Here is a 72,089-nt window from a genome sequence, read left to right on the forward strand (position 1 = left end):
AAGGAAATTTTCCTGTTCTCTTAAAACTGAAGCAATGCTGAGAGTAATAATTTTAAAATGCTGAGGCAGGACTCTTGTTAGTGATCTCAGTGTTTTGTGCTGGTATAATTAAACTTGGCTAATACTTAAAAGCGACACAGTAACAAAATTCATAATTCTCAAATGTGTTATTCTCAGAGAGTTTAAAACCACCTTAGCCTTTCATTAGTTGTAGTATAACAATACACCTGTGCTTTAAGAAAACAAGTGGGAGGCATAAATACTCTCCTATATGAGCTTGGTAAGAACTGGATGTTTTGAACAATCTAGAAAATGTTTATTTTCCCAGGTTGGTGTACCAAATTTAGGACACCTTCAAACAGACTTTTTTTCAGAAAGCCAGAAAACAGAAAGTCTTCCTCTTCTTTCCCACATTTCCCTCCCCTTCTTTTCTATTTCGGATGTTTGAGTGAATTAGGTAACTGTTCAGAGTCAGTGAATTAAAAACAGGAAGAATTGTTAAAGGTGTTTCAAATTTTATGTGAAGGTCAATGAATGTTTTGGAAAAAATAGCTTGAATACATGGTTTCTGAATCCAGAATAAATTCATATGTGAGATTTGATGGAAAATGTAACTTTAAGTACTCAGCTCAATACTTGCAGATATCTATTGATGAGAAGCTACTCTGTATTTAAAAAACAGCCACATCATCACAGTGATCTGTGTTATTCTGAAAATGTGAAGAAGCTTAAATTCTAAATTTTTATTCATAGTTAAATTTTACAACATTTTCATAGTTAAATCTTACAACTGTTTTGACCTGAATGGAGAATCTGGCCTAATTCATGGACATCCACCACTGAAATCAGCTGCAATGAATGAGTTTATTCCTTCTCTGAGAATTCAAGGGCCCTAATTGTTAAATGGGGGTAGAAGATGCACATGCTTTGAATACTCTGTTCTTCACACACAATGCCTTTAAACATGTAAAGGCATTGACATCTTACCTTCATTGAAGAGAAAAAGCTATCTCAGAATAATTTCATTTCAAAATACACCTGCAATTAGAATCTTGGCAAAAATAGCCTTTCCTTAGGATCTAAGTTTAATGTCTCACAAAGATTGTTCTTTTTTTTATTAAATTTAGTAACCCTCTCAGACAAATTAGTATTGAGGAATAAATGAAGGAAACATTTACCATTTGAAGAATGCAATGAAATAGACTGAAAACCTAGCTCAGTTTAGGTAACTCCCAGCAGTTTTGTGTTTTACGACTTTTCTACATATTTGGTTGCTCCCCCTTCTGCCTTTGTGAGTAGATGTCTAGAAGAGTCACTGGTTTATGCAGATGGAGAAGGCTGTTTTCCCTGGGTCCCCTCCACTTCCCTGCTCACCATATCAAATACTTCATGGCACTCCTTCCACACATTTAAGGATCTCTTGTTGGAGAGTTGATCTATGAGCTTAATGGATGATGCATATTTAATTAATGGGTCCAGAAGATGATTGTGTTTTCTTCAAATTGTTGCTGATTGATTTCTTGTGATTGGGTAAACCTCTTTTCCTTGGTTTTACTTAACTGCTTTTAACTTTAATTATTGCACTGATGGTAAATGTGAATGTGGCAGTTTTCTTGTCCCTCTTTTCCAAGTATTCAAAAATAACTTAAACCATCATCAAAACCTGTGTGCTGCAATGTACAAATAACAAACCTCACTTATCACTTCTTGGCACTCAAAAGATCATTCTGAATTATAGGGAGACTAAAATTACTGTATTTTCAAATTCAAATTGGATAAACACCACTCTTTGACACTTACAGAATGTCAGTCTATGAAGACAAATTCTGTAACTATCTCACACATAGCCCTTTTAGACTAGATATTTGAACTTTACACCATAAATAAATAAATAAATCAGGGTTTAATTCCCTACTGCCTTCTATCCTCTGTAATGTAAAGTGATGTCACTTCATCTTTTGTAATGGAAAAAAAAGTCACTAATCCAACACATTGCCATTTCCATTCATGCAAAATAAATGCATGAGCTGAAGCAATCAGCTGATATTGACTTGTGCATTATGAGAGGGTACAACCTTTAGTGCACCATGTTAGTGACATGAATGGAACCAACCATTTTTATGGGGCTACTTGTTTCAAAAAGCAGTTGAATCTCAGCAGTACTGTGGAAATTGATAAAAGAGAGTGGAAGAGGTTTTGTAGCAATAATCAAAGTTATCAACTGATACGAAGGATCTTGTTTTAATTAAACTTTCTGAGGAATAATTTCTGGCCAATACCTCTGAATCTTTCTTAATAGAGAATGGCCTTTCCGTTTTTCTATTTCCAACCGAGACACACTGATTCATTGAAAACTTGAACTCTTTGCAAAGAGCTGGAGATTTTCCCCCTCAGACTTGAGACCACTATATCTAAATATAAGGAAGCAAACTTAAGGATCAGTAGGATGATTTTAGTGAAATTCACTGAGCCATGTATCTATAGAGAACAGCATGATTTATTTCTATAGTAGACCAAATAAGCAGGAAACGTGGACAAGCTGATAAATCACTGATGTGAATAATGACAGTATTATTCTGTCTAGGTAGCCAAGGTGGGTAAAATGATGAGTCTGAGAATGTTTTTCTGAATCTTGTCTACTCCCATGACCATACAATGAAATGCCATGTCATATAAATGTAAAGGAGACCATCTGTCTCTTGGAAGATAGGGCATTGCTGAAGGAGTGGTTCAGTTCCCTCTCTGTGACTCATTGAAGTACATGATCCATAGACCACAATACACTGTGGCTTCGGGTGAACATATAATCAGGTTTTCTTGATCAAACTTTCATAGTGCTCATTGAATGCTTCAGGGGAAGAACATAAGAAAAATGCAGGGAGCTATAACATACTTAATAATTAACACTTCAATTCTCACTAGCCCAGTGACAAAATGTTTTCCTAGATTCTTTGAAGCCAAAATTCAGATTGCTTCCTCTGCGTGCCCTACTTAGGCAACACCATTGCTCAAGAATGAATTTGGAGAGTCAGAGTTTCTCAGCTGCAGGGCATGTGGTGTCTTTACTGCACAGCTGAGAGTGGTGGGTGCCACTGAAGAATCCCTCATTGCCTGTGCAGGGAACACAGACATTGCCATATTGAGTGAGAGAGTGCTCATGCAAGCAGAGCAGGGCGTAGGTAGGAGCCAGCTGTGGCGTATGAAGGCACGGACTCTGGTTGTGGTGCAACCAGAGACACTTTATTGTGCAGAGAAAGTCATATTTATATCTCTGAGCCCGGATACAAATTCCAGCTGCATGGACCACCAGGCTCAGGGCAGAAACCATTCATGCAGTTACATAGCTATGTATCATTACAAGCGTGCAAACACCTTTTGGCTAGATAACCATGTTTTTCTTTCTTTCTTTCCTTCATAATACCCAGTTGTTCTCTTATCTCCTGTCAGATCAGACATTCTCCATCCTCCTCTCATACATCTCTTTTCAGACATTCTCTGTCCTCCTCTCATACATCTCTCTTATCTCCCATCAATAATCATCAGACATTCTCCATCCTCCTCTCCCACACCAGCCAGTTGACAAGTGGAGCCGATAGTGTAGCACCTATGCCTTAGATACGTGCCTCAAAGCTACTCTATTTGCTCTGGACTTCGAGGATTAAAGCCAGCCTCCTCTCTTGAAGATAAAGGAGGACTTACTACTTTCATGTCAGGGGACTGGCTGAGATTCTGCATACCTCTCATTGGTAGCCTCGTGACTCAAAGGTTGCCAGTAAGGAGGAAAGCTAGGTTTCAGTATTTCTTCAGCGTGTTCTAGCTTTGCTAAAGCCTCTCCTGTTGAAGCTGGGCTACCAAGCAGAATGGCTTGAGGGATGATGAAAGAATGGAGAGCATCAGAAAGTGCTAACATAATTCTATAGCCTTGTTTTGATAACTTAGCATTTAAAGCTGTATGGTCTAATTCTCCTTCTACTAATACAGTGTCAGTGAGTTATTTTTTTAGAACTATATTGAAAACAAGAATTTAGCTTAGACCTGTGAACTGATTTACTGTATTTGCGGTAAATCTGAAATAATCATTGATTCCTAATTCAGCGACAGAACAAATGGAAGAGTGGCTGACTTCTGCAACTGTTTGGACAAGAGTGTGCTTTTGTCACACATACTCTGCAGAAAACTTTGTAATGTGAAACTGGAGGAAAAAATATACATCTCTAATCCCACTGTTGAGGTAGGGTCATAGAGTTCAGGAGGGCATTTGGCATATGTGGTAAAGAAGAAATAAGCTCTGCAGAAGGAAACACTTGTGACATTTGAAAATATTCCCTCCTCATGTTCCCTTTTTTCTCCTATTTTTTAGGTTTCTCCTATTGTTAATTCCTGGAAGTGTATTTCAATGTTGGCCATTGTCCTTGTAGAAGGACTTAAACCTTAGACTTAAACAATCCATACTGAAAGTTACTCCTGCTGGGAAAGATGCTGGGGCTCAGCTTCCAGAAACCCTTTTGGGTTCCTTGGAACATGGAAACACTCCCTTGTTTTGTTGCAATCCTTATCCCTCCCTGGGACAAAAATCAGAACTCAGTACATTGCATTCTGTTTTTCATATGTCTATATACACCCACACTCTGCATATACACAGTATATGACAACAATACTTTAAGAGAAGACGACCCCTCAATCAATGTAACAAAAGACTTTGGAAGTAAACTAGCAAAATTAAATGGCGGTTTTTCATAAGTCAGAAAATTCTCTGAGTCATGCCAAAGCTTTAAATTCAATACATTTGAATCTCTGCTGGCTTAAGGACTAGATGAAGAGCAGAAACACCTTCTGACACTCCTGTGTGACCTATCAGGACTTGGGGAAAAAAAGTGTCCGTTTCAAGATGGCCATACCTCAAACAGTGCAGTCAAGCAAGTAGAAATCTACATCTTTACCCTGTGACTGTGTTCCTGGTCTGCAACAGCAGCTGATTGCTATATTCAGCTGCCCCCCTGAGGAAAGGGTGTGAGGCAAAATTATTTCCCTTTGTTAATCCAAAGTTAAACAGCACTAGACTTTTGCCATCCTTTCGAGAAAGCTGTAGTTTATCAGCAAAATATAATCTTTAGGAAATGAGAACAGAATTCTTTAAAATGTTAAGGTAGTCTGAAATTCCACTACACTGCAATTTCTAATGAGTGTAGTAATTACAATTTGACCGAGGACTTCTGAGTCACAAAACCAATTTTGTTTTGTAGTTCTCTCCAACTACTACATCAAACAACATGCAAAACCACATAAAAAGCAATTTTAAATATTCTTTCTGAATGTACAGATCCCAGGATATTTCTCACTTTTTTCTCCAAAATTTCACTTTTGAATAACTGCATATTAGAAAGCTTTTGATTATTAAAAATGTTATGAAACGTGTAATGTTAACATTGCCAGTCCTTAGTTTTGCTACCAAAAAATAGATGGAAATGGATCAAGACAAAAGACAGTACAACTTTCACAAGGAGTGTGATAGCAAAAGCAAGATTTGCAGACGAAAAATAATGTTGAAGAGTACAAACAAATATCCTGGCACTTACGATCCAAACTCCAACCCATGGTTTTTGTGCTGGCAGACAGTAAGTGATTACACAGTACCTAATCCTAGTAAAACAAACTTGGGCATGAGAAACCCCTGCCGTCAGTACTAACATCCTTTGTGTCTAAGTAGTGCCTCAGACTCCGAGACAAAACAATCAAGCTGTACTTGGGTCTTTAACCTTTGTCACTTGGTGTGTGATACTGGGCACGGTCAATGCTGAATAAATTACATTACTGTGCATCTCATGACAGCAAGGGGGATTAAAGCTGAGAGTAGTATTTTGTCTGTTGATTGAAAATAGAAAACTAGAATAAGGAGACATAAATTTGACCAACTGGCCTGTGCAATCTGTGCGCAAAAACTATCTTAGCTTGGCAAGACAGGCAGAACAGGTAGGAGGCATGAGACTGCATAACACCAGGCTGCTTTGAGCTCATGTATGGGCAAAACAGTGCAATTCCAGAGTGAGTGCAACTTGCCAGCTTCAGAAGAAACAGTAAATCCATACAATTATGAAGTATGTGGTAAGTTCTACCCTCACTGACTAAAGCTAACTAATGCACAAGACTGCAAAAAGGCATGCAATGAGAAAAAGAGAAACTACTTTGTGTATTTAAGTAAGTAAAAGTGAAAAGAAGAACTTGAATAGATGGGAGGGTAAATCTGGGAAACCACTTATAAATATTTCAAAACATCTGATACCATATTGAAACTGGAACTGCTGGAATTTTTTGGCTGCTCCTCCTGAAGTTGTTTTTTTTTTTTCTCACATGGTGAACAGTCTGGAGAAAGATATTTAATTTGGCAGGTATAGTGCTTTATCAAGCAGGCTCAGCATCACCAGGTCCTCAACCCTGGCAGAATGGGAATAAAATGTTTGGCTGTTAACTGGTGAAGGTGAGCTGTAACATGTTCAGCTGGATCTTGGACAAAGCAGAGCACCTGTGGGTTCCTTTTTTACACTGTGGGGATAGAGCTTAGGGTGCCTGTATGTCTCTGTCTGGCAAGCTGATGAGAGGATGCTCACCGAAATGGGAGATTAGAGTAGGTGCACATTGTATAATGGCATCTTTTCCCTCAGTAGATAAAAAATACACCAGACGGTATAAAAAGAAGGCAGGGAAGATAGTTAAATAGATTTCTTAGATGTTGTGCGCTTTTTTTTAACTTTTTGCCACAGAAGATGATCTCCAGCTGCTTTGTTGCACTGAGCAGTCCTTCCCTCTCTTATTGGAGTAGCCCTGATCTGCCCATGGGTGGATAACTACACTCTTCTTGCATGACCTTGACAAAAGAACCCAGTGAGGAAATCATCAACTTCAAAAGTCATCCAGGTGGGTAAGATGAACCTAAACCAAACCCTCTCTGAAACGTACCTTTTGATATACTAGCAGCTTGAGCTCTATCTACCTGTACCCTATGCAGATTAATCTACCTGCTATCAGTATCAGATGAAAACAGTGATTTGCTATAATTTTCATGTTGTAACAACCTGCCAGGATGATGCACCATTTATAAAGAGGACAGACAAGTAGAAAGTGCTAGAAGGTGGCTTTAAAACTTTTGGGTTGTTGTTGAGTGGTGCTGAAAAAACACTAGCACAACGCTTTCCATTTTCTGGGAAAGGGAAATTTATATAAAATCTGGGCTTCATCTGGAATCTTCAAAAGGATACAAGATTTTTTGCCCTATAAGGTTCCTGTCAATACTTGAAATTATTGGATGGAGAATGAGAGCTGTGCTCTGCCATTCGAATCTGGGGTAAAAAAAAAAAAAAAAAAAAAAAAAAAAAAAAAAAAAAGCCCAGCAGCAAGTGCAAGCTATAGAAACTCTTTGTATTCTGATATGGGCAGCTTACAAAACCGAGGCAGATGTGGTAATCTATATAAGCAAGCGGCGCGGCACAGCACCGTAACACCCACGGGCACTGCATTAAGCCAGTTCTGCTTTGCTTTCCTGACTTTTTCTTTTTTTCTCCTCATTTTAGAATAGAGAAAAATTATCCATTTGCAGCAAGGGAGGCTGTAACACCTCCTCAAAGGCTTTGGCGCGCAGAAAGAAAAGGGTGAGTTTTGCAAGCGTCTTAAAACTAATAAAGAAACAAAACCTCAGCCAACCTGCCCCGGGGCCACCGGCGGAGCCGGGGAGGGATGCGCACCCCGCAGCCCTGCGGGGACCGGCCGCCCCCTCCCCGGCTCCCCCCGTAGCGCCGCCGGGCGGGGCCGGTCCCGCTCCGCCCGGGGGCCGGGCCCGGCGCTATAAAGGCGGTGCGGGGGAGCCAGATGCGCGGTTTCTGCGCTCCCTGCTGCGCGCTATGGCTCCCGACCGGCCCCCGCCGGCCTTCGCCGAGGCCGGGCAGCAGAGCGGGCTGCAGGTGTGGCGCGTCGAGCGGCTGGAGCTGGTGCTGGTGCCCCCCGGCCACCACGGCGACTTCTACGTGGGGGACGCCTACCTGGTGCTGCACACCGTCCGCCGCGGCGCCGCCGCCGCCTACCGCCTCCACTACTGGCTCGGTAGGCAGCGGGGCGGCGGGCAGCGCAGCTGCTAACAGCTGGGGGTCTGGCGCCTTCGCTGGGCTCCAGGGGGGCGGGAGCGGCCCATCTCAGAAGGGCTGCGGGTGGGAAGCTTCCGAGTTGAGGCACTTAATGCAGAAAGGAGGCTACAGCCTCTATCACCGCTTCTGGTGCTGCCGTGCTCGGGGGCTCCAGGGATGGGAAAGGGGGACGTGTCAGAAAGTGAACGTACACTCGCTTTGTGATGCTAGTTTGGAAAAGTGCTGAGGGGTTAAAGTCAGGTCTGGGCTGCATCCAGCTGAGATTTGTAGGCGAAATCCTGCTGTCGTTCGGGTGAAGAGTTTACTTACCTTTTTTTCCAACAGGATCAAAATTTCATCTCGTCCATCTCCCTGTGGCACTGTTGCACTGCTTTGCTTCCCGATGTTGTCTTTGTCACCTAGAGTAACTTTGCTTTCTGATTATACGGTATTGGAGGCAAAGACACCAGGTTTTCTGTAAAACTTCTCTTTAATAGTAGTTTGATAGCCTAATAAAGCCCCTCCTGAAGCAACTGGAATTGGGCTGATGGCTTTTGCCTTCAGCCTTGACCTGCGTGGTGTTTACAGCAAAATAAAAGTCTGACATAAGGATTGTTTTAGGTGACTTCTTCATCTTGTAAAGGTCTGTTAAGACTTACCTATCTGATCACCAAGTCACCCAGCCACTACAGTTGCTGTGTAGTTGCCTGAAATCTATTACTTTTTTCTTCTTTCACCATCAAGTTTATGTTTGTAGGCAATAATCTCGGTGAATCACATAAAGACAGGTTAGTGTATATTAATGTTAATGTGTTTGAGTTGCTGTGGTTCTCATTGTGCTTTTGAATGCATTGAAAAAGAATAGCAGATAAAGCTAGGATTATTTCTGCATAAATGTTTGAAGCTTGTTTAGTTTTGTATGTGTTGTGAGTTATCCAGCTGGCATGTGGGACAGTGTCTGTCTGACAAGAGCATAATCATAGATGGCAGTATAAATTAATTTCTGGCAGAAGTTCTTATGTCAGCAGTACTGCTAGTTAGTAGCAGGGTTTGGCTGTTTAGACCTTTGTTAATGAAGTTAGAACTAATTATGTAATAGTAAGGTATACTAGACACTTCCCAGGGAAAGGTGCAAGGACCCATCACAACTGGAAGTGAAGTCAAAATAGTGGCTGACATTTACACTGATTAAAACCTCGTTGCTGTTGGCTGAAGAGCTGTAGTTGTACATGCTGATGCACATCTTGTGCCAATGTGATATTCGGGTATTGAAAATAGCTTCAGGTAAACTGGGCACACATTGTTCTTGTGCAGCTGGCAGGTTGGCGGCAGGGTGGCTAACTACTGGGAAATCCCTTTCTGCTTGCAAGAGACTCTAGTAGTGGGATGGAGATACTCAAAAACTGCAGCAAGCTTCATAGCAAGAAGAGATCAGAACTTCACACAAAGTGTACGGGGAAGTACAGTCACACTTAAGGCAAAGAGTTTGAATCATTTTGGCATTTTTGTTAAACTGATTCTCACAGCTGTCACTTACACCAAACTTTTCCCTCATGTGTTAAGTCTATATAAGCTGTGGGCCAGGGTTATATATATATATATATAAAACCTCAGCAGGGTCTTTCTGAAGACGTCCTATAAGCCATCTTTCAACAGCTACAGCAGTCATTCGCAGTCAGACTTTGGGATGTAAAGAACTCTTGTGAAATAGGTGGAAACCCTGCAGACTTTGGGCTTAGATACTTACAAGGGCCTTGTCACTTGGTGACACAGTCCTACTCCTGCCTGTCAGCTATGTGGCAGGTGTTACTGTGTGGGCCTCATGGTGGCTTTGGGTCTGAATGAATTCTGACCTCACCAAAAAAGACCCCAAATCCAGAATAAAAGCAGAGCATTTAATTTTCCTTTTATATAGTGGCAAGCTTCCTCCTCATACCTTGCTTGGCTGTACCCAAGGGGTTAGAAGGAGGTTTAGATGATGAGAGGATGGTGTGTGACCTTGATGTCCTGACAGGCTTGTGCTGTGACTGGCATCCTAGGGTTAAAGTGACCAAACAGTTGTTCTATCAGCCTGAAGCTTCCTACCAAATATCTCACATATGGTGAAGGCTGCCCAGGTCAGGTAATTTCTGAACAACCTAACTCAGGTGTTGCAATGATGTCAGCCATGGCCAAGCAATCAATGTGGATCTGTGTTGTGGCAGCTGTATCCATTTTTAACTTTACCCAGAGATCCTGGCATGGTTGCCTACACTGGCACTTGAGGGATGTATTGGGAGCTGAACTACTAATCCTAAGGGAGCTGTTTTGTCTTGAAGCTATCACTAGTAGAAACAGCATGTACTAAGCCGGTATGAGGCTACTTGTGGGAGTAAGAATAGCTGTTACCCACTTAGTACCTTTACTAAAATCATGCGTGGTGTTTTTAACTATTTTTTAACCCTTGTCCGAGAAATTAAGTGATAAGACCTGTCCATGAGAACCAGGATCTGCGGCTTTTTTATAGCTGTTTGTGCCTCAGACTATAAAGTAAGTCTGGCTTTCATGAAAGCTTGAATAAGCTACACTTGGACTGATACTAATTTTTTTAAAACAGGATTTCACTGGGTATTTTACTGCATAGCAGCTGTGAGACTGCACCTGGTAGTGGTTCCTATCTCTAATACTGCTCCAGAACCACTTAACCCTGTTGCGTAATTGAAAGCAATGAATCTGAAGGATATAGTCCTTATAGATTTGAATAACCCTATTTAAAAAAAAAATCGACCCCCAAAACTTTACCACCAACATTAAGGTGGTACTCTGGTCTAAGAAAGCATATTGCCACCTAGCAAGATCTTCTGTCACTGAGTGATGGGGATTTTTTTCCAGAGGTTCTTGTGTTATGTCCTGCTTTTGCAATTTTTTTAAAACTTTTTTGGCCAGGCTTCATGCTTTTCTCTTCCCTATGCTTCCATTATTCTTGGTTTTCTTCCCTACTTTATCCTTGCTGCTTTCTGGAGGCTTCCATTGCACCTATGTCCCTACAAAAGCTGTGGTAGTGGCAGTGCTCCTGGGAGATGAACAGTTAGTGGGCAGTGAGGAGTTGTTGTCTGGCATTTGCACTGCTGGGTCATGAACAGGGCACTCACTCTCCTCAGCAGAGGAGCTAGGTCAGTGATGCCTTTCAGCATCCCTCTCCCCCCTCTCCTGTGCTATATTTTTTCTTAGTATCCTACTGGCAGGCTTCCTGTGACAACAATGACTCAGTATACCATGAGACAACACCAGCACCTCACTACACACTTCCCTTTCTTCCACACCCTGTGAGAGGGGTCTATGTCCAGACTGCCTCAGGCTCTGTGCTGTTTTTCCACTCGGTCACCTAGAAGCAAGGAAGTGGTTAATGTGAGTGAGAAGCGGCTCTTGAGAACTGTTGCTTGTATACCAGCTTCTTCCGATTATTTAGAAAGAAAAATAAAAACAAAATGGAAAACCTTGCTTTTCCTTACTCTTCAAAAGTTTGAGAAGCCCATTTTTGAGACTCGATCCTACTTGTATTCTTGAAACAATCAAAACCGCTGAAAATGTTCATCAAGAATGTATGGGCCCATGTTAAAAGTTTTGTTTTAACATACAGTCTGTGTTGCAGCAGGCCATCAACACACTAGGTAAGGAGGCTGTTTTGCCACAGCCTGGGGAAGAAGCTAATCTCTGAAAGGTACAAAGCAAAGAGTGACCTCATGAAGAAAATATCTGAGCCCCAAAGCTGCTTTTCTTTCTCCCAGCTGTACCAGGCAATCTAACAAAAAATACCTAAGCAGAATACCTTGCTTGCGTTACAGTGTCTAGAGGTCTGCTTTTGAATTATTTTGACTCAGTGGCTTGGCGAGTTGTTCTTAGCATAAATATACGGTTTACCATCTAATTGGTCCTTTGACATGACCTTCCTTTGTCTTTGCACTTCAATGCAAAGTCTAAAAATCATGTCTCTAGACACTTGCTGTATTAAACTAAATTAAAATATTCTCTTCTTAAAGCAGGCTGAGAGAAGACAAACTTTGCTATTTTTCACTTTTTTTTTTTTCTCTTATGAATGCAGCTCTACAAAATGTTGAGAAATGGTCTGGATGGTCATGCTCTTGGTGGCAAACAAGGTTATGATGTAGTGCTTTGTTGCAACGCACACCTGCTGAAGGCATGGCCTTATTGTCACAGGAACAATTTATCCAACAGAATTTGAAGTTCTATTAGTGCTTTATAGACATATTTCATCTTGTTTCAGGGAAGGAATGTACCCAGGATGAGAGCACAGCTGCAGCTATCTTTACTGTTCAAATGGATGACTATTTAGGAGGAAAGCCGGTGCAAAGTAGAGAAATTCAAGGACATGAGTCTACTGAGTTTGTGGGCTACTTCAAAGGAGGAATTAAATACAAGGTAAAAAGCCAGCTTTCAATATGTATTCTAAAAATATATGTAACACTGTCCCCAAGTAAAAGCAAGTATTTTGCTTTGTAAATGGAAAGTTTAAGAATTGTTTCTTAATACTTAGTGTTTTAGATCTGAACTACCCATCTTAAACTATAGGAATCCCAGTACTTGTACAGAAAACAGCAGCTTGTTTACTAGGGCCTCTTCTGATACCTGAAAACCTTTCCCAATTATTTTTTTTTTTCCCCAAAATCAAACTATCCTGACACTTCATACTTGCATGTCTAAGGGAGCTCACAGTAAGGACTCTCTGGGAGGTAGTAAATCTCACAGAAAGTCTTCCTGTCTTGTAGGCTGAATGATTTTGTTCAAATGCAGAAACTGATGTGCTAAAGTGGTTTTAAAAAATGAACACATTGGAAAAGACTAAAACATCACTGTAGTCTAAAAATGATGCTTTTGCAGTCCTACTGCAGGTGTTTTTTTTCTTTCAGGTAGTTAAAAAAAATCACCCTAATACTTTTCATGAAAATTATAGATTTTAAAAAGCTGTAGTGTCAGCTTCCTTGTTGTGTGACTTCCAGAAGATGAATCTTTGGAAGGAAATTTTTTGTGGCATCTGTGAGTGTTTTTTAAGAATGAAGCAATGTGTCTCCTGAGAATCTTGCCATAGTAGGAGCTCTGGGAGCAATCGCTCAGTCAGCGTTTTTTCCCATTATGTAGGTTTGTAACATTTTTTTTGTCATTTCAAGAGTCTGTTTCTATTCTAATCCAAGGTCTGGGTCTCTGGAGTAGTGGCGAATACTGCCTCAGAGGCAGTCAAGTGAGTTTAAAGGGAAAATTTATGCTTAAACTTACACTTTATAACTTGTAAATCAACAGTTTGGTCTTCCCCTGTTTAGTACTGTTTGCTACAGTGCCTCCTAAGCTGTAAACATGCCTTTCAAAAAATGACAGAGCTGCTGTGGAATTACCCCTCCCTCTGCATGTGACCAGGCACCAGAACCACGCAGACATCTGTGATTTAAGGAAGTTGGGAAAGCTTATGCAGGAGCTGCATATTCCTCTGCTTGTCCTCAGTCCTTATTTGACAACCACTGGCTTTTGTCCTAACAGTGTGGTTCAGTATTTCCTCATCCTCAGGATGATGCTGGAGAGGGCTGTAAATCCTGTGCTTTCCCTTTCCCCGTTCATCTGAAAACCCTTTGAAGCAGGGTGATGTCCACTCCCTCAGACAAAGGTTCGTACCAGAATTCAGCAGCAGCAGTGTTTCCCATGTCTTTCTGGTCTGTGGTCAGCACTGTTAAACTGCGTATCATTTTGGCTCACCTCTCACTGCATAAACTCTTTTGCCCTGCTAGCTCCTCATCTGTAGCAAAAAGGTAAGTTTGCAGATACCAAGCTGAAATAAAGCTTGCTGCTTTGTTTTGTTTTATTCAGGCAGGTGGTGTTGCCTCTGGATTTAATCATGTTGTAACTAACGATTTGAGTGCACGGAGGCTTCTGCATATCAAAGGCCGGAGAGTTGTAAGAGCTACAGAAGTTCCCCTGGCTTGGACCAGCTTCAACAAAGGAGATTGTTTCATTATTGACCTCGGAACTGTAAGTTTCACACAAAAGTAGGAGATGCAGCTTCCCTAAGGTCTGAATTATCCTCTAAAATGCACAACTGATTCTGTCACACAAACTGACAGAAAGAATCTGCTTTAGAAAATCAGTTTGTGTCACAGCACTTTGAAGATTCAAAATGTCCCTAAGTGTTTTCTGAAATATGCACAGATTATCCTTCAGTAAACAGTTTTCTTTACCACTAGAATGCAGTGGGGTTTTTTTACTACTGATGTCTGAACCTTAAGCTGTTCACAGTAAGTCCTGTCTGACTTTGGCAGTATGTACCAGCTGAATGAGATTAATGCTAGGGTTCAGAGCAAGAGATTTGACCTTTATCTTAAGAGCATTTCTTTGTATTCATACAATTTTGATTGTGATGATTCACCTTAAATAGCTGCAAAAGCAGTTGTCATAATAAACTTGTCATATAATGTGTTAAAAAACTTCTTGAATATTTCAAGAGATCTCTTGAGAAGCAATCCCATATGTCAAGGCTTTCTGCTGAAAGCAAGTAGAGACAGTACAGAAGCATACAGACAGATAACAGAAGATAATTTTGCCTGCTTCAGGTGGCTTAAAAGTATAATGCTATGCGCTCAAGAGTTCATGCTAAGACATTTTGATACTAGAAGTAGCAGCTGGCAGCTGGCATGTAGTCCACACTAGTTAGATGCTAGTTATCAATTTGCAATTATTCCTGTGACTGATACGCTGACACATATAAAACGAAGAGCATATGAAAGAAAATAGTTTATCTGCAAGGCAGCATCTGCAGCTGGTATTATCTGTAGTGTTTCACAAGAAAGTGGTCAGCTACTTCAGCACGAGAAGAGTTCCCTGACCTGCTGAAGAAGGAGCTCTTCTGAACTCATGTTATACATCTGGCTTTTTCCTCTGAAAAGCATCCTGTCTGACAATTGAGGATATTGGTGTCAAGTAGCTATATGGATTGTGTCTAATTTTTTTTTATTATTATGCATAGCAGCCTTCAGATGGAATACCAACCAGTGTTTTCTTAACATTATCCCGTTCCTTGTATGGCAGCGTGGTCTAACAGTCTGAAACAGTCAAGTGATCAGTATCCAAGTTATCTCAGTGTCACTTTGCACAGAAGACTCAGATCGCCTATTCCCTTTCAGAGTTAACCCATGAGAAATGGGAAAGTTGGAATTAAATATCAATCAAAAATGCTGCTTTTGCAGTCAGGCTGTCACAGGGCTTGAGTTTTCTGGAGTTAACATCACATAGACACCTTGTAGGACTGGGTGTAGTCCATAAATTCCACTTGTCCTGACCCTTACTGTGCTACACTTATCAGTTCACCTAAAGTAATTACTCTGGTCACACTGCAGACATGGCAATGACACTGCTAACACCACCACTATATATCCATAGTGCATATTATGTGTGTAGCTTGGGAATGCTTCATTTTGATGAGATTTGTTGAGAGAAGAGCACTGTCACTGAGCAATTTAAATGTAATATGGCTTTAGAGTCTTGGTTTCTAATACTGAACATACATTGAGTTTGTTTTTTTTTTAGTATAACATCACCGTGGTTTCTGATTCCCTGTTTGACAAGACAGAGGTCAAGCAGCAATACAGCCATGTGCCTTTGTAGTAGGAAGTTTGTAGGAAAAAAGATTAGGTGGGAACAGTATCTAGATCTCTTTTTAACTATGCTGTGGGAAATGTCAGTCAAATCACATGACTAACAACAATTCTTGTTCTTGCTGTGTCAGTTGTATGAGAGGCATGGGTGTTCTTGGGTGTATTAACAAGTTAAGGAAAATAGTGTTGCAGCATCCAGACATTCAAAGTAATTGTATCGTAAGTTTTTATATATAAACCAGAGCTTCCTTGTGGGAGGTGTGTGACGTACAAACCTTCATCTTGAAGTAAGTCCAGTGGAGTACCTATAGGGAAATAGGTGGGGCAGAAAATACACTGTCACAGTGGAAATCTTGAGCAAGTTTTAGGAGAACTGTATTTCAAGCTGAAATAACTGTATTTCAGGTTGAAGTTTTCTGTGACGAGAGGCCCATTGTGAATGGGTGAGTCTTTACAGGAGCTCTTAATTGAATTTTAGAGTCCTCTAAAAAAAAAAAAAAAGGATTTTAGCTCAAGTAGATTCCTTTACTTAGTAATTGAAATTAAAAGAATCTTAAATAGTGCAACTCTTGAGTCTTGGGGTTTATTACAGGGCAGTGCTGAATCATTGCCTGAGAATAATGAGCAGTAATTGCATAAAATGAGTTTATGGTCAGTGCTTTTAATAACAAATTATTGTAGCATGTCAAATAAGATCAATTTCCAAGACTTACTTTCCCCAGTCTTTCAGCTAACCAGAAGGATGGTCTCCATGGCACTGCAAAACTGCTTGTGCAGTCCATTTCCTTTTACATTTTATCAAGCCACTTATATAATGAAAAATAACTTCAGTTTTCCCATTGAGCTCAATTAGTGCAGTGTTTTTAAACCTGTGGTTTGAACAGGTAAGGGAAAATTAAGAAAGATAATAATGACCAGGAATAAAATAATTATTGGTTGTTAAGGTTTCCCTCCTGGTGATAATTTCTGAAGTAAAAAGCATGTCTGCATTTCCAGTTAGGCTCACACATTTACAGTTCAGGTTCTGATGGTTACCTTGTACCTTGATATGTTACTAAACCACACTCACAGCCCTTCCAATATCCTGCCCAGGTCTTATCTTGCCTCCTTTGAACTCTGTAGGGTAGAACAGGAAAAAGCTGCAGAAAGCAGAGGAAACACTTATTTTTGATATAAAGGGAGTCATTAGCTGTGGGTAATGTGTAAAGACCTTTTATTCAGTCTTCTGTAAGATGTGAGTGCTGTGACCACCAGGCTGATGTTCCACTGCAGTGAGTGATCCTGTAGGGTGCCTGGCATGCCAGACCCTGAACTATGATTACTGTGTCTTTTTCCTACAAGGGATTTCCTTGACACCTCCTTGATGAACCTTAGAATCTCCCTGTAAGGGAGCCTTTGTGACAGGGCAGGCAAGTACAAGGCAGTTGCTGTGAAGGTATTGTACCGGCCTGTAGTGAAGCATACCTTACCTTGTCAGATGCTGCTTAGCATGTCCTGTCCTGGCACAGCTGTGCTTAAGTCCTCCCAGAAGCTGTTGTCTTCTGCCATACTTCTCATCCCATCCTTTTAGCTATGCTGAGCTGTTCCTGGTGTCACACCTGAGGGGCACCAGGATGAACTTGATGGTTCTTGGTGGCTGTAAACTGCCTGGCCTTGCTCTGTGCTGTCCCCTTTACCTCCAGATGCAGCTCTTCCTGCATCACCCCATCCTCCAGCCACCTCCCCTTAGCCATGTCCCTCTTTCTTCCTCCGTCACAAAGACAAATGCTCAAAACAGCAAGGAGCATGAGAGGGCATGGAAAATGACTGTGGAAGGGAAGGAAAAAGATTAATCATTGTGCCATTCAGTGAATAAACCCACTGTTTCCTAGGCTATTTTAGTATTATCCGGATGTATATGTTAATACAGCTTATATATGCATATTACTGATAAGATGTGCCAAATAATCTCTTGTCAATTTTCTTAGTGATTTGTTTAGAGTGGGAAGGAAATTTGTCACTATTGTGAAGTTCACTGCACATACATTAGTGCATAGTGGTGATGTACAAGATGTGAATGTTGAGACATGTTGATAATTTGGGTAGTTATCAAAAGATGGAGCAGGAGTAATGGGAGTAGCAGTACAATAAAATAACATGAAGTGACCTGATTTTACTGAAAGCTTCTTAACTCCTTTGGGAAGCTTGGTTGTATGAAGGCTGTCTGAAGTTGTATCCTGAGTGACCAGCAAAAAATTCTTTGTGCATTTGTTCAGATAGAGCTTTCTAAAATGTAAGACTTGATTGTCTCAGGCTGATTGCCCTCCTGATGGGAGGCAGCAGCAGTTCTATGAGCCAAGTGACTGCAGAGAGCAGGGAGAGGGTTGCATATCACTCAGCCTCCGGGAAGAAATACAGAGACAGTTGTGAGCAGGGAGAGGGCTGCATATCACTCGGCCTCCTGAAAGAAATAAGGAGACAGTTGTTAAAATAAGGGGGCAGGGGAGGGGACGGACACGGACAAGTGTGATAAGATCCAAGAAGTTCTGAGCTTGGGCCTGACTGAGGCTGGAAAGCTGTGTCAGTACAATCAAAGTTCTGCTAACGAAAGGTTACTCTTCTTCCCAAAGGAAGAATGCAGATGGTGAAGGGATAACTGTATTGCAAGTTAAATGAAGGCTAAAAGTAAACTGCACTGTTGTCCATTCTTCCCATTCCTATAGTGGTGTTTAGAAACTGATTTATAAACAGCCAAGAGGTTGCTGGTTTGAAATTTAAGAGCCTATGGTGTGCTTAAAAACTTGTGCTCTCCAGCAATCAATGTATTTACTTCTCAAGAGCTCCATGAATCACAAGTAAAAATTATGATGTTAGAACTTGAAAGTATGAGACTGAAAAAAGCTGTTGTGATCATGTATCTGTCAGTATGCTCCTGCTTGAACTCTTGACATAATAGGTATGTCAAAAGGAAAAAGATTTCTGTCTTGCACAAAGACAGTAGAAAAAATACATTAAGCAAATGGCTGGATTTTTTGACAGCTACTTTTCAGGAAAAAGTTAACTTGCTACAGATTATATTTACAAAAAGAAAATTAACTTCTGCTTTTTAACAGTAAAAGATTTAGAGGACAGATACTTGCTTTATGATTATGACTATGGGGTATGATTCAGCATCACATTGCAACCATAAGCACAGTTGTAGATTTACTTGCTTCTGTAATCTCCCTTCCTTCTTGCCTGCACTAGCTCTTCTAGGTGGCTTTGCTTCTCTTCCTTTAGAGAAACCAGATCACAATCAGCATATTGTTTTAATAAAGTCACTCTTCGGTTATAAGCAGGACTGGAAGAGTAGATTCTTGTATGTTGGAGTTTATCACTGTTAGTTTCTCTTTCTAGTTGCTTTCCCTGGCACTAACAACTGTGACCAGTCATGTTGTTTTCCCATGTTTTTCATTCACCTGTTTCTCCTACAACTAACCTCTTCCCCAGTTTTCCCCAGCTGAGAGCTAACTGTGCTTGTGTTATAGCAGGGAGCTGCCAAACAAGTAGCAGAGCTTGAACTAAACTGCTCTCGTTCTTTATTAACTTTATGGACTCAACAACTTACACTGTGCATAATAAATCCACATTTATCTTCGTAAGCAAGCATCTCATTTTTCTGTGAGTCTGTGAACCAGTTATTTTTACAGCTCCAGCAGTGTAACCTCTAGCAGCCTGGATTTTGTTAAAGTCATCAGATGGAGAAAAATAAATTTTAAGTCTTTTTCCCACTCCCCTTCTGTTAGTATTCAAGTTACGTCGTTTTCTGTCATACTTATAGACTGGAAGGCTTCCCCTCACCCCCACTTCTAAGCAGAAAAATGGTTGAAACAGACACTATCATTAAAGCTTCAGGGGGACAGGACATTTGTGCACAAAGATTTGGTTAGGGTGGTTTTCTTCCAGATGCTGTAGGAAATGCGTATGTCTTGCTGCTTGAGCTGCTGTTATTTGGAATGAGTATCCTGCTGGTACTCACTCGCCCTTCAATGCACTGTGGTATAGCAACAGCAAAACAGGTGTGAGAAGAAAAATTATTGTAGTAAATGTATGGCTGTTATACCTCCAACTTACTTTTATTCTCACAATTTATTCCAGTTGAATCAAATGGAAGACTCCAAGACTGGTTAAAAGACACTATTGTAATTGTATCAGTGCCAGGCTCATGGTGGCCTCAGCAGCATTCTGGCTGAATGAATTCAGAATATGTTTTGAACTATCAAAACTCTGTAACTTTCAATGGTTCACTGTATTACAGTTTCAGCAAATGTAAAAGTCAGATTTGATGAATATGTGAGATTATTTTATTTTTCCCCCACCTGTATCAAGAACTCAACAGTCAAGATGGGAGGGGAAAAAAACATTGACTAATTTAAGGAGAAAAATGTCTCCAGAAGCCTGTTCAATCCAAACATTCTTCTTAATATATATGTCACTTCCTTAAAAAAAAAAAAAAAAAATTACAAATTATGTACTGACATTCAGTCACAAAAGTGACTGTATCCTAGTCACTTTTATTCAGTTTTACTGTTCATTTATTTTCCCTACCATCTGGAGTTTTTCTTGATTTAGCACACCTTTTTTTTTTTTTTTTTTTTTAACTTAAAAAAAATCTCCACACTCTTGCTTTAGGGATGTCCCTTTTATTTCCAAAACTTTCTGTTTGAAGTGCAAACACCAAGGTAGTGTGCATTTGTTTTACAAACACCTTTACTGAGAACTGAAAGTATTGGAAGCACTTCTGTTGTTTGCAGTTCATATAAATACTTTTTTCCAAGTCTATTTGTACTGGCATTTTCCCTTTAAATCTTAACTTTAAGTGACTAGACTTCAACAAAGAACATTTTCAGCTAAACTGAACTCTTGCCTTATAAGAACCAATGTTTATTAATGACCATGAAGAGAATGAATGGGGTCTCAGCTGAGTGCATGTCAATTAATTGATGGTACCATAAGATATGTATAAAAGCTTTGCCACTATTTGTGCATGTTCACTCTGCCTCTGTTTTTGCTAGGTGGTTTTCTGCTTCCCTCAAGAAGTGGTATCTTGGGTTTACTGACTTGCGAGCACTGGGAGCACAGGCTGCTTTGGGCACTCCTGCATCACAGCTCCTCTCCTCCTGAGCTGCCTTTCTTTACAGGCCGCATAAGCCTTTCTTCTACCTACCTACTACGAAACCACTACAGTGGCTTTCTGTGATGTGGTTATTTGCCCAGGTTTTTATGTCCTTCTGTCTAAAACAGAAGCAGCTAAGCCTAAGAGGAATGAAGGCAGCAATAGCTTTACAAACCTTTTCTTGTTTTTAGCCCTTTCGTATGAGTTGTGGGGGTAAAGAGAACGCATTACGGTGTTTCATATGAGTGAGCAGATTTAGCTGAAGGCCTTTCCCCACCTCCCCCCTGCCCCCTTGTGCTAAGCCCCTCTGCGTCATAGCTGTGCTTCTGTACCTAATGTTGTGGTTTAGAGGAACAAAAGACATACATTATAAGTCAGTGTAAGTTATGTAACATTGATGTGACAGGATTTGCACTATAGATTTAGCTGACTCTCAGCTAAGAGTAGTTGTGTTTTTTCAGTTGAGGTGCAATTACATTCTGGGAGCATGTTCAGGTGTAGATGCAGGCAAAGGTGGACAGGTTTAGGGTGCATCGGTGCCTGCCAGCAAAGAATGGAGGCACATCAGCTTGTGATACTTGGCTTAAAGTTTTTCCTTAATGAAAACCTAAACTTTTATTTCAAGATTAGTGAGGCTTAATCTCTTAAGCATTTCACTGTAATTTTCTACCAAAATTGAAGTTTTGCAACAAGTATGCTTCAAATTAGAGTTTTGAAACTTATTTGTTTAGCTTTTTAATATTTCTTCGTGTAATTGCTGATTTGCATTCCATTACAGTATGGGCTTGGAAATTACTAGCTATTTCAACAAAGATGTTTAAAACCCTTGTATGTTCAGGACATGTTTTTAACTAGAACAGAACTATGAGTTCTTAGGATTTAAGCTTCTTGGCTTTTGCTTTCATTGTTCTGGGTAAGATTCACAGAAATGACACCAGGATGCAGAGTGTTTTCATTTGCCTCCAGACTGAGCAGGCTGCCAGTTTAATACAGAGGTGACTGTGTTAGAAGGGAAAATATGTGTCATTTCTGAAATAAGCGAGTTTTTTTGTTTTTCCTTCCCTTGCTCTGCATGCCATTTGGGGCTAGGGCAGGAGGTGTACTTTCACAATTCTCCATACATGGAAAAGTGCCAAGGTACTCTTAGTTACATGAGCCATGCATAATCATCCTGCAGTGCACTTCTATACAAAAGCTAAATGTTGGGTCATTTTTAATGTGCTATAGAAATCTCATGTGACTTGCCCAAAGTCACTCTGCAGGCCAGAAGCTATCAGGAATAAAAGCAGTGAATCCTGCTACTCTATAACTAGAAGACCAAACTGTGTCCCTAAAACATGCAGATGAGGAGGGACCTTGCTATGACCACAGTGTGCAGGGCACAGACATGGTTTGCCTCCCTGACCTCCCTCAGGAGCTCTAGGGTGGTCATTGTGATTATTCAAAATAACATTTTCTCTCTCAGCTGCTGATTGTCCTGCTGTGACCTGACAAGTATATTAGCAACCATTAATTATCAGGCAGCAGAATAGCCGTCTTCCATAGCATTTCTCAAACTCTGTTAAAGAGACTTTTTTTTAAAAAAAAAATGCTGCTAGTACAAACTTCTGAAAATAAACTGGGCTTGGCACAGGAATTACTGATGAATGAAGTTCCTGGTGTTTTTTTTTTTTGAGGGGAGTGAACACTTGAAGTCTTATTTTCATTTTAATGGAAACATTTTTTGTCAGCCCACCAATTTAAAATAAGGTTAGCAAAACAAGCCTAAAAATAGCGAAGCTGTAGTACAGCTAAGAAATTGTGAAAGCACTGAGTGAGCTAAAGCTAAATATCATCTTACAGCCCTAGCTGAGCACTATACATGTATATATATCTAAAAATAAATGCATGAATAATAAAATACAAGCGGAAAGCTCAGTGGTCTATTGGACATGGTTAGATAACTAACTGACTATTTCAGGTAAATCTGGACTAAATATTGGACTTGTCAAGAAGTGGCTTTAACTGTTAACAGTGTCTCTTTCTGGCTTTAAGTTGTTAAAAATCCAGTCTGCCTAGAGATTGAAATGGGTAAGTTATATCATGAAGACAAACTTGGAAATACCCAGCTGAACTTCTACCATGAGGCCTCAAAATTAGATACATTTAAAAAGATGATTGTACTTTGGAAGAGAAAATTAACTAAATCTACGCTGCTGAAAGCTTGTAGCACAGAATACTTATGATACTTCTTTGGTGCTCGTGGTAAATACAGTAAAATATTATATACTTTGGGACACTTTCATGACTTGCGGCTGCTCACTTCCTTCTATTAGATTATACAGTATGTGAAGTTTAGCTTTCAGTTTTACTAAAGAATACTAGTGCTGAAAAGGAGCAGAGTCTTGTTTCTCTAGTTTTAAAAGATTTTTATATATATATATATATATTTTTTTTTTTAAATAACCAGGGAATATGTAGGTTATAGGAATGGTATGGCTTATCCATGTGAACTCTAGGTCAGGGATTTTTTCAGACTGCTTGTTGGTTCGAGTTTTTTTTATGTAGCAGGAGAAAACTTTACCACACAAGTATTCTCATGGTTGCAACTAATAAAATTTTGTGTTTAGTTTAGGACAAAAGTATTTAGGCCACATTATTTGTGGGAATGTTTCTGTAGCTTAGGAATATGGACACCATAAGGAAAATAATGAAATCTGCAAATCAAAATCTGAAATCCATTATTGTAGACTTTTTAAAGGTCTTTCTCCTTCCTTGGGCAGATTTGAAGCCTAGAGCCAGTGGACTGTAGTAGCGCTCAGTTTAGTCACTTCTTGACTGACAACAAACTGGGAGAATACACTTTGAGTGTAGGGTAGCTAGGGTGCACTGTGCAGTGGGACCTTCAGGAGATGCTAAGGAAAGAAATGTGAGTTGTTGTCTGAGAAGTAAAGGTCTTTGTAATCTGCAGTGACAATTTAAGCCTCACAATTTTCCTTTGTGGTTAGTACAGTAAATAGTATTCATTTTGTAGATGGGAGTACTTGTTTGAGGTTGCATGACTGGTTACCAAAAGACCAAGAGGAGGCTGACATGTACAACTGAAACTGAACTTTTGACCTTTCTGAACTAGTGATCTCCGTGAATGGTACCATACACACGGAGATAAGGCAATAGCTGCCTATCTTTGGTTAATTTTCTATATGCTTTCTTCCTTATTGCTTCTGCAGACTGTGGGAAGTAAAGAATTCCTATTTACTGCGGCTACATCTCTAGTGACTCCTGCTTTATTACATAATTTCAAATAAGCTCAATTAGCGGGAGGTAGGCCAAGGTGGGAATGAGTAAGTTTGCTAAAATTGTCAGAAGCTAAATGACTCTGTGTTTTGGGAAGTCTCTCAAAACTTGGGAAAAGATGGCTAAGGCAGTGCATGGCTATAATAACTATATTAAAAAATCTGCTCACATTGAAGCTTTTGACTTTCTACACACTCAAGACAGTCATTCATTAATCTTCAGAAAATTCTGTTTCCCTGAGTGTGCACAGATACTTTCTTTTCCAGTGGAAATGCCAAAAGGCAGATTTAGAGATAAGGTTCAGACCTGAACCCAAGTATGTCCCAAGCTTTTGAATACTTACTAAGCTGACAGTATTTAATCCAGAACTTGGAAACAGATTTTTTTTTTCCTTGTTTTAAGCCTACAGTGAAATTGGTAAAGTCAACTTGAACAGCTCACAGCTTTCATTGCATAACATCTGCAAGCTGAAAGGGATCCAGTTCTGGGAATCAGTGTAATGTTGACGTAAGCTTAAAACTTTGCCTTTGAGGGATGCTTCTGAAGGGAAGGGAATTTGGCTGTGAGATCACTGAGTTTGGGGGGCAGGTTTTGTGTCCAAGCTGGTAAAATGTAAATGTTAGAAGTTACTAGCCCTGTTTGGCATGCAGATGGCATCATTAGCTGTCTTCTAAAAGTTTGCATCTGCTGGTACTGAGAAGCTGTACTTCAGTTCTCACTTGTCTCATGTCACCATTTCAAGTAATATTAAATAAGGACAGTAGTCAGCAGAAATAGCTTAAAAAGCTTTTTTTGCATGAAGCAGGTTTTCATCTGAAACTTGCTTTATGTAGTTGTAAATAAATTGTAAAACCAAGACCCCAGTAATTTACTGGGGACTCTAAATCCTTGTTATTTGCATTGTAGATGAACACAAACCACTTCAACCTTCTAATGTTGAAGATGACTGTGTACCTTTATTGTTGTATTGTTTGGGCTATTTGATAGAATCATGTGAAGAAGAATCAAATTACTTTATTCTAGAAGAAGGAAGGGGGGGGGGGAGGAGCAACCAGTCAAAGCTGACTAATTTCCTTTGACTAGCTCCTTCCAGCTCGGCCTGTAGTGGCTCTGCAGCTTATGGCTCTGAAATGCTTTGCATGCAGGATGAATAATGGGACTTGCAAAAACTGGAGGTCCTTGGTCTGTGGTGTGACTGGATTAGGTGACCTGTCTTAGGCTCGTCCTGGTGGTGCTCCTTCCTGAGAGGTGCCTTGGGAACGTGCTCCATTCTGATTGAATTCTGCTTTCTGCATCATGTGCTGGGCATACCCATTCATTGCCTGTTCATCCAGATGAAAGGAAGGCCTTGAAGGCCCATGTAAGATGATACCTGGGACTGGGCTTCTTCCACCAGAGGACTGGGCTACTGCCACCAGAGTGCTCACTCATCAACCTGAAGAAGAGCCACTGCTGCAGTGTCCTTGGTTGCCACCTTTACAAGCAGCTACTATGATGGGATTGGATTGCCCCTGTGGCAGCAGTTCATTCCTAGCTCCTGCATTTTCTGAATTAAGGCATTTTTTACATTGTCGTCAATGTTGTCAAAATTACTCTTCTGATTATTTTAGTCAGTTTCTGAGGCAGGAAGGGGGGCAAGGTATATATCCTGTCTTCTGCTGGGGAGAAACTTGGTGGTTTAACTGACCAGAAAAACTGCATATTCCTGATCTGTAAATCTATAGAAGTAATTTATAAAGATATTTGTGGTAACTACAGTTGAAAAGGCTTGCATTAATCTAGGGTTAATAAAATTTTATGAGCATTAGAGCAGCTGTACACTGAGGAAAAATCTTCTAGTGAGGAAGACTTCTTATTGAAAACACCCATGTCATCTGTTTGCACTTGAGCTGGTTTTGTGGTTTGTTGCAGCAGAGCAAATATCATTATACAGCAAAAAGTCACCAACGTAGAAACTGGATTAGAAGATCTAACTTTACCTTTGAGTAGCAGATACAGTCAGAGTATTCCCTGAGATTTTGAAATTACTTTGTTTCTTGCCACAGATGAGAACCAGCACTGCTGAAGTAGCATAGAAGAGGAACTGACAGATATAAAATAAAAACAATTTGCAGTACCAGATTTAGAAGTTTCAGGTTCTTTAGGTAGCTGAAGATGTATCTGTATTTGTGATAAAACTCAGTCAAACCAGATCTCTGACTATTCTGAGGTTGAACAATCTCTTAATATGTGAATGATAAATTATATTATATAAATATCTTGCATATTACAAATATTTAGGTGACTTAGCAGATCTTTTCTGGAAAATATTTCTGAACGGTGTAGCTTCACTGATGTTCTGGTTGTTTAGAGCCAGTAAAATAATTAAGAAAACATTAATTTCATAATTTTATTCAGTGTTGACTTTTATTGCTAATGTGTATGCTTTTAATTATTTTAGGAAATCTATCAGTGGTGTGGCTCATCATGCAATAAATATGAGCGGCTGAAGGCTACTCAGGTTGCCATTGGCATTCGGGACAATGAACGAAATGGAAGGTCTAAATTAATTACCGTGGAAGAAGGGAGTGAACCAAACCAGCTCATAAAGGTATTGTAATATGCATACAGTTACTGACATAGCTGTGAATAAAATGCACTTACGCCTCAAGAACTAAATAGGATTGGGTTCCAACTTTGTTCTTCAAGGACTCCAGGAACTCATATTTAGGTTATGATAGGCTAGTTTATACTTCTTTTCCTTCCTTATCCAAGCAGTGTTAAGTTTATTGGGAAGTAAAGTCAATCAGTCATCTGAGAATACTTTTTTTAAGAACTTTTTGAATTAGCTGTTGGATGACTGAATTAACAGAAGAGCTCATACCTGAACCACACTATCTGGTCCTCTGTTTGAGGAAAGAGCAGCATCAAGATGGGACAGCATCGAACAAGAAATCCATAGAATTACTATGTATGGGATGTACCAAATGTAGCATTGTGTGTGGAGATGTATGGGGCCAAGCACACTGCTTTGCATCACCACTTCTACTACAAATTCCTGTGCACCTAGCCTCTAGTAACCCTAGTGAGCCCCTTCCTCATATGTTTAGAAAGTTTAACTGTTTATTCAAAAATTCAGATTTCAAAACTGAGTTGATCAAATTAGAGTGCAAAAATAAATTTTCCAATTAATGGGGTTTTCAGATCTTGAAAAAAAAACCCATTGAGCACTGAGTTCTTGGAGGCCACATACTAATAAAAGCATTGTCATTCGGTGTTTGCATGCTAAATTAAGCTTTTCCGGTCATTCTCTAAAAAGAAGAAAGAAGGAAGCAGGATAATAAAGCAGTGCTTCAATAAAACTGAAAATTACAATCAGAATATTAACTTGTACTTCAGATTAACTTCAGGAAGTAGTGCTAATGCTGAATGCAGGTATGCCACCATTTTTGATGGTGCTTACATTCAGTTTTGTCACGTGGAGTAAAACTATTTATTGACCAAGTAGCAAAACATACCAGGTGCTGAGCCACCAGCCCTTGGCCATGCTAGCTGTGGTGATGCCTTTAGATGGCCTGTCCATCTGTTTGTAAGGACTTTTTGCCTGTGGGTATGAGTACCGATGCAGCTGTGCTCAGAAGCTGGGGAAGTGACACCCAGTGCACTGGAGAATTTTGAAGAAAGAAAAAAACCAATCCTTCATCTGGCTTTTTACTTCCCTGTACAGACTTCTCACACCAGCTCTGACATGGTACCTATTTTATACCTGTAACTTTTATGAAAAGAGCACAGGTTAACAACTAGAACCCAGCCTCCTGCTGCTTATTTGAATCACAGTATTGGGTTGCAGCCTGCAGTGGGCCATTGCTGGGTGGCACTGTGGGAACCTGCTGGCACAGTCCCCTGGAAGCAGCCTCCTGCTGCCAAGCCCATCGTGGGGTTACTGCTTGAGGCTCTGCATGGCGTTTCTGTTAAGCTCGTGTGGGAGTTGGGAGCATTGATCAGAACAGCTGCACTTTGCACCTCTTACTCAACGAAGGCACAGATGCAGATGCAAGGTCGGACTTCTGTGCTGCTGCAGCAAGGATGTGGGCCTGCTGCAGGGATGGTCATCAGAAGGCCAGCTGCCTCCTCCCCCTGACAGGCTACGAGCAGCAGGGATATGCTGGCCTCGCCCCTATATCTGTTTGCCAGACTTTGTTCAGCTGCGTGCAACTTGTTTTGTAGCAATCTTGGCGCATGATTAAGAGCAGGAAAAATGCCAAGGTTGTGTTTTGATCCTGTGGTGCTTTGTTATTGTATCAGGGAATAAATCTTTTCTTCACTTGCTCAGTAGTGTATGAAGAAGTTTCTGCTTTTCCTGTTAATTGTGAATATATAGAGGGAAGAAAAATGGGTAGTTCAATGCAAGTAGGTTCATGGCTTCCATTGCTGTCACTGTAGTAAGTCTGATTCAAGTGAGTTTGTCGGCAGCCAGGGCTTACCTTCTAGCCTGCATTATGCTAGGTAGCCTTGCTTTGGGAAGTGCTGCTCACATAACAGGGTCTGCAGCACAGCTGGGGCTGTCCCAGTCCAAGCTCTGAAATGTGCTGCTATTAAGCCAGGAGGGTAGTTAACCTCACAAACATATAAAACTTATTAATCCCTATCTCTGCACAAATTATGTTTAGTTCCTGGTGCTCTTCATTTTGCTTTCTCCTTGCTCCTACAAAATTGTCTCTAACTTGCTGTGGCACTTGCCTGAGATGACTGCCCTGAAACTAGTATTTTGCTTGCTTCTTCCCTCTGCATCAGGAAGGATGGATTTTTGCCACCTCCAGCTTGCTTAGAAAAATGTTGACTTATTTTCTAAGCAAAAGAATTATGTACTTTAAATATTCATTTTGTCATCCAGAATGCCACTGAAATCAGAATGAGATTTCCTAAAAATTATCTCCTCTGATAAATGTCAGGAATGATTCCTCCTCCTTTCAGCTGGAAATCTTCCATTTCAGTGGCTACACATGCTCATGCAGTGCTGCTAGAACAGCATTCACTGGGCAGGGGCTGACACCCACTGCGAGTACCAACATAAAGAGCCTGTAGTGATCTTATCCCTACTCCTTAAGCATAGAGTCATGTCTCCCAGCCAGTAAAGCAAGGCTGCTGTGCCTATGGCCCCACCACGGAGGCAAGCCACAGGCTGATTCAACAAACCCTGGCAGACTTGTGTCCTGCTGTGGGATTAGCAGAGGCAGCAGTGGCTGTGCTGTGCTGGTGTTTCCTGGCCAGCCCACTTTCTCAGTGGGAGCTGGGGAGCTGCAGGTGAGGTGAACTGGTCTGAGAAGGGCAGCTGCCGTCTCCCAACTACCATTTTTATCAAGAACTGGGAACAGGCTGGCACTGCTTGAACAATTAGCCCATGGGAGACAGCTGTCTGGTGCATACTGTAGGGCTGGATGAACTGCTGTGGCAGGCCAGCAAGACACAGCTTGCTCACTGTGGGAAAGGGGATGAGCTAGAAGCTGGGTACGTTAGTAGTTTTGTCAGCAGCAAGCCCTTTTTTCATCTGCTGTAGTGACTAGGGACCACTTGGGAACAGACAGTGACTGTCCTGTGCTCACACAGCATGTCTGGAAAGCTCAGACCTGCAGTAGGCACATGGGTCATCTCTTACACTGTAGGAATCACTACAACTCTTTGACTGTGAAGATGAGACAGAAGCTTTCTGTGCAAGTGCATCACAAGTATTTATCTACTTGGTTTCACCTCCATGTTCACGCTGAGGTGAGGTGTGGACTGGCAGGTTTAAACAAGCAGTACTGTATAGGGTTGCTGCCTTGGAAATTAAAAAAATAAACCAACCACCTTGGACAGATTGCTGCTTAGTAACTGTGACGGGTCTCCACAGTCACAGCTGCCCGTAGTAAAATTCACCAGATGCCAGCTCTGCTCTGATTTTCACGTGTAAACAGCTGAATAGAGTTACTCATTCTGCTGCACCTTAGGCCTGAATGTTCAAATTGTGTTACAGGAAATTTTTCACCTGCATGGGGCCAATCCAAAAATAGATCTTAGCAATGCTTGAGTCAGTTTGGTTGCTCTAGAGTGACCACATTAGGGTTAAAGCTAGCTACACTCTTTTTTTTTCTTTTTTTTTTTTTTCTCTTCTCCTTTAACCAAAAGGAAAGTTAAACATATGGTTTTAAAGCTAACCTAGGACCAAAATCCTCTAGGATCAGTTGCTAACCCTGTTGGAAACCCCCTTGGGCCCGCTGCACCAACACAGATGCGTGTCCTGACTGCTTGCAGTAGTAAGCAGAGATCTCACAGCACCGCATTTGGGTACCCAAGAGATGACTGAGATCACCAGGGTCTGAGAGAGCAGCCATAGTTATGAGGTAGCGATGCTCAGGATAGACAGTTTTCTAACTGTAGTTGGAATCTATGCTCTGATTCCTGAAGACTGGACAAAACTGGGAAAGCTAAATTTTAAAACTAGTTTTTGATGATTTCATTATTTAGCATTATGGAAATGGTGGGTGAGATGAGTAAATGAAATACCCTGTTTCCTTTCTCCAGTGAAATTAATGTCCACTGTTTGGCAGTGACTGTGTAAGCTGTGCTTGATTTCGGAGTAATGGCAAATTGGAGAAACAAATTGGAAATATCTGTAATTGCAACGTTTTCTAGTTGGACAGCAAGGTGAAGCTGCTTGCAGTATTGCAGAGAACACAGAAATTCAGTTCTGAGTCACCCGAGGGAAAGATGCAAAGCACCCAATCCTCAACGCATAGCGCACAGACACCTTCAACTGGGATCACACCTCTAGAGATGAAGTAGGAGAGGAGGAGAAAGTCTTAAATGTATTTGTATAATTTGAAATATTGAACACCCAAACAGATTTTTAGATTGACTGTACTGTCATGACAACATAGACTCATCTCCTTGTGATATGTTTTAAGTGTCTCAGGCAGCAGTAAGGGTTTGTCTCCAGGCCAATTAAAAAGTAGGATAGACTGAGTTTTAACTAAACAAAGTATCAAGCCTGGATCTGTCCTTTCTACTTAATTATGAGTGTTTAGCTAACACTTCTCAGGATGATTGTGTTTTCTCTGCAGTCAAAACAGTATGATTCTTTGAACTGTTGTATTGTTCCCCTACAAATTATTCCCTTAAAACAGCAGTTCTTGGTAACATGTGGTTGCTACAGTTTTGACTGCTGAGGTCTAAAACCACAGGAAAATGAAGGTCATATTAGTATGCATCTTTGAAATTGCTCTTCTGCGTTTAAATAAAAAATGCCACACCTTCTGTTTACTGAACATTTGGAGTTGTCGTGTGCCTGGTTTTGTTAGGGTTCTAGTGGCCTTACAATAGATGAGTACAAACTCACTTCTAAAATACTCGTGTAAATATTCAACTAGTTTGAATATTGAGCAACAGAGGGAACCTCTTCCTCCTCTCTGATAATGCAGCCTTTCTCCTCCTCCCTTTTCCTTTTAAGTTCCTAAGTAATGCTTAGTCCTGAGAATTCCTGATTGCCATTGTGTTCAGTGATGGTTGATTTTGCCTATGGTGTGAATAAATACTACGCACGGAGGTATGGGAATGATTTGATCATATTACAGCCAATCATGCTTTTCTACCTCTGTAACTGGAAAGGGACTGTTAGCACCACACAGTGCTCAGGCAGTCATGCCTCAAGAGCACAGAAAATAAAAAGATCCTGCTGCAAATGCAAGTTACAGAGGCTACGTCTCCAGAGACCCGTATAATGCAAGCATCACCACAACGTCAAGCTCCAGTAAACCTTAAATTAGCTGGATGGATGTCCGTGCATATGGACAAAAGACCAGGACTGTCCCACTCCTCCTTAGTTAATATTTAAATTCAAATAGTTAATAGTTAAATTCGAGCCCCTAAAAATTATTTGCTACAAAACAAAGATAATTTCCAAGGGCAGCACAGAGCGCAGTGAGGTAGGTGTGAAAAACTAAGGCTTGCTGTGACTTGTAGCTAGGATAAATGGGTTTGACAGTGCCAAGGGCATGCTTCTCTGAAGGAGCTAGGCAGGTTCCTGCAGTGTCCAGTCCCATCACATGGATCATTCACAAGGCTTGAAAAGCAGCGCGAGCCCTGCTGGTTTGGTACCTGCTCCTTTCCCAGAGCCAGCAAGAATAGGATCTGACATCACAACTCTGGAAAAGCAAAAACTGCTATGGCTGCACTCATAACATTTGTGGTTTTTCTTGTTCCCTTGCTTTTGGTTATACATGAGGTCTAGTCATGCTAAGGAGAAGTTTGTTTTGTATACAGAGGAGTGGAGGAACAGTGAGAGTGAGGGTGATGCTGGAGGAAGGGTTATTTCTTTTGTGGAATACAAACTCCAGGTATTTGTTAGGGATTAAACAATTGTTTAATCATGTAGATTGTACACAGTTTTACTCAAATTCTGAGAGTTCATAATCTATGAATTGCATGTAACTGTTACAGTCCACTCTGACCTGTTCACTAGCAAGAAAAAGCACAATATGAATAATACTTTAATGAAGTCATATTAGGCCAAATTATCCATGGCGTTGGGAATATGTAAGCCAAAGTAATATCTTTTATTATCTAAATTGAGACAGTTAAAAAAATGGACAAGTTTCTAGGGTATTTTGTGAAATAAATACTTGAAATTAATTTCAGTCCCAGGGCAGAGTTATTGAACAGTCATGTACAAGGGAAAATGAATGCATTGAGAGGGGGTGAGGACAATGGAAATTGTACCAGTTCCCAGTGTAAAGACTCAGCTGTGCAGGCAGACACAGAGGACTTACATTTTCATGAGAATACAAAGACTTGAGAAAGCTAATGGGCAGAAAATAGCAGAACTACTAGCTGTAGTTACTGCCTGTAGTTGTATTGGCTACTCAAATGAACAGACAACTTTCTCGGACTGCTTTGAAACTATGGGTCAAATTTACCCCTCAGGAAGACAAATGCGCTTCTTCACTGGAATGGTTTTGGATATATGCAGGTGTCAGCAAGAATGCAGTTTGGGCCTTGCCATTTTGAACAGTGTGAGTTTACAGGATACGAACTCAAAAGATTCCAGGGCAAAAATACTATACAGCCTTGTGTGCCTTTCACAGCAATCTGAGGAGTGGCAGGTTATAAATCATCAAAGTGTTTAATTAAAATTTATGATGGGCTATGAATGTAGATACAAAGTACAAACCCCTTGCCCTGTAGGGAGCCAGTTTCAAGCTGTCCTGTTTTTCTAATTACAGAATGTGTCTCCTTCGTTGAGGACAGTCCTTTTACTTGAAGCAAATTTGCATTTAAAGGACTCAGTTATGCAACCTGTACTCAGTCAAAGCATGTGTGTCCTGGATTTCAGTACAGCTTAGCTGCTTTGCACCATCTGAGCATCTGACCCAGTGTTTTCCCCAGGTCTAGGTAGAAAATCAGCAGGGGTTTTGCCCAAGAACAGCCGAGGCTGGTAAGGACTCTTCAGCAGCATTGTGAGTTACCCATAACGTTCTCCAAACTGCAGTTTTCAATCTAGGCTACGTGAAGCCAGGTGCTTAAATGACAGGGAATTGAATAGGAGCTGCAGGTGGCACGTACATCTGGAAGTCAGGCTTTTAATTAATTCTCTAAATAGGAGAATGCATTAGAAATTTTACTTCAGAAAATGTTCAGGTGTATCATACTGCATGGCATGAACTAAATCGTTTATAAACGGCTCTAATAATAGGTGGTTGCAAACCTAATTTCTTATGCTAGCAAAGATGCTTCCATACTAGGTATTTTAGTGAATTTCTAAAATCATAGTCAATTTTTGGAAGTGCTTGCAATTAAATTATAACCTGTCTCATTTGCATTCTTATGGGTGAGAAAACCCCTTGTCTTTGTTGTTTTCTTCTTCAGCAGCTGTAACACTTTCAAGGTTACAGCGTTAGTCAGTTATAATGTTATAATTACATGTTAGAATATTAATGGCATTTGTAATGTCTTTTTTCTTTCTGTGCTAGACCAAGAAATCTATTGATGAAAAACCACTATAATTTTCAGTTATTAAATGAGCATAATTAAGAAGGTAAGGCCAAAGAAAGGAATTGTTAGCAGTTATCTTCACATGGAGTTGTTGGCAGTTATTGCCATGTACTTTCTAGCAACAGGGATATTTAATGGAGAAGAACTGAAAGGGCAGAGTTTCCTAGCTGTGTAAAAAGCTCAGAGAGATGCTTTTGCTGGAATCAAGCATCTCCCCAAGACAAATACACCTTGAAAGGAATTCATTTCCGTGCCCCCACTGCTAGGTCTGCCTCATCCCAACTCCTGTGCAGAGCAACTCCCAAGGGATCTCTGCTCAAGGTTGCCTTTGAATTTTCTTTAATGAAAGTTCTGCAGTGCGGGAAGGGCTCAGGGAGGAAACCTTTGTAGGTTTTTTGCAGAGAAATCTGCATATGCAGATTGCTGTTCCCTATCCAGGCTATATAACACTGGAGTAAAAGTCCTCTCACATCTTGGCAAGGGTGAAGAACAACTGTATAGAAGAAACTTCTCCACATGTTGTGGGATCAGTTCAGTATTTCCACCACCACCAAGTGTGTAACATTGAAGAAATATGTAAATACAATTATTGTATTTACTGCAAAGCAGGTTGTTAGGGCCAGGTCTTTTGCTTACGTAAGTGTCTGAGAGTTTGATGCTATCTGGCTTTACCTGTAAAAATAAGAGGTAGGTAAGTTAAGATGGATTTAAATACTGCAGTAATCAGTGCTGCAACTTCCAATTTTTTAGAGCTGTAAATCATAGCCCCTTTGTTGAACATTTTGGATCCTTTACACAAAATTTACATTAAAAAAAGCAGGAGGAAATTATTTTCAAAGAGCTAAGCAGGATATATCTCTTAGACAACCAGGTGAAAGAAACATTCAGACAGGATCCGCTGGCATACCTGATGTTGGGCTGTATTGGACTGGAAATGCTGAGCTTGTGAATACAGCCAGTGGTGCACTGGGGACATATGTCATGCCCTGAGTAGCTTTTTCCACCTTCCCTTTTCATGGACTGAGTGCTGAAACACCTTGTTGTGGCTCCCTCTGCTCACCCTGATGTTGGTATGTATCACAGCTGCCTGCTCCTCCTTCCAGCAGCTACGCATCCCCTGGGAACACTGTTTCTCTAGCAGGGTCGCTGGCTGCCAGTCACGTCCAGTTCAAGCTTCACAGAATATTTGCCATACTCCTCTTTATACTCCAATATTGATATGGTCCAGCCTGCCACAGCCTTGGGACCAGCCTGTGTGGTGGCACTGCAAATGCCCTGCTGCAAAGTGGAGGCACTTAAGGAATGAAAAGCTGGGAGTTTTGTGGATTTTAGCAGATAAATATTTTTTGTGTCTGAGGCTCCCTGTTGGCATTAGTTACTGATTTATTTCCATTATTTTCCAACACTTAATGTGCTGTCATGCAGCACGTAAGTTTTTTTTATCCACAAGGTTTTCAAAGAGATCTGCAAAGCTACAAAGACTTCAGTGTGTGCCTAACTTTATGTCCCAGTAAAGCAGAAAAAACAGGCATCTCAAGCACACGTTCAAGTCTGCAGGATTCGGGGCTCATTTTTAATACTTCTGCTGGTATCACAGGAGGATGCAACAAAGGAGTAAGATTCAGGTAGAAAGGATTAGCATAGATGCAAAAAAGATGTAGAGGTGATTACTTACTGCATTTTTAATTATGCTTCAGGTAAGCAGGTCACTGAACAGCTCAATTCTCAATGTTCAGCGGCATTAATGGTTACAAAAAGACTGCTTTTTGCATAGTTTCTGCCATTCACCCTCCCAGTTTCTTTAGTACGGGATCACTGATCATCTTGGAGGCATCCTAAATGCCAGACATTTGAAGATAATGTAGGCTGGGGGTTTCAACTCATTTCATGCACACCCAGCCTCAGTGTAAATAGCTAGCTTAGATACTGCCAGCTGTGCAGTCCCAGCAGGACAGAAGGTAGCTTGTTTTACCTTGGAGGCAAACTATGGAAAAACATTGAATTTGTACTCTCAAGACTGGTGTAGATTCTTTTTTTGTGAACATGTTATCCATGGCCTGTTTCACAGAGTGGAAAATTAATGTTAGAACTTTGTTATCATACCAGTAAAAGCTTTATATTCAGATTATCCCAGACAGATAAGCGAAGTTGCAAATACTGTATAAAAAGCTGTGCCAAAGACGAATGTCCTATTTTTAGGAAGTTAAGCATAGAGATATGAATAAAATTATGATTTTAATTTGAAATTCCTGAGACAACAGAAACTGGCTGAAATCTTAGGCCATAATTTATGCATAAAAAGTGCCATGAGCAACTGATGCCTTTTTATTTGATAGCAATCTGAATGCATACAGATCAGATTTAGACCTTAATACCCGAAAGTCCTTTTGATAAATGAAATACTAAACCCCCAAAAATTAACAGCGTGCCAGAACTATTTGTTATCATACAACAACCCTTTGTCTGCTTCTCAGTACATTATGGCTGTTTCCATCTTATTTTCAATCTCTGTTCAGGCAGGTGGGAGGTCTTCTGCTCAAGGCGAGTGTGTAATGGCATCTGTCGTTGCTCGAATTGCTAGTGAGAGGCAATTTCAGGCAGAAATCTTGCTGGCTACCTGGGAGCAGTTTAGTGACAAGATATGTTCATCCCCTCACCTCTCTGCTGGACTTTTTCCTTTTACTGGCTACTAGAGTAGATATTTGAGTCAATATTTATTTTAGAGAGAGAGTCCTTGTATTTTTCTGTGCTTTGAAGGTTAATAAAAATCTAAGCCTTTATCTATCAATGAGTTTGTGTGGTGAACATAGTTAAGACCTATTGTCTTGCATGGAGGGTTTATTCTCTGTCATAGCCTACACGTGTACTGGAGTTTATGGGAGCAGGATGTACTTGCTTGTGTTAGAGCATGCAAGAAAGTAAATTATAAGCTACTAATCTTGATTGTTTTCCAGAAGTATTAAGTAATAAAACGCCAGGCCCACAAGACAGCTTTAAGTTATGTAAGTGTCTTGCTTTTCTTTCTCTTGCTCTTAGCATATAAAGAGAGGAGTGTGAGTATTTTTGACATCAGATGCTTGGGATCAGGGCCACAACAAATAGTTCAGTTTCAGACTGAGGAACCTAACCCAAACTGTGTATAGTAAGACGAAACACAAACACAGTGCTAGTGTTAGTGTATACAAGTTAAGTGAAAAAACTGGTTTTCTCTCTTAATTAACCTTCACTTGACATGCTCTTCAAGTGGTGTTTTCCTAGTTGGATTTTCAGCCTCACTGAACTCTTTCAACTTCTTGCTCCCATTAAATCAATATCAACTATTCAGTGATGCAGAGCTGGCTTCTCCAGTTTTGAAGACAATGTTTGATACATTTCTTCTTCTGATGAGTTTATTTTAAATTATTTACCTTGTCACGTTCCTACAGATTTAGAAACCTTTTGTTTGTGATGTCTTTTATTCTTTTTTAAGGGAAATGGAGTAGAATTTCACTTGTCATTAAAAACTTTGGCTCTGTTTTCTGCAATTCTCTGAAGGGGTGTAGATATTTACAAAGAGCTTGTGCATGTAAGAATGTGAAAGAGGGTTATGGTTTTGCAGACAGGATGAGCTACATTGTGTTTACCACAAGAGTGAACTTGGACAGTTGTAGGGGAACCGATGTGCTTTTGGTTTCCACTATGATATTCTTGCACTAACCTATGAGTGTCAATGCAAAGGTTTAATACAACTTAAAAAACCAAACCTTTTTAAATTAATGCTAATCAACTTTGTTATACTTCCCATAGACAAGATCTAAAGGTATGGAGTTAATGAATAGTTTTTCTAAAGCAACACTAACTCAACAGTCTGATGCTGTCATTGAGAGGTAAACTGGCATTAGGCTATAGCCGTGTGAAGCAAGGTAGGCTCTGCTGTAGCCTGCTGTGGGCATGTGTTATTCTGAAATAGCTGTGAAGCAGCTTGAAGCTGTGAAGTCTTGAGGCGTTAAGCAGCCTCACATATATGGTAAGGTTAGGGTGTGCACACAAGAGGTCATTGCAGAATAGCATCACTACACCTGTGTGCACCTTCACTGAGGCCAGAGCTGCTTGTGCTTTTCTCCAGGACTCTGGTAAACCTGCATGCAGCAAGCAATGATGGGAGAGGATAAGCATCATTCTGGGGTGGAGCAACAGAGAGTGAGGGGTGGTTTGACACCGTAATCTGTCAGTGGCAGATAGGGTGAAGTGATAGGACGAAGTCTCTGTGGTTTGGAAACCAGCAGCTGCAATGAAAGATGCTAAGCCCAAAAAATGAAGAAGCTGGGAAATGGGTGTGTTTTCAGGGCCCCTAATCATTCTTGAGATTATTTCTACTGCAGTAAAGAACAAAAATCGTAATAATGATTTTAAAAGTGGTTTCAAAACCTGCATGTACCTGTGTATGTATGAGAGGTGTGGTTTGAAGTTGCTAGTATGGTTGGACAGCTGGGGAAAAGTGTGGTGAGGCTGTTTTCCATTCCCAAGAGAGCACTGCTATTTTCAGGTGTGTAGGTGGATTTGTGGGTCTGAATTCTTGGCAGATTTGTGAGTCAGGGTCTTGAACTTTAGAGCAGCCTGGGAGAGCCAGCCTAGGGCTGTCAGTACACTGGGTCATAAGATGTAAAGACCCAGTGGAGCAGCCTGACTGTATAGGGAGAATTATATGAGCAAAGTCCTGTGTATATAGCTACCACAGGATTTGTGTGAAGCTAAGAGTATATGTAGGTAAGAATCACAAGACTCAATGTTCTTTAAACTATGTGTTGATTTAGTCATTTTATTGGAGAAATTTGCTGAAAAGCTTTGGGAACCTTTGACTATAGTCTCAGCTGGCATGATTTGCTTTCTTTTTGGTGCATCATGTCTGTATAAAGGTGAGGTGCCTTGAGAGCTGCAGCTCAGCCAGCCATATGCTTAGATAACAATATAACCTAATTCCAGCATAGCAGTTAGCTGTTGTTCAATACACACTTCATAATCTTATTGATAAAACTATCAGTTGTCATAACATCCAGGCATATGTGTGGCTGCATGTGGACTCAGCTGTGCCATGGGACTTTGCCTTAGAAGGAGGAAAGAGAACTTCTCTGGAAGGTGTTTCTCTGGGACAGAACTTAACAGTTTTTTCAGCATAAATTGCTTTCTGTTTAAGCACAGAATTTTTCCTTTGGTGATTTGTCTCATCCTCCAGTCTAGAAAATAAAATGGCTGAAATTAACGCATGTTGGGAATGACTTAAGTTGTTCTAGCAATACAGAAGTGTACTGGCTACATGTATTTCATATATTGAGTATATATAGTGCACACTGAATCTCTTCACAATTGGTGTCATTGCATGCCTTAGGTAATTTTAAACTTGTATCATCTTCTATTTTTGATACTAACATACACAGCTATACACACCCACTAGTGATTCAGCTCAAGGTTTATTCTAACAGCTGTGTTGGCTGCACAGCCCTCCTCACAAGTCCTGGGTTTTCTTACCTGGTGGGAGGAGAAGCACATCTTGTTCCTTCTTAACAAGGGTCAGCAAAATACCAGGATCTACAAGCAACTGTGACTTCAAATGCAGGAGAAGGAGGAACCCTCAGGACCCTTCTTTGTTTATTTTGGGGCTCATCTGAAAAACTGCAAAATAATTACAAAAATGAGTAATGTTCCTTTTCTGCTCGCCAGTGCTGAAGTACAGAGCTAGCTTTGGCCAGAGGAGCTACTGTGCAAGCTGCTGTTTAGAGAATTGTGAATGGATTTCCCCAGAATCACCAGAACGTCTCTGCCCTTTCCAGGGCTGTTCATCTCATACCTGTAACTGCATCTGCACAAGGGAGGTTTTGACCCCTGTCTCTGTGCCAGTACTGAAGAACTGAGATTTTCTAAGATAAGACTTAGGGACTGTGACAGTAATTCTCTGTCTAGTTCAGAAAAGCATTTCTACATGCAGTTTCAAGACACTAACGGGTCAGACCAGCAGTCTAAACTGTGCTGGGGCCAATTTTAAAGCCCAGTTTTTAAATTATAGAGGCTGCTTGGTTTAATTGCCACCGGAGAGGAGCGCTTAGACTGCTGTGATTAGAGGGGCTGCTTCTGTCAAGATGCATTTACAAACACCAACAGGTACTGCTTCGCTTTGTTTAAAAATATTTAGAGTAGCACTTTCATAGCTGTAAAAATTATATATATAATTTTAAGAGCAATTTATTTTATATCACTTTAAGCAACTTACAACAAAGCTGCAGAATAATTGTGGTGCCACAGGTATCCTATATGCATGGCAAGGGAAAACACTGACAATAACTATCGGGAATCACTGTGTATGTGTGTGTGGTGGTGGGGTTCGTGTATTTTTTTTCTGGAAATACCTAATTAGGCAGAGAACTAGTGAGTATGGACTTCTGGAAGTTTTATTAACAAGACTCTTTTACCCTCTTGTTACTGAAAGTCAAATGTAATAAAACCCTCAAACCTATTCTACATCTGTTCAGGTAAAGAAGCGTGCCTGTTACTTGGCAGTTTTCTGACCCTTGCAAAGGCAACATTATTCTTGGTGTTCTATAGCTTGCGTGTAGGCTGCTGGTTAGCATGAAAACCTGGGAAGGGAAACATTTTCAGAAACCATGTGCTGATATGCCAAATATACCCACTGGTTTTAGCCATTCACCAGCACGGTGGAACTCTGCTATGAACATGTAGTCCTGCTTGTCCTATACATTGGTAAATCTGCAGCCATTGTGGCATAAATTCAGGAGATGCTGGGTGATAACTACTGAAGAGCTACGACTAACATCTTTCTTAAACACACAAGGTGTTACTTTTTTGTCTTCAGTGAGTACAAGTAAAATATTTTAGCATAAACTGTAACAATCACACTTAACAAGGCGTGCTTGTTTTTTTCCCCTTTTCTATTTTACTGGTTTTACCAGGTCAGGAAATTCCAGACAGCAGATTTATATTAAATATTTAGGCTGTATTTGTTTTCCAATTTCTTTCCAGCTGTATCCTTTGTTAGGCTTCCCTGTTTTCAAATATTTACAGTGTTTTTGCATGTGACTCCATGTTATATGCAAATGCACTGTGTCAATGGGAAGGCAGGCACTGCCCTTTGTGCTTGATATTAATATGTACTCAAATGCACTAATTACTACTACCTTCACTCTGGGACATAGTTACATAGAAATCCATAACATAATGGATGTAACTTTGGATTTAGTCATGTATGAATAATTAAGAAAAGGTCATTAAGAAAGGGTAACTAAGATCTAAAAATGACTATCTGACCATAACATACTCTTGATGAACCTCTGTAAATTTCTCATAGTGATAGTTGTTATGACTTTACCAATGGTGGAAAACTACTATGATGTAAAACAACTACAGCAGTAAAATTGATACTCCGGTGGTAGAGGAAGAAAATGTTTTTGTCACCCCATAATTTTTTTTAAGACCTTGGCTAATTTTTCCTCTTTAAAATGGGTTTAAGAATCTAATTGTTAAGATTTTTTAACTCATAATCCGGTATTTTATATTGCCAATTTAAATATTTTAAAAGATAATTTCAACTCATATATTTCACTTTGTCTGCTTTAATCTTAGTATTGTTTAACATTTTAAGAGTAGTGTTAATCCAAAAATTCTAAGATGTGCTTGCTGACAGTTTAGAAGTTACTAAAAAAAGGGAGGAAAAGGGGAAGACAGACATAAACACACACATAGAACAGGATTACATAAACTTTTCTGTTCTGTGTATTTGTGTGTCTGTGTGTCTTTTGAAGTTTTTCTGTATATATAATTTCCTATCCTAGTCTATAGATGACCAGCAAGTTGGCTTGCAGGAAAGACAGCACACAGATCTAAAGCTGCTGTGGATCTGACAGTTATTTAAAATTACCAATATGTTTGTGAACAAGTCAACCCATGAGTTTGGTTTTAGATTGGATTATATGCAAAGATGGTCCCAATCTGATTGATTACGGGGACAAAACACTTCAGTTTTAAGTATTTATACTGCAGAACCTACTCTCTCTGCATTGAATTTGTTATTCACTTGTACAGGTCTTAGGTAGCAAGCCAGCGCTTCCCGACAGTGATGATGGTGATGATGAGCTGGCTGATATTACAAACAGGAGAAGCGCTAAACTATATATGGTAAGTCGTTTATATTTTTTTTGGTTAGGTACACTCAACAGTATTCATACACGTAGTGCCCTCATATATGGAGTTCTGGCTTCAGTTACAGAACTGCAGTTGTGATAGTTGATTTGCAGCCTATGGACAAGTTTCTCAAAGGACATCAATCAAGACAGCCCAGGTAATTTGAGGAAAAAAAACCTGACTAGTTATATTTACTTAGGAAACAAGTTAAGCATGGCCTGTGAACACTCAGTGCAGGTCAAAGAATAATTGACTGGTCTTGCATTAAACTATTATTTCCTGTCTTCTTGATTTTAACAGTGAGAGTTTTAGTAGCCATATATGATTTAGTTATTCTTAGTAGAGTTTGAAAGAGGGATAGTGATGTTATATTTTATATATAAATCCAAAAAAAATTGAATGCAAAACTCCTTTCTTTTGCCCTTTTCCTCCTTCCTCACCTGCAATGGCTTAATGCTGACTAGGACAGCACGACTGCCAGAAAATTACCTATAAACAAACTGGATTAAATATTTACTCTATTTAAATCATTAGGAGTTTTATTATTCTATTCAGTGAAATTATGATTTTTCCTCATGTTGTACTAGGTACACTGCTCTTTCCTAGAAAAGGCATGGAATTTATTCTTCATATTCAACAATACAGTATCTTATCTATATACAAGGCTATACAACTATTTCTTTTTGTGAAATAAACCCCCAAACTTTTTCCAGGCCTGTATTTTCTCTCTTCAGTCCCCATCTTCTCCCCCTTCTTTCATATTCTCCCACTTGAGAAGAGAGTATTTGGAAAAGGGAGATATTTTAAATGAAATGTAGAAAAGACACTATCCTCCCCTCTCCCAACAAAAAAAGATTATTTTCCTCTGAAGACTGCAATAATACTTTTTGACAAGCTGTCATTAGCATTGAGATCTGGACCTTCCTCTTCAGCACTTTGTGCTCTGGCTCATGCAGTAAGATTGCCTTGTGTGACAGAAAAGAATCTTTCACTGGCATACCATGCACTGTCTTCCCTTCCCAATAGTCACTTAACAAGAAGGGTTTGGTCAACAAGCGGCAGCACTCTGACAGCACTAAGTGCTACTGGATTTCCATGTGTGTGACCTTTTAGGTGCCATTTAGAGTAGCTTCGAAGCTTCTGGGAAGTGTGAGAGAAGGTGAGTCACTCCCTCCATAGCTCCTGCATCCCACAGACCACAGCAGGATGGAACCACCTCTCTGCCTGTTTCGTGATCCTTCCCCTACCCATGTATGTTATTGGGGTTTACAAGAAGCCTGTGTGAGGTGATCGTTGTTGCAAGGCCATTTTTAGTCCTGTGTTAAGGTGTTAAGGTGCCATTAATCATTCCATTTTGGCCAAAAAATCTGGCACATATTTATCTTTGTAGCAGGCTTTTGAAGGGAGGGGAGAAGAAAAAGAAAGCCTGCATGTATGATCAGGACTATTATAGTAAGACAGTACTAGAGAAAACAAAAGTGCTGGCAGTGAGTTTTGGAATCCTGAGAACTCTCAGAAAATTCTGTGGATATCTAATAAGTTCCTCTAAGTACACAGGTCCTGCTAACAATAGCCCTGTTAGCTAAATTTAAATGTGCTACAATATAACTGTGAGTGTCAAAAGTCAAGAGCCGGGTCTACGGTGAGCCCTCACAGTAGGTATAACAGTTGATTTTTATTTGTATGTGCAGTGGTGACTTTCCTCTTGTGTTTCCATAATATGCAAAACAAGATACAGATACAATGATGTATTTAAAATTAATATTTAATTCTGAAAGGAAAGAAAGACTGCTAGAGAAGTTTTTGCAATAGTAATAATTTATTTTCAGTAGTATTAACTGGTCTTTTCAGTCACGCAGGAGTGAATTTTAAAAGGTTTTAAAGGTCTATATGATCTGACAGTGGTGCTAGAGGTTACAAAGCAGATTGTGCAACAGATCTTATATTACAGTTTCCAACTAAAGAACTGTAGGTATTTCACTTGTTAATATCAGTGTAGTACTATTCTATTATAATTACAAATCCTCATGTTCAGCATGTGTATGTACCTTTGGCTTCCGTGAGGGTTGCTTGGTAGCAGAAGATGTCACCTAGGGACTCCACTAGTTCAGCTGAGCATACAGGAGGGGCTGAAAAAAATATGGATTTTTAACTCTGAGGTGTTCACTGAATGAGCAATCGAATTGAAAGTGGAAGAGAAACTCATATATTTTAAGAAGTTGTGATACAGGGATCCAGCACACTCTCTAAAATTAACACTACATCTCCCTCTGTTGGATGTGAAATGAAATGAAACAAAAACATCAGCCTACCTTACTTTCCAGCAGCATACAAATTTCATATAGTCATTTATATAGAAATGGGCGCTGATTTTTGTAGTAATTTTTGGAGCAGAAATTAATTTTGTTACAAAAGCCAGAGCTGATCTAAATTTGAAATGATACCTTTCTTAGGTGTCAGATGCAAGTGGATCCATGAAAGTGTCTGTGGTAGCAGAGGAAAACCCCTTCTCCATGGCTATGCTTTCGTCTGAGGAGTGCTTCATTTTGGACAACGGTGCTGCAAGGAAGATCTTTGTGTGGAAAGGTAAGAGATCATTTCTGTTGCAAATGCAGAAGCTATGCAGACATATCTAAGGAGTTGACACAACCACCTCAGTTCACTAGCAAGAATTTAATACTGGCTGGACGCAGTACCCTGCACACAGTTCTTCCGTGGTGTGGTCAGTGGACAAGGATTGCTCACTTGGTTCTGGCGATTTTTAAGGTATCTGTAAGTCCGAGTGCTTAAATGCTTATCTAAATGGCAATTACAAAACAAACATGAAGAATTCTACAAGTTCTGTATATTGTCATCAAATCCATATCTTCTGCGACAGAATCTAGACGCTGAAGGTTTGATAATGGGTAGATATTATATTTCCATACATTGCTCCACAGAGGTGTGAAACTGAAAGGTGTATCTCCCACATATTAACTAAAAGCATAACCTTGCAAATACTTTGATCCTTCTTTTTTCCTTATGAATATTTCTCTGTGGTATCACCAGTGCTTGTAGGAGTGTCTGCAATTGCTTTGACTGAATATTTCCCAGGAAAAGACTACTACTGGGGAATTATGCCTGGACACCTTATAGCTGTTGTGGTGCTGCCATTGCATCCAATGCTAAATATCCTCCCGTTTTTGTCTGAGGCAGTGTATTAATTATTCTGTGGCATTTGCAATACTTTTCACCATGTGCAATAGCAAATAATTAATCTATGCAGCTGTCAAACTGCTGAACTCAGTCCAGGAAGCACTGTAAGCATTTTGCTTGAAACTTCATTTTCAGTTAGGGAAACATTTTGGGAGCTTTGTGCTCAGATGGCCTAAGGTCTGCCTGACCCCCTGATTCCTGGTTTTCACTCTCTACCTGACAGCTCCTGGAAGAAGCAAGCCAATAGGATCTGGCATAAAATACATAAAATACAATTTAGGCTCTTTGAATGTGGCCCTATCATTGTTCCTTCTAGATCCTCACTTTGCTACTGCTGGTAACAATAATGTGTTGAAAAACCCCATTAGACTGTGATTGTCACCCTTGCACTGGGAGGCTGCAGTTATTGTCTCTGCTGGAAATCCTTAGACCACTAAGCTGAGGAGTGTGAATTACTTTGCTAATAGTCTCATTCGAAATGGAATACAATGAATAGCTTATCAGCACATCTTATTAGACTAAGAGGTCTTTGGAGTGTAGTCATTGACAGCCAGCTGGGACACAAACCTGATACAGTGTCATCCCACAGAGACTTTCAGAGATGTCTAACACTGAGCAAGACTGAACAAGGAGCGATAGGTGGGGAAGAGTGGTGGTAAATTGCACAGCCTAGCCAGATGAAATGGGAGTTTCTTTTACTAGGACTGTGATGCTCCCTGAAGAAGTGAAGGCAGTTCTGGAGAGCAGCTTTATTCACCACGTTGCAGCCCAGCAAAGGAAGTTCAGAGAAAAGAGCCAGGGTGTTCTTGTACCTCGAACCAAAGTAGATATTAAGAATGGCATACACAAAGCAAAAAACAGTGCTCCCTTTTCAATTACTTTAACTGTTTTCAGAGCCACTGAGGTACTGTTTTGGCCGTTCAGCTTTGTGTGGATCTTGTTCATGCTATGTCCAGCATTTGTGGTTGTTCAAGACTGAGAAAATATTGAAGAGAACCTAGCTCAAGGACATCTGTGTTTTGCAGGATCTGTGAGCTCATTGCCCTTTCGCATGTATTGTTATCCTTCTGTTTTAACCAGGCAAAGATGCTAACCCACAAGAGAGAAAGGCTGCCATGAAGAATGCTGAACAATTCATACAGCAGATGAATTATCCTGCCAACACACAGGTGTGATCTGTTTATGAGGTGATACTAGACGAGCGTGAGCTCTGTTAAAGACTTTGCTCTTAAATCAGCAAAAAAATATTTTTAAGGGCTTACAAGACAAAAGGGCAATATTTGACTAATATATAATTCAGAAAAGTTTCTGTTCGAGTAACTGTCAGTTTTGTTTTCCTACATTTCATGTGTCTTCTTCATTTTAGATTCAAGTCCTTCCTGAAGGAGGTGAAACGCCAATTTTTAAACAGTTTTTCAAAGACTGGAGGGATAAAGATCAAAGTGATGGCTTTGGCAAAGTGTATGTCACAGAGACAGTGGCTAAAATTGAGCAGATTGAATTTGATGCTACCAGGTTACATGAGTCTCCACAAATGGCTGCCCAGCATAACATGGTAGATGATGGTTCAGGAAAAGTAGAGGTAATTTTTGTGTTGTTTTAAATTGTATTCCACCTACCTAATGTATTCTGTTATTTGTAAGGGGATAAGCTGCTACTCTATGTTTTGCCATTTACACTGTTGTGCAGAGTAACACCACGTTAGTGGCAGTGTTACTTCTACCACCAGAAAAGGTACTTCAAAGTAGAAAGTGAATCTCTTTGTTGCTGGGTCATGTTTTTTTGGTGCTTATGAAAGATGTTGTACCAGTCTTCAACAGAAATCAAACAGCAGAAGTATTTCCCCTTCTGCTCAATACCTTTTAAAGATAGAGTTTAAATGTGATTCTTAGGGAACACAACTTTTAGCTTGTACCAGCTTGAAATCTGGAATGGGAGGGCATGCTCTTGGAGTGAGAAATTCATTCTGTGTCTTTATCTATGCATCCAGTCTGCTTTCTAGAGGATGTCCCTAGTGTGTGTCTCGGGTAGTCTTAGTAGGTTTTACAGAGAAAAAGATGACTGTACAGCCTTTCTAGATCTATCCATAACCTACTGCAGGAATATCTTTGGACTACACAGGACTGGTTTGGCATTGTACCAACACAGCCTGTTGAATACAGGTCTGCATGTCGAGATTCTGGAAGAAAAAGAAGGGATAAATACCTGTGGTCTCATTGGTATATTTTCTAGGTTTCGAATCTCATACTTGGGCTGGTCTGTAGGCTTGAGCCAAAGCAACTTAGATCTGAAGCATTTTTTGCTGTACATTTTAGTATATTTTTGGAGAGCAGTTGTTAACTGAACTGAGCTGTAGTGAATCAAGTAGGAAGAAATTTGCATGACTCTGTTATTTGACTGCAGTGTGCCTCTCCCAAATTATATGATAGTTCTACGATGAATCATGATGTTGTGCCGTTCATGTCATATTGTCATCTTAAAATGTTAAGAAATTAAGTTCAACATAGCATTATGAGGTGATCACATGGCATTAAAGTACCAAGACCAAAAAAAATGTACTGCAGTGGCTTGTTGATGGTCATTATTCAGTCATTCAGTGGGTGTAGGGTGTATCTATCTGCTTCATGAAGAATCCTTCCTGGTCTTATTCCATAACACCCGGGAACAAAAACAAAGGTCACTCAAGGGATGACACAGTAAAAACTCTCCTTGAAGAGTTGTAGGATGAAGTTCAGCATTCTCCAGTGATTTCTCTGTTTCCCCAGATCTGGCGTGTGGAAAGCAGTGGCAGAGTTCCTGTGGAACCTGAGACATACGGACAGTTCTATGGTGGTGACTGCTACATTATCCTCTACACTTACCCAAAAGGGAAGATCATCTACACATGGTATGTTTGGTCGGCTTTGCACAGACCTCCAGCTGTGGATATTATTTTATGCTGACTTTATGGCCTTTTGAGCAGAACTACATGTAAATGCAAGATTGTTTACTGTGTTTGTCATGCAGTATATGCTGTAGATCATTTTCAAACTGTACTTAACCATTGTATTTCTCCTTGTCTTCCTCAGGCAAGGAGCCAGTGCTACAAAAGATGAATTGACAGCATCTGCATTTCTGACTGTTAAGCTGGATGATTCACTGAACGGTCAGGCCGTGCAGGTTAGTGTCTTTTGGATAAAATTCCACAGAGCATCAATATATGCAAATTTCAATGAGAGCTGAAAGGAAGGAGGAGGTAGTCTTTGAAGACTGGGAGTATCAACTGCTCATGGTCTGTATCGAGCCAAGCACCAATGGGCTCCTTTTAAAGCCACCAGAGATTTCCCATTTGAATCCTCCTTTCTGAATGTAGGTGTCCAAAAGAACACAGATATGATGGAACCTGAAACTGCCTTTTATTTCCTTTGAATTTCACTGTCTAAAAATCAGGTTTTAGTCCTGCCTAGCCTTACAGACACTCCGTACATGGTCAGTGGAGACTGATCATCCCAGGGCAACTTGCTCTGAAGCAGGTGTCTGACAGAGCCATAGCCCTGTGGGAGCTCTCCTGTCTCCTTTTGATTATGGAAGAAGCTGTGATGTTTAGCCCAGACAAGACACCTGACTTTTAGACGTCCAAAACTGGGAGACAGGAAAGCCACATGACAGCCAGAAGGGGAGAGCCTGCTGGAACCGTGCAACAAGGTCTGGCTTGTCCCTGCCTTAGTGAGGAATGTCACTTGGGTTTTCCCATCCTGTGGTGCTTGCAGCTCCATGAAAGCAGGAGATACAACCTCACTTGCAAAAATGGGGTGTGCAAGGGCAAGGTGCAGGACATTGGCAACTAAAAGGTATGAGGAGATAAATTAGTTTTAGTATGACTCGCGTGTGAGTTCTCATCACTAGTGAGGAGTGCTGGGTAGGTAGAGAGGTGAGAGGTCTCTTTTCACAGAATAGCTAGAGCTGTAAGATGACAAGAGACAGGCAGAGATTTTCTAAGCAGTAGGAGATAATTCTGTGATTCTCATTTCTTAATTACCAAAGTAAAGGACTTCCCCCACCCACCAAGGTACGGTTAATTTAGATGGCAGACCATACTTTTAGCCATTAATCAGTTATGATTTATGATTGAAATTATATTAAGGAAGGATTAGAATGCTTCTAGGTAATTACTGCCTGAAATATTCCTAATACGTGTTCTGCATTTGGACAAAGTCCAGCACAATATGGTCCCGCCTCACATCCAAGGCCGGTACTAATACTACAGTAATAATAATATTACTAACAACTGCAATAGTACGTGCCTAAAAAGTCTTTTTATGAAAACTGAAGGAGATCCATCTCACTGCAGTGGACATGATACAAGTACTTTTAGCCTGCAGTGAGTTTAGGAATATATATATATGTGTGTATATATATGTATCTATACATATATACGTGCGTATATATGCATGTAGGCATTTGTATGCGTGTACGTGGCTACCTGGAATACATGGTATGTGCCGAATGTCTGTATCGCCGTTGTTGGCAAGGTTTAAACGTACTAATTTTTGTCACTAGATGGCACTACAGTACAAATAACTACTGAGAAGCCGGTCCCCTATTTGTTTTGCAGGAATTTGTTTCCCTCAGCAGGGTGTTTGTTCGATTTGTTGTATTTTTACTGGGTGGTTTGTGATTTTTTTTATTATTATTATTATTATTGGTTTTATTTTTGGCATTTGTAAAATCCTGCCGCAGTTTGGCACCTACAAGTACACGCGTCCTAGGGCATCCTTTTCAGGCAACTGTACCAGTTTATCCAGTGGTGAGATAAGCAAAAGCACCTGCTCCTGCTACCCAGTGCTGCCCCGGCCCTGCAGCCCGGCTGCCTCCGCCCCGGCTCCCAGCAGCCCCAGGTCTCGTCGGGCAGGGCTAAAGTATGTCGCATTCCCTATTTTTCCTTTTCTTTCTGGGACCAAAAGGCGGGGAGCCACAGCCCTGCACCTTGGCAGGTGGTACTGTTATAAAGAATAAATGGTTGTATACAAGTAAATTGTATCATACGTTAACCTAAAAGTAGTCGTTCTTCATAGCTCAGTGGTTTTGGGGGGATTGGAGTAAGATCTTTTGCATCTGTAATGGAAGTTCATTTTTGTCATCCATATTATCCTCTGCAAGATAGATTTGTGCTCATTTTTTTCATCCTTCTGCAGATAAAATACACATAGAAATAACAAACAGGGTAAACAACCATTCTCTTCTGCTTAAATACAGGGCACTTAAAATTACGAAGGTGTTTTTTCAGGGGAATTAAGTCATTCTATAAAACTCTGTGAAATGACAGTTCTTTTGAAAAAGCAATTACCTTATTACAGTAGATAGCAGCCATTTTAATCAGCTAAACATTATGTTAGAAGTTTGGATCTTGCCTTTGTATTGGCATGATTGACAAAAAAATCTCACAAATGCTCTAACTTTAATGTGTCTGGAACTGTATTTTTAGATCTTCTCAGCTTGTGACTTCTCATTCATGCTAACATACTTAACATTATTGGCTAACATCCCCTATGCTACTCAACAATGGCCAAAAATAACTACCTGTGTCCTTTTGTTTCTTTTATTGCATTTCTATATGTATATACAGATCCGAGTCAGCCAAGGCAAAGAGCCCGCACATTTACTGAGCCTGTTCAAAAACAAACCACTTATTGTCTACAAGGATGGGACATCCAAAAAGGAAGGTCAGAAACCTCCTCCGCTCACACGACTCTTCCAAATCCGCAGGAACTTGGCAGCCACTACAAGGATTGCGGAGGTAAGGTCACCTCCTAAGTAAACCAACTTTTCCCCATGGGAAATGGTATAGCTGCCACAAGCCTCTCCGACTAATCTTGTTGGGTAGTCACATCGGGTGGGAATTCAGAACTCCAAATCAAATCTGCTTTTTGTGACCAACCCATCTCATAAATCAAAGAGAATATGCTCTAACTATGTGCAACCAATCTACATTTTTCAGAGGCAACTGTATGAAAACACGTAGCCAATAGTCACCTGACAAAGAATTGACAAGGAATCAGCAACCCTTATGAGATAGTCTTTCCTACTGCCAAACAGTCCCAAGTTTTGCCCCTCAAGTCAGTTTGCTGTCTCAGGTTGAGTTCTTTAAATTATATCAGTATAAATCTAGGAGAAAAAAAATGAAGAAAAAAGCATAGCTGATTAACATCTATCTACATATTTTATATAAACATGGAAAATAGTAATCACATTATTTGAAAATATAAATAAAACAATTTCTTTTTTGATCTAGGTTGATGTTGATGCCATGTCACTAAACTCTAATGATGTCTTTGTTCTGAAACTGCCAAACAACTCTGGCTACACCTGGATAGGAAAAGGAGCAAACAAAGAAGAGGAACGAGGAGCTCAGTACATTGCCAGCATTCTTAAATGCCAGACTGCTAAGATTAATGAAGGCCAGGAACCTGGTTAGTATGAGGCCAGGTGGTTGCTAATAGGCAGCTGAGAATATACAGCACTGCATGGAAATACAGCCTAAATGGTTTTTGTGATCATACAGATTTTGTAGACAGAAGCATATGTTCACTCTCCCTTTGAAAATCCAACCTGGCATTTACTATGGAGATCCGTGCAGAACTGGCTGATACACAAGCAGTGCAATGCCCTGAAAGTCTGTAGGACAGTAGCAGGAGCTGCAGAGGAGTGTGGTCCTTTCTTTACTCTGAGTGCATAGGAGGGGAGGGAAACATAAAGCATTGCTCTTTCTAGGTCTGCAAGTTACATTTTTATTTTTATTTTGACAAACTGCAGGAAGAACTGTAAGAAAATGCACTGATCTATGAGAAAGCAAAGATACTATTTAGGGATTCTTGAAACAGTATCTAACAAGCTAAAACATCAAATGTTAAATCCACTGCTGAATAAATTATATATTTTATATTTCAGAGGAATTCTGGAAAACACTTGGAGGTAAAAAAAAATATCAGACTTCATCACAACTCTTGACAAAGGCTGAAGATCATCCGCCTCGCCTGTATGGTTGTTCTAATAAGACTGGCAGATTTATTGTGAGTATGTGAGGGATACTTTTGTCTGTTTACTTATATAGTTTCTGGTATATTTAGCCTTGGGAATCAACAGACATTAAATTAATTTGGAGATCTGGCTTAGTTAGCCATGCTTGGCAAGAGCTAGAGAGTTGACTTTTGGTGCTTTAAATCAATCCAAATGCAAAGGACAGACAGAAGAATTAATACTGCAGAAGTTTGAATGCAAAGCCTGCTCCAGCCCGGGACTAGAAGTCTGGAAATGCAAAAAGATAAGACATTTTCTCAGTCAAAAGCAATTGTGTTCTTGCAGAGCATTGCCAGATTGCTCTCATTTTGCTGAGAAAGTGCAGGTCAGTGCCTTGCCCCTTACATGTTTGATAGTGGTGGTGTGGAAAAGAAATGTCATTTGCCAAAAATCCCTGGCAGTCTGAAATTTTCCATAGAGATTTAAGACATGTAATTATGCCTCTAAGGTATTGGCCTGTGCTCAAGGAGGTAGGAAGACCTATTTCCTTAGCAGAAATACCTAGAGCTGTGCACTGGGTATTAAGCCTGTGATTCAGGCTTAATTACTTACCGTATTCTGGGAGGGCAACACTGTGTCACTTTGGCAAGGATGTACTAATTTTTACGTAGGGGACATAGTTGGCTAGCATCTCCGCAGTCTTCTTAAGGCACAGCCTATTCATTTGGAGAAGGATAAAACAAATAGGATCCTTTAATAAGGACTTTAAAATCTTATGAGAGCAGTAAAATGTATTCTTCTAACAAGCTTCTAAAACACTCCTGTGAAATACAGTAATAGGAACCAACTTCTCTATAACAGTCTGCTGGGAGCTATGGACTTTGGATTTTGTTTTCCATTCTCTCCAAATTCTGTGAAATCCCCTCTTTCCTGTAGCATTTCTCTAGTAACAGAATGTCCACCATTAGAGCTTACCAGAAGAGGTAGGTCAGATCACTGACTTTCTGGCCAGCCTAACACAGGGTGGGGAAAAGGAATTTCTTTTAAACAATCCACTTACTGTCCCTTTAGCACTCCTGCACGACCAAGCACAGCAAAACCCTTGACAGTCCTTTAAAAGTTGAGGGCTGACCACTAGCTACATTATTCTCTCTCCTTCTCATTCAGAGTGAGATTAAATTGCTTTCCTATCTGCACATGTGTGGAAGAAGCAAGCAGTCTGCTTTTCCTTCAGGGACCAATCCTTGGTGGCTTAGTCAAGTGTAATGTCCCATTGTCAAGTGACTGGAAGTCTTGCTTGGGTGTGTATTTCGTCATTGAGCTCACCCGCTGCAAACCAAAGCAGTTTCTTTTCCTTATTAATGAACATAAGCTGCACAAATGTATCAGCTGATATCAGCTGATTGATTTAGTTTGGTTGGTACAAGGTGCTCTATGGAGATTTCTCTGTCCGCTTCTGGCAGACCTCAGACCCAGCTTTACAACAGTCATAATTACAGTGTAAACCTCTGCCTCTCCTGAGGGTAGCCTATGGGCTGTGACAGACTGAAAGCCAACTTTCTAGGACATGCAATTCTGTGATTTCTTTCCTTACAGTGAAACACCCTTGACAGTTCAGGGTTTGACCTTTTAGGAGCAAAAAGAATTGCACACCAGCTTCTGCACTTAATATTTTAAAAATACCTTGGGCCTGTGAAAAATCAGATGTCTTGATAAATCATTAAAAACCAAAAAAACCCCAAACCATAATATGCTTTTTAGATTGAGGAGGTCCCAGGAGAATTCACTCAGGATGATTTGGCCGAAGATGATGTCATGTTGCTGGATGCTTGGGAGCAGGTAAGCTGTGTACTTGACCACTGCTTTCTGTAGTAACAAGGACAATTTGTTCTTAACCACTTAGATCATAAGATAGGAGGAAAAATCATCTTCATGAGAGTGGAAGAAGTTTTGTTTTCTTTAAATTATACCAGAGGGAGCTATATTTTTTGAGCTATAGGATGTGCTAGTGTGAACATATATGACTGAATTTCCAAGCATGGTGTGAGACCACAGCAGGCACTTTCCATTGAAATCAATGGAGGCTGCAAGGGTATAAGCCCTGGCAGTGTTATGAAAAGCTCTCAGTTAACAGTCTTGACTATATCACTAAAATTTATTAATTTTAAAAAAGGAAGTTATTGTGTAAAAGATACTCAGAATCAACAAAATCTATGTAGCAGCAGCAGCTGTAAAAAGTCTTACTAGAGAAAGGGACAAACACTGGACCCGTACACAGATTTCTTCAGAAGAACTGGGTGGAGGGTGACAGAAACAATCTCAGTGGTTTTCCTAGGTTCACCTAAAAATGAAAACATTGAGAGCTTTTTGGATGACAGGCAAACTTACTGTGGGTGCGGAGGGCACATCCGTTTCTCACAGTATATTCTCTCTACCCTTCCTCTCCCCTTGGAGAGAAAGTGGGAGGAGGCCACAGATCCCACGCTTTATTCATCTTCTTCAGCCTAACCCTTAGGGCAAAAATGGCTGAGGTTTTTGGAAATGAGAAGGAACATCCAAGGTCCACGTGGGAAGTAGTGATGGGGGAAGGTGGGTGGAAAAGCTGGATTAGTTTGGATATACTGACTCAGGTAAGAAGGAAAGAAGTCCAGGACATGTAGCTGGTTTCCAAAAGGATCCCTGACAGGAAAACAAACAAAACGTGGGGACTGCAGATCAGGGCTCTGGTTGTTGGGTTATTGAGTGGGGTATTTATCTAGCAGTTACCCTGGGTAGCCCTGATCACAGGGCACAAGCGTTGATGTGCACATGGAGCTCAAAACAGAGATAGCTCTTGTTCAGTATTTCTACATGCACTTAAAGAGCAATTTCCTTGTAAATTGTAAAAGATATCCATGGGAAAGGTAATTAAGAGTTCCTTTCATCAGAGTGCATAAAGGCCTGGCCTTCCAGTGTTAAGACAGCAGTGAGATTTCAGTTTCTTGCAAGGGGGAAAAAACCCCACAGTTGTGGTTTGTGAGAGCTGTGTATCTCTGCAGTCTTTCATAGTGTGTATTTTTTCTCCTAGAGGAATCAGCTATTTTGTGTTTTACCTGCTGTATACAATATCCTTATAACAACATGGGAGCTGTGTCTTTCCTCTGCAGGTTTTTGTTTGGATTGGGAAGGATGCTAATGAAACTGAACGACAGGAATCCATTAAATCTGGTAAATCAAATCAATATGGCAGAATTCTGAGTGAAGCAGCATCAATATTACTTAAATTAAAAATATCTTGTAGGGGAAAAATCTAGTTATGTTTACAGTGTTTGAAAGGGTTACTTGAGCTTATTAGGATTTAGTCCTGGAGAAGATTATTTGCTCCTTTAAATGTGCTTTTAAATTCATTGTATCTTCCTTATTTGTAAGTTTATGAATGGTAACATTTATCAAGATAGCATTACTAGGCTGCAGGGCTTTTTAAAGAATATATAGGAGAGCTCTATGAAAAGAAACTGCACTGAAAGGATAAGGAATTTAAAAGGAGATACTTGCTGAGCTGCACCCTACACTAATGTATACAGTCAAAGGAAAGCCAACAAATCCTCAAGTCCTTACACTGTCACCCTTTGCCAAGTTAAATTTGGAGGAGGAAATTCCAGTGGTAGAACAAATCAAGATAACTCCCATGGAGCGCACCTCCTTGAAAAATCACGTCATCTTTGGTGTGGTTTCACATAGCTGAGCTGTTCTGACAAAGTTTGTGCTAAAACTGGTTGCAGATATTTCCCCGGAGCAGCTAGGGTTACCTAGCTGTGTTTCCAACATGTACTGAACGTCATGTTGCGATGTCAAGGGAACCTATACTGCAAACAGAAATGAAGCTTGTGCATCTGCGCAGCACCAGCAAATTCTTTTTTGTGTTCAAGAGCCAAAACCCCCTTGTATGGCAGCAAACTGATCAGAGCACAGTCCCTCCGTTTTAACTTCCTGGAAAACTCCTTCACTGGCAGCTGGGAGAAATCAGCAATTACCTGATCATTTCATTGCCTTTGAAATATTTTAATTGAATACTATATTATAGTAGCCCTGGGTTCTTTCGCTAGGGCTTTTAATGCATTTTTTATGCCAAAGGAATGAACTAATATATTACATGTTTTATTTCCTCTCTGGTTTTAGCCAAATGCTATATTGAAACAGATCCTTCTGGCAGGGATAAAGGGACCCCCATTGTAATCGTGAAGCAGGGTCACGAACCCCCAACATTCACAGGCTGGTTCCTGGCTTGGGACTCCAACAGATGGAAGAACTGATCTATCCAAGGAAGCTCCAGCTTCAAGCCAAAGAATGATCAGAGCCCAGCTACTTTCTAGTATTTTTAAGCATAAGCTTATGCAACAATACGATGCATCTGTCATTACACTTTTCCCAGCTTTGATATACTTCTGTGAATAATGCAGAAAATTCTTAGTTCTGGAAGGGATAAATGGTAACTGTAAACTGGTCAAACGAGGTAAGTGGGGCTTTTCTTCTAGTAAATATGGGAAGTGCTACCAACACTTGGTTTAATCCATTGATTCTTCAAACAGAAGCTGTGGATCAGTTTATTTTAAAGTGCTAAAATGAGCCAAATTGTGCCTTCACTTAAAAATTGAAACTAATGCCACAGAAATTCCTTTAGATTAAGGTCAGTATAGTTTTGTGCAGAGTTTGGCCTGACAAAGAACTCATTCTACATCTTTTGCAAGGGTAGAACTGGACCTGATTTACTTACTAGGTTGAAATACTGCCGTGCTCATGTAAAACTTCAGATGATGCCTGATCCAGAGTGGGAGCTGTGTCTTGCAGGTGGCAAATAAGGGATGGGTATTTGAAAAAGCAGTGCTTAGCGTGTGTGTTTGTCTTGTTAGTATACACGTTTGGAGCTTTGGACTAAGTGGCTATAAGAATATGAAGTTGACAAAGGTTTTTTTAAGGGACTGTCTAGCTCATTGTAATGAATTTCTTAAGCTTTATCTCTGTGAACCACCTCCAGCTCCACCAGGTCTTTTTAACCAAAGCTCTTAAACTCATTCCAGTTTACTACTGCTTTTAAGTGGAAGCAGAAGAAGTAACAGCTTCAAAAATACGTACTCTGCCTTAACCAGATTGCACTTAAGCCGTACGTTGTCTCAGATGCCTTACTCAGCAGTACTGCTTGCCTTGTCAGGTGCAGGATGTTTCTCTACTCATTTTTTATGGAGATCTTAGTTAAATATCAAGTATATCAAGTGCAGGGAAACCCTAGCATTCCACATCCTGGGAATTTGGAGTGTGAGTATGCCCAATAGAATATGGCCTCTTCTCTCTCAGGCACATTTATTTGGGTTTTGGTTTTTATTCTGGTGAATTTAAGAGTACATTTTCAAAGTTTTTTATTTGCAATTTAGCCAGAAAAGTCTATGGAAGGGCAGCGGGAAAAATGCTGCTTCAAATCTTTAACACTGCTTTGATCACTTATCCTATAATGCTTTAATGCTTGTTCTAAACAATTTGTGTAGCTGTAAATCATGTCAATGTGGCTTTTTAATGAAGGCATTTCAACAGTTTTATTATTCTTATAAGTCAGGTTGGAAAGTGAAATTTTAGTCATTTTTATATTTTTTTTAACATTATGATTTTGAATCTGGGTAATGCAAAAGAGTAAATTTAGTCGGAGCTCATAATCAATATCAGTGACAAAAGAATTGTGAAGTTAAGAGGTTAATTATAGGAATTTGTTAGCTTTAAACGTTTGTTTAGATCTCTGCTAATACAACTGGGCTGTACCTGAATGTAATTTCACTTACAATAAAATTACAAAACCCAGTATTTTATATGCTGAGCTGATCTTCCTTTCTCTGATATTGTTGCTTTGTGCTTCCACTGATGTCTAGCAAAACTTCCTAAAAACACCAGTAGTTACTTTTCTTTTTAGATGGACAATGCAATGAGAAGTTATTTGTTTTTACTTCGGTGCCATTTTACCCAACAGAGGGTTAACTTTTCCGAGAACTTCAAAGTTACAAACCTGAGTGAAAATCAAAGAACTGGGTGCTTACAAGCTTGTGATTTCATCTTTAAGAAAAGCTACCATTGCTGTTATCAAACTCTTGGCTTTGTAACTTTCTGCTTGCAAAAATTATTGACTATAGAAATTACTATTTTATAAAATAGGAGAAAACAGGTGTATGTTTCTTTTGAAAGGATAGGTCTTGCTTTTTATTTGTGAGTGTAGATAAGGAGATGTTCTTCTCCTGCTGGAAGGAGGACAAAGACCTTTTCAGTTCCTCAGATACTGCACTTCACACAGCCACTGAGCAGTCTGTAATTATCTAATGATTGTGTTTGACACATACATACGTTTCTTCTCATTTTTTAAAAATAACAGTTATAGTAGCTTCTTAACCAAGGATTAGACAAGATTTGCCCTCCTTGTACATAAACATCTTCGGGAACACTGAGGGCTGTGGACTGGCGTAGTCTGCCAGCATATTCTGCAGCACTGTGAAAGCCTCTTTTCAGTTCCCTTGCACGAGACAGAGGAGCTTTTGTGGTCTCCTGGCTGGGCATTTGGGTTTACAATACATTGTCTTGGCACACTGATTACTGATGTTGAGAAGAGCACTGAGAGCTCATAACGGAACAGTGTTCCCAACGGGGCTTTAAGCACAACAGCTGCTAGCAGCATTGCTCTTGGGTTTACTTGCTAGTGAGGAAGTTTATCTTTCATACATATATGTGCAGTACACACAAAGATGTATTTCTTTCTGTGAAGAAGCAGAGGGAGGGAGCACAGGCAGGATGGACTATGAGCGCTTGGAAATATTGAAGATTAAGCTGTTTTCAAGAAAATATTTAAGCACATAACTTTATGAATACACACAGCAAACAAAAAAAAAGAAAAGACATAGCATCTGCCTTGTTTTCAGAATAAACAGGAAAAGCTGTGCAGATTTATACTGTACAGTCAAGAATAAGCTGTATCGTGCATTGTTATCACACAGTGATAGTATGTTCATGCTATTTGTAATGCCAAAAGTAGAGCTGAGTTAGCAGTTTCATTACGCTACCAAGCAGCAAGCATTCCTATGTTCTATTGGTTGTAAATACAGCATCATTTTTCATCTTTGTTATATAGAATTTCATTGCAGAAGAAAAATGTTAAGAACCCTTAGAGCCAACAGGACATCATGATACTATATAATACTGGTAATTTACATAAAATAGCATACTCTTAGAATATAACTGGAGATTGTACACAGGAGAGGAGCCAGCCTCTGGAATCACTGCTCTAAAAATCAATTTTGACCACAGCCCATAGTGCTATATAGCATCAGATCTGCTGTAAATGATTGTGTTACATGTAGCTCAATTCAATTAACAGTTTGATCTCTTCCCAGTTCAGACTCACAAGGGCTTCACCTGCAAAAAGAAGAAAATGATGAAGGTGGTGGGATTGTGGTATTATCCCTCCCAGGAGAACTAAGGAATCATACAGAAAATATTTTTCTCACTGGGCTATGGCAGGAGGTGCTGTCAGACATCTCTATAGGCTACAGGAACACTTCTTGTCATGAACTTTGTGATCTTCTTGTAGTTTTGATTTTTATTGGATAAAAAAAGGCTAAAAAAAAAAAAAAAGCCAAAACAAGCCTATTATTTTCCATGGACTGAAGCTGCTCTTCAGAGTCCATTTCTCTATAGGAAAGCTTGGAAAAAACCTTCAAACTTTGTTTTAAATGTGACTGCTTCCTCAGCATCCCACTGAAGTGCCTTTATGGCTTAAATGAGCCAAATGTAAGTATATAAGACAAAAAAGTACTATCTCATAAAATCAAAAACAGAGTTAGCTAATACTTTAATTTCCTGACTCCCCAAATCCTTGGGGTTTTGGGTTTTTTTAAGACAATACTTTTGTCTTTAGATAAATACATAGTACATTTTCCCCTTCTTATGGCTAGGACTTCTGGTGCTAAAATCAAAGGAACTTCTGATTTAACTGAAAACACAAACAGATCCTTAATCCATTACATGTCCTTAATGTCTCATTACATCCTCTCTAGAGTGGCCTAAAATTATTTGACATCCTCTTTATTGACATCCTCTAATATTAACACATTACCTTCTGCTAAAAATCTATAAACTACACTCACTTCAGTTAAAGCTTCCAAGGTGCAAGAGGGAGAAGGGCAGACCAGTAGGAACTGGGAGGCCCATCATGCCATAAAATTAGCCCATGAGTGTTCTGGCCCTTCTCCTCCGGCATGTCATTCTCCTCTTGACATTAAAGCATATTTGCATTACAGGAAAAAAAAATAATATCTGTCCCTACAGAACAGAACACGTAAGCTGATTTTTTTTATTTTTCTTCTAAATAACAGCCATCCAAGTTATTCCACGGGAGCAGATAGAAAGGGAATCAGCCTGTGCCAAGCTTCTTCCTAAATGCATCCACACTTCCACCTTGTAAGTGCTCTCTCCTCAAAAGGATGCTATCAGTGGACTGAGATCCACAAGATGGTACCTTTTATCAATCAGCAGTGAAATGTGGGCCTCTGCACACATTAAATGAAAGCATCAAGTGAAAACATTGATTTTTATTGTTCTGTAGATTACAGATCATTTGCTCAGAAAATTACCTGGGTCAAGTAGGGCCAATGAAGGTACATGCAATGTTACTTCAGGAATGTACCAGGAAACCAAGCAGTGAGGCTGGGACAATCTGGCCAGTGTCCCACTGCAGGGCCCAGAGACAGGCACGTTTGCTTTAGCAGCAATAATGCTTTTATTATTCTAACAAAGCCTCTTGACCAGAAGTTCTGGAAGAGCACAGCTCTCCCTGCTGCCCTTTAACAGATTTCACAGAGGTGATGAGCAGTTTCACAGCAATGGCAATATTAACATCAAGGCTGAATGTAGTCAGGTGATTTTAACATCATCTACCTCACAATTCACCGTGCTTTGTGTTGTCTGATGCCCTTCCTACAGAAGAACCAGCTACAGCAACAATCCTAATGAAAAGAGACCATTGCTAGGAGGAACCAAAGACAAATCAGACGTTTACAGAGGTCTCAGAAAGGTCACGGGTTTCCTGTAATAGGCATGGTAGCACAGCTGACTCCCCATTTAACCAGCTGAGTGGGGCTGTAGGTGTCTTTGTTGGTGCCAAAGATTGGTGTCGTTCCCACCGCTACCCAGCTGCTCTCCTCCTGTACTTAGCCAAGAAGTTAGTTGTAGCAGGAGGAAGAGACTGGAGTGGCAGTAAATGTCTTACCAGCAAGGACAACAGGCAAGTAGCCCACTAACAATTCCCTACTTTCTTGCTAGATAGTCCCAGTCAACAGTAGATATCTCACACACCTCCTGCCAGACTCTGACCCATCCTGGCATTTGCAGATGCACTCCAGCATCCACTAACTAAATATTCTGTGTGTGAATTCCCAAAGCTCAAAGTGATCTTTTTTAAGATGGCGTGAGGAAAGGTGATGGAAGTTTGTCCTGTATTTAAAGCAGCAAACAAGGATCCTGGTAACCTGCATTCCCTGTGGTCTGTGCATCCTTGCATAACCTGAAGTAAATCGCTGAATTTTGGTGCTTCTATTCCCCACCTATTAAATGAGGATTTCTTTCATCCTTTCCCTGTTTATTTAAGCTGCGCTGTCTTTTACTGTGTGTTTGTACAGTGCTTGACCTAGTGAAGTCACTTCTCAACACTGTCATCTTGCAGGTACTGCTCATAATCCAGGCAGCTGCCAGGGTTGTTCGTGCCAAGCTGCACAGACTTGCTCAGAGCAAGATTAGACAATGAGACAAGTGCGATGCCTTGGAGACTTGCAGAGGCATGGGTGCAGCTCCACCAGCGGTGGCACTGGGGCAGCAGAGGAAGGGCAGGAGCCAGCTCAGCTGTGAAGTAAAGCTTTTATGATATAACACAGTATGAGCAATAATAGCACCCCTGCAGCAGTACAGTTCAGGGTGGCTTTGTCAGAGCACTCTGTAAGTGGTAACTGTAGGTGCCTCTGCATCAGGTCCGTACGAATTCCTCTCCAGATGAGGGGCAGCTGCTCTGAGTATTATTAAGTGTGAGAGGAAGACAAGGCTCTGCTGTGTTTAAGAAGGAATAGCAAAATCCTCAGGTGCCTCTTTAGGTTGACCTGGAGAGTGAGAACATTTGCTTTTAAAAGGTATGTCAATTTGTCTGATCTCCCATGTCCTTATTTTTTTCTGCTGCTGTTAACGACACAACACCTCTCCACAGTCCAGCTCATTTTGTTTCTGACAAGTGGTATTTTCTGGGTGACTCAAGGATTGTGGCTGTTGATAATTTATTGGATCTTTCTTCTTTCATTACTGAGTTATGCTGGGTAGCAGACATCCACTGATGTGGCTTTAATCCAGAGGCTAAGTGTGAGGGATCCTGTCCACGGCAAAGTATATGAACTGAGAGGACCAAAAAGTGCCTGCTGGCTACAGACGGAAGGATGAAGAAAACTGCCAAATATCTTGTACATTTTGAGGCTTTGGTTTTGCACATCAATCGTACTTCCCCTCTTGAAATGTCTGCTGGCTGCTGCTATTGGTTTCACATAAAAGGAAGAATTTCATAGTTCTGTAACAGTGAAAGCTTGGGGTTAGGGACTCCATGGTGACTGCTAATAGCTATCGTTTTACCTCAACTCTGAATTATCACAGGTCTGAAAAACACTGAAAGATGTATATGCTTTATGTGCTAGACTGCTGGGCCTTCAATCAATCCTCAGCAAGAACTCAAAGATCAGTGATTTGAAGGGAGTGCAGTGGTGCTTACCTGAAAAAACCTCTGTCTGGAGTTGTGCTGAAGATGAAAGACCATGCAGATGTCGGTGTCCCTAAACAATTGGGCTGGGCCCTAAAGTCAGACTCAGCAGGTAGGATCTCTAAGGCTTAGTAACAGGCTTTTGCAGAATGACCTATAGTTTCAGAGGCCTTCCATCACTAAAATAGGAGGAAGGATGCAACCATTTGCCCTTCTTAAAGCTTTCTGATGCTTCCTTTGATGATTCAAATTGAGGTTGCATGTACTCACGAGCTGCAGGCATTATACATCTATCATACTACTCACCACTGAAAATCCAAAGACTTGAAAGCATGAAGAACTCCCTAAATAGTCCCTTTCTGCTTACAGTATGTCCATGCTTATTTTTTCCTTACATGGAGAGGTATTATCTGGTTTATTTTGCTTTTATGTCCCAGCAGTAGAAAGGCCTTGAATGAAATAAGTAAATTGGAAAAAAATAAGATTATGTTTATAGTATTGCACTGCTGCTTCTGCTTCCTAAGAGTCCTGCTTGGACTCTTCCTTAATCTGTGTCCGGTCCCAGCAGAGGTGTAGAGGAAGGCCTTCACAGATGAGATGAAAACTGCAGAGCTAACCCTTGCTGAACTTGGAACTACGGGCTCTGGCAGTATTGTCTCCATTCACTGGAGTGAAGTGATGTAATTAAAACCTCAGCTGAACAATCTGTTCCTCCCTAAGTTTATTTATGTGCCTTCCCTACTTTGTTTAAAGCCTGCTAAGTAGTACGGTGTGGCCATTAGAGCCAGAACAGGGGAAACCTAGACTCTTACAAGAAGCTGTGATGTCAACATAAGGCTTAAAAATCTATGTATTTGAAAATTAATATTTTGGCATGTTTTTACATAAGCAGAGTTTACAACTCTAGTGGCAACAGCTGTTAGGTGCCATATTCTCTGAAAGACTTCTACTCTTTTTCAATACGATGAAACTGGAATGTATAATGTGGTTTGTTTAAATCATGTTTTCTGTGAGATGAAAGTAAAAATGATTTTGCAGAGACAGCTTTTATAAGGTCTTCAAAGTGAGTTTACTGTTGTTTCCATCCAAGAACTGAAACCTGGGAGTGTGAAAGAAAGCTTTCTGCCTAACACACTCGTGATCACCTTTCAAATCAATTTTCAATTGACTTAGCTTTTAAACTTTAGGAAACAGTAGGCCCAGTCTTGCATCCATTGAAGTATTTTGAAGTATATTGGGATTTACTGTTAACTTAAAAAGAGGACATGGTGAGCTGGTAAGACTTAAAAATTCTAGACTATAGCTAAGCAATGAGTTGAAATTACTGCTCCCTACCCACACAATGTTTGTCTTCCCTGAAACCTTGTTCTTTCATCCTCCTCTTTTCTTTGGTTTGTTTCTCGCTCCTTTTTTCACAGAACCATAATACAAGCTTGTTGAGCTCCCTAGGATAAGGGTCAGTTTTCCTTTGGCTGTGTTTGTATAGAACACAATAATAAAGGCACCGATTTCTCACTGAAACTCTGAAGTATTGTGACTGAGAATAATTATCTCTTCTTCGGTTTTTTTGTTTTTTTTTTTTTTTTTTTTTTTTATGAAGCTTTAGAAACCCCAATAAATACCCAATACTTAACAAGTACCAGATGCTCATGGTGTGCCCATGAGACTGAAGCTTTCAGGCAGCAGTTGAGGCTAGCTGGTGGAACCCCAGAGGAGAGAACTCCTTTGGCTGCACTGAAACTTTGTAGCTCTTAGTCACAGTCTGTCCTTCTTTGCCAGCAATGGATTGGGTAGCGCAAATCTAGGTTTTATTTTGCTGGGCCAGATAAGCATTTTCCCCTGCACACTTCGGATGCCTCTTGACTAAAGGGCAGACTAGAAGATCTATCTAGTGACACAGGTTTTGAAAACCCCTCACAAATGCGTCACAACTGCAGTCTGCAACGATGTGCCTGGGAATGACTTCTGGTAGGAAGTGAAGCAAGCACTACGGAGCATGAGGCCAGCGGATGCACAGATGCTCAGTGGACTTTCTAGGTTTTCTGTGGTTTACAAAACATGAAATCAATTTCTCTGTTAAAGAATATATTGTGTTGTTTATCCCCAGGAACACTGTTAATCTATTAACTACCTCATTAAGGAAATTACAACTACATTAGAGCTCAGTTATCTGACTAAAATTCATAATACATTTTTGCTTTCTTTAAAAAAATACAAATAAACCCTCCCCCTGTATCTAGGGAGCCAGCCTTTCTTTTTACTCATCTAAGAAAGAGATGCTTTCAGAAAGCCAGAGAGTAGCTATAATCCATACGTATTTGTTCTGTAGGTGACCAGGAGTTATAAGGAGCACTCACAAGCCTGAATTATTAGGAGCACGGATAAATCACAAAACAGTGGTTGGAGAACATCAAACAAATTGTGCTCTATTTCATTGTCTCCGCAGGGATTTACATTAGCTGTTGCCTCTGAACACCAGGCTCAAGGAGCTGTGACACTATCGCTGTACTACCTACAACATCATACACTGAAGCAGAGACCTTAGATTTTGCACAGCCCTCCTGGGAGTTCAGGCCTATCTCCCATAAAATTTTATTTCCATACACTGTAATCTCTGTGAAATCTTTTTCTATTGCTGCTATGCCTTTTTTAGGAGAGATGAGCAACTGAATTTCATCTTCAAGGTGTGCACTTAACTTGATTGACACAAAGCTATTGCAGATCCACAGCCTGCTCATTTTTACAGTGGACCCTGCGTATCGGGTGGTCATCTCCACTCAGCTGTTGCCAAAAGGGTCAGGACACATCCAAGAGCTGTGTGCACAGCGTACAGGCGTGTGCTCACGGCTCCTGCCAGCCACAGGGACAGGCTGGTCCCTGCAAATTAGTAGTGCTTCAGCGCTCTGTCTTTGAAATCGTGACTGTCTTTGAAATTCTCTCAGAGCAGGTTTCAGTGCACTGTACTTGTCATTTAAGCATTTAATTAACTGTATGCTAAGTCCTACTCTGTGACCTAAATGCCATACGCCTCTTGTCCTTGCACTTCCTTTTGGATATATGCGGGGCCTGAAGAAAAAGCATAGCTTTTAAATAAGTAACTGTTGCAAGTGGACAGCTGATTATGAAATAACTGGCTTAAATGAAAGTTTCATCCCACAAACCTTAGTCAGAAGTCCCAGTCAGAACTTGCATTTTTCCACTAGTCAACCAAGATACAAACTCATCCAAAAAATAAGCTTCCTTAGTTCTGTTGTTCACGGTCTGTTTGTTTATCTGATCTTTTATAATTACAGCAAATCTCAGCGCGCTTACAGATGTTAAATACTTATACGGTATTTAGAAGGTTCTTTAGAAAAGCAAAATTTTAATTTTATTGTACCTTAATCATTACGTTGTGCTAGCAATATTGCAAGGCAAACAGCAGTATCTGATGTACTACTAGTATTTCCGTTATTATTCTGGACTGGGGAAAATACTTCCACATATTAAATCTAGCAATGCAGGGACAAAATAAAACAAGTGCTGCTCCTGTATTTGAAATTGTAGTACTTTTAATCTGCTTGCAAACTGCTTCCATTGTATTAAAGAAAAGTGATATATTTAAAAATTCTGCAACCCTCTTCGAAGGAAGCGTTGTGAGGAGATGGTAGCTGATACTGAAATCTCAGCTTGACAGAATTTTAAACTATTTGGAATAACTGTGGCATATAAAGAAGCTCTGAAGTGCCCATGGCTTTTCTGGGGGGAAAAATAAAGCTCTTGGAATCGGTGCTGTAACTGGCTGTAACTGACAAGATTTTTGAACAGTAGCGTTGATTAGTCCAGCACTCTCAGCAAAAAAGCATGTTTGACTCAAGTCAGTAGTTCTAGAAAAAAAAAAAAATGGTATTGCAAAGTCAGGGTGGAGGCCTGAGGACCAAGTTGCCGTGAATATCAGTACAGATGTCTTTGATCAGTATAAAAACATTGAAGAAAATACTCAAGCCAAGGCTGTAAAGCTCATACATAGCATCACACATTGAACACTTGAATTTCTCATGGTGCAGAAGTCTTAACTCACATACTGAAGGATTATTCACATACTGAAGTATTTTCTCCATTTATTAAAGAAACATCTTTGCTTGGGTTTTTTTTTGGGGGGGGTTGTGTTGTGTTTTTTTTTTTTTGTAGCAACAGCTGCTTAGTGAAGTAGGGGTAAGGAGACTGGAAACTAGGGGTACCCGCAACATTGATGCTTTTTTCTACTCTTTAAAATTGCCCCATAACTAGTTGTATGTCTCAGTTTGGATTTTGTGACTATAAACTTTGTATCCTATGAAGACGGGATTTATGCTTAACCTTTATTAATTACATGCTGCTATTAAATGAACAATCAGTATGGTAGAGAGTTTTACGATACCAGTCCTTAATACCTAGATGCTGTTGTGGACAGCTGTTCTGCTGTTCCGCCCTGTCGCAGAAAGAAGGTGTGCTACTCGCACAACCACACGTACAGAAAGTGGTCAGGCAGTTCCCTGTGCTCTGCACACTTGGGAGTCACTGCTGTTACAGCCACCCTAGCAGAGGGTGAAGCAACCAAAATTCACAGAACTTGGAAGGTGGAGATAATTTTAGTCACCCTGAGACAATACTTGCAGTGTATGACTACGAACATTTATGAGCTGATACCACCTGTTTTTCAGCCAGCACACCTAAGCAGCATTGAAGATGCAACTCAGTGTGACGGCCAGTATCAAAAAGCAAGAATTCTTGTTTGCTAGCCTGCTACATGGTGTAATGTTTATTTATAAAAATGAAGGCAGTAAAATGTAAATGTTAGACTTCATGTGAAGGTACGTATGAAATGAGAATAGGTTGAATTAACTGGTCTAATCAGAGTGGTAACTTAAATTGTAACACACAGTGACTCTGTTTCCTACTGCTCTAAGCTTTGTTATTTATTGTGAGGAAATAGATTTTCTACCACCAACTACTTTTTAATAATCAAAGCAAAATAATTCATGCAGCACGTAAGTTAGCATAAAAGAATTCAGCAGCCATAGCAAAGATAAAAGGCTTCTTTGTGCAAAACATTTTGTATGTCAATTTAAGAGACGGTCTTAAGAACAAAATTTCATGTGTTGCAATTTGTCAGCAATTTCATTGTTACTGCTTATTTTCCAGGGGGTTCTCAAAATCCATGGTGAAACTGCTGTAGTATTTCATGTGGGGATTTGATATTCTTTTACAACCATATAATGTCATCTCAAAGCAATACTTTCTTAGCTCCACTCTTTGATCTAGGGTATAGTTGAAGAGGAGTGACTTCAATGTTTGAACAAAGCTACAGTTGGTTACTGAAATAATAATAAACAATATTATTAGTACATACTTTAATACAAATTACCCTGGCCTAGGTCTACCATGTCATTGCACTGAAATGCAATTGATTTTCTCTTTCACACACATTGAGAAATCTGCTCGGTTTCTGCATAGAGCAACAGGAATTGGTGATGTGAGGTTGCTAACATGTCTCTCACGCAGACAGAGGTGTTGGGATCCCGTCACTGTATGCCAGCTACCTGTAGCTAGCAGTGCATTGTCCTTGCAATTTCATTCTCCTTATGGCTTCATTCCTGCGTGTTTTACAACTAATTCAGCTCCACGATGCAGTTGGTTTGTTCCTCTCCATCCTTCTGCATTTGGTCATATTTGCTTCTGTCCTTTACTGTTGTGTAGTTCTGGCTGTATCCCTCTGGGTCTGTAGTATATGGGATTTGGGTCATTTGTCTTATATTTCACTTTTTGTTTGATTTGCATGTTACTCACAACACATGGTATTATTAAAAAATAACTGCTAAGGTGATTAGCTATTGAACTGGATAATGAATGTCATTATCCTGTTCTACAGAATGATGGTATTTAATCAAAACAAAAGGACTATTGTGCTTATCTGCCCAAGGAAATTCAAGCCTTTGCTTTGGAAAGAACATCTCATACACTGTGTTACTGGATGTGGTTGTGTAACAACAGTCATATCGGCCTGAATGGAATTTACCTTTCCAATGACCATCACTCAGTGAAAGCTCTGATTTAATGTCTTGCAACAGTGAACCTCTCGTGAACTGTTAGTTTTTAATTTTCATTAATTTCTGTTTCCATATGAAAGACTTTCTTGTGAAGTACACGTGCAGCCTTGCAAGTGGATGTTGGATGATCCTTCGCATTTTTGTTTTAATCTGGGCACTGCAGGATCGCTCCTGTGTTAAACGTGCGCGCGTGTTAAAGGGTAATGTGAATCTCTGCTGCGTGATAATGTTAGAATTTACAAGAGCCTTCTCTTTCTGCTCTGTGCCGATTCTTTCTTGGCAATGTTTCAACCAGTTTCATGGCCCATATCCCTAATAAGGACTAAGTTTCATAGAGGCAGTTAATAGCTGCTGCATTGGAGGCCTGGCCCTGCTGAACCTGTCCTGAACCCAAAGTATCCCTGGACCATTTAGGAATTTAAAAAATAATCCCATTTTACCATAGTGAAGAAGCTGCACGTTATGCAGGTGCTGCTTCTTTTTTCCTGAAACACAAAGGTTTGTCCCTGGCTACCTTTTACTCTGTAGAAAATATATGTAGACTACATGTATGAAACATATGTAGAAAATAACATATTACCATTTACCCTGGTAAGTTGGTATCAAAGAAAGGGGAGACGTTTTTTAGCCCAGAGAAACTAAAGCTGCAGTTGTTTTCATGAGCTAAGGAATGCTGAGCCAGAATGATGTTAGGAAGTGAGAAAAGTATCAGTATGTGAAATGACCCCAGCACAGAAATTAGGCACCTCCCTATTTCACATCACGAAGTCTGCACATGGCTGAAGCCTTTTTCCAGCGTTTCTTCATTGCAGTTATTTTCACCTGTCATCTAATAACAGCCCTCTCCCCCATTTAGCTACATACTTGAAAAGAAAGTATATTTCTTGCTGTATGCCTCCTTCATTGAAGACTTCTAGAGGATAATCAAAGCCTTACTTCACCCTTACCAACCTTATCAGAGGTTGAATGTGTCAGCTTTCTTACACTCCCACTAATTTAGAGACCATTACTCCCTCATAACACCTGCCCAGTCTGTAGTTTGACTTTGTAAAGTAGCATGAAGTGCATGGGAGGAGTTGATCAACTTGGATTGTTACTTAATAGCCGATTTACAGAAATCCCTACAGGCATTAATTAAGATCAAGGTGCTAAACACTAAGAAGACTTACAATGAAAAACAGTCCCTGCCCCAGAGAGTTCATAATTCACTTTAGAGCAAGTTGCAACAGGTGAATGAGATAAATTAACTGTAGGAAAGGAAACAGAAGTAGAACAATCTACTTCTCAGAAGCATTTTCTGGACAGTGTGAATCATTTTTGTGCATATGTTTACAAACACAGGAATGCTTTTTTGCTCAAGATGTTAATTTCTCTCTAATCTTAAAATGTCATAAAAGTCTGCTTCCAAAGAAACACATCATCAGTGAGAGTCCTTCTCTGACTAGTGCGTTGGGTGTGCTATACTCTAGTAAAATCATCAGTTCTGTATCCCTCCCTATTCAAGGGCACCAAAATCTGTTACAACGTACTGACTGCTTTTCAGCAGAGCAAAAGATAAAGGCAATCTTTCCGCATTTTATGTTTAAAATTAAAATACCTCCAGTAAAAGTCAGAGCTAGCCCATATCCCTCCTTGTGGAATTAATTGTAAAATATTTTATTATAAAGCTGTGTTAAAGTGTGAACAGATCTTGGTAACAATCAGACATTAAAGTTTAGAAGACTGTAATATCTAATAGGCTTATTTTTCCATTGAAAATAGGGAATACATAATTTTGTAGGTGGAGATAAAGGTCAATTCGATTTAGTTCAGCTTGTCAAGTTTCATGAACAAACCTATTCTCTCTAGTAATATTCCTTAACAAGGTATTTCTATCTGGTTTCCACCAATTTTAAATTACTGAAAACCATCCAAGAAATAATTAAGGCCCACTTTTACTGTCACTGTAAGTGCTTTTCTATTACATTGTATGCTGTGCAGTTCTTTATGCTACCCGAAAGTAGGGTAAAATACTACCAAATCAGAAACCTTACTAGTTGGCCTTAGTTGTAGTAACTTTCCCCTACTTTTCCATAGATGTAAAATCACTTTTCTATACAAACAGGCCACTTCCTTCAAAGAGAGTCATCTGTACGATCAGGATGTAAATAACCAACAAAGATAAAAGCAGTGAAACATTAATCTCAGATGTAAGCAAATGAGAATTTTGCTATTTTTACTAGAACTACAATGGATATCGTAACACTTTAGTAACATGAAACCTGGCCTACAGCACACTGTGGAATTTCTGTTGCTATACAGTGTCCTTTTACTATCAAATTACTTCTCTTTTTATACACCATAATTTTATGATTTAAAATATAAAGTACAATGCTTTCAAAGGGGAAAAAAAAAAGATTGCCAGAATATTCTTACAAATTCATCCCTTTTCAGCAGCCACATCAAGAAATTTGAAAGTCTTCTAGAAAAAATGCAGTTAATATTGAAAATGCCACCTTTTCTCTTTTACTGGAGGCAAGCTGGTCAAAGACTTGGACAATTGTGGTATGAAGTAGGGAAAACACACTTGGAAATGTAGCCTTCAGTAGCACAATAGTTTTAATTAGTAGTCAAATGTATGCTTTTAGCAAAAATATTGATTTATTTCATTTTTATCTAAGTAAGGGTTATAGATGAAGGCTCTTACAGTATGCTCTGCTCTGAAAC

At 40.0% G+C, this 72,089-nt stretch overlaps 1 protein-coding gene across 1 annotated transcript; it reads left to right on the forward strand.

Moving 5' to 3' along the window:
- Nucleotides 1-7,876: 7,876 nt before the first annotated feature.
- Nucleotides 7,877-58,349, forward strand: SCIN (scinderin). The gene is made up of 16 exons (XM_037386932.1): nucleotides 7,877-8,091; nucleotides 12,376-12,530; nucleotides 13,965-14,126; nucleotides 26,596-26,745; nucleotides 42,231-42,323; nucleotides 44,783-44,915; nucleotides 46,605-46,693; nucleotides 46,891-47,106; nucleotides 48,290-48,411; nucleotides 48,593-48,683; nucleotides 51,130-51,300; nucleotides 51,796-51,973; nucleotides 52,452-52,573; nucleotides 54,282-54,359; nucleotides 55,667-55,727; nucleotides 56,679-58,349. Exons 1-16 carry the CDS (start codon nucleotides 7,893-7,895, stop codon nucleotides 56,810-56,812), a joined length of 2,154 nt encoding a protein of 717 aa, XP_037242829.1. The 5' UTR covers nucleotides 7,877-7,892; the 3' UTR covers nucleotides 56,813-58,349.
- Nucleotides 58,350-72,089: the final 13,740 nt, after the last annotated feature.

This window comes from Falco rusticolus, chromosome 4, assembly GCF_015220075.1.
Source record: "Falco rusticolus isolate bFalRus1 chromosome 4, bFalRus1.pri, whole genome shotgun sequence".
Classification (NCBI taxonomy): Eukaryota; Metazoa; Chordata; class Aves; order Falconiformes; family Falconidae; genus Falco; species Falco rusticolus.

Bases quoted from the DNA above. Each gene is read 5' to 3' on its own strand.
- SCIN (XM_037386932.1), top strand. From the start codon at position 7,893: ATGGCTCCCGACCGGCCCCCGCCGGCCTTCGCCGAGGCCGGGCAGCAG. The intron at 47,107-48,289 runs GTAATTTTTGTG...CTGTTTCCCCAG, and splicing joins ATGGTTCAGGAAAAGTAGAG to ATCTGGCGTGTGGAAAGCAG. The intron at 48,412-48,592 runs GTATGTTTGGTC...TGTCTTCCTCAG, and splicing joins GGGAAGATCATCTACACATG to GCAAGGAGCCAGTGCTACAA.